At 48.1% G+C, this 72,089-nt stretch overlaps 2 pseudogenes; both read right to left on the minus strand.

The window, feature by feature from the left end:
• Positions 1-30,880: 30,880 nt before the first annotated feature.
• Positions 30,881-34,958, minus strand: LOC144178359 (uncharacterized; annotated as a pseudogene).
• A 418-nt stretch (positions 34,959-35,376) lies between these two features.
• LOC144179077 (uncharacterized) lies at positions 35,377-39,039 on the minus strand (annotated as a pseudogene).
• Between the last annotated feature and the right edge of the window lie 33,050 nt (positions 39,040-72,089).

A 72,089-nucleotide genomic window follows, 5' to 3' on the forward strand; every position in this document is an offset into this window, starting at 1 on the left:
GTTCTTGGCATCAAAATTGGTCTATGTAATCTAAATTATTCATTGTGCTCGGAGCCGCATACAGCGGTTTTCCATCGGGTTTTCGCAACCTTTGTGTGGTCGTCTACCATGGAGCCAATGAGGTGTGACACCCTTTTTAGCCCGGTCTGCACTGGCGGGCTGGGCTAAACCCATATCTTTATATGACAAAGAGTAGCACGGTTCTTTTTCGGGACTCCATCACCCTGTTTATAGCGTTCCTTTTATTTTTTGCAAGTTAACCTCGGCGACGTTTTGCCTCATCTTGATGTCCCATTATCATTCTCAACCAGACCTTGCTTGTGGGGGTTAATGTATGAAGTGTACACTTCAATACGATTGTTGCGGGTTCGTTTTTCCGCAGATTATATGTTCACTGTATCTCGTGGTAATCTCTACGAGCACCTAATTTCCATGCTCGCGCCATGCCCAGCGCCACTGTATAAAACTGATTATTCTAACTTGTCTGGACAAGATGTGCTCTCACGTGTCCGCAAAATGCCGCTTTCTCCCTCAACAAAAACGTTCTTCAAATTGCACAGCAAAACTTTGCCTGTTAAGACGTGGCTGCACACCCGGAACATTTTTCTGTCTTCTGTGAGCTGTCGCCTGTGCAATGTACCGGAAACTATTGAGAAGTGCTTCATAAATTGTACGAATGCCATACTATTTTGGGACGTCCTCCAAAGAACTCTTAAGAAGGACTTTGAATTTATTCCACATGGTATACGGTACCTCGTATCACCCGCAGACGGTCATGTGCCATATGATTCTTTTCTTCTAATCGCTCTCCATAATTTATGGAAAACGTAGATGCTGAATAGACACGCTGAGCCTATATTTTCTTTCAGATCACACTCCTGCTAAATGAACATTAATCTTAAAGACGCCTATGACCACAATGATTCTCGCCCTGACTGGTATCCCCTCCTTATTAGTTGTTCACTGTTGCCCCCGTTTTAAACCAAGTGTACACAAGTGTTCATTGTGTTTTAATTTTGTATTTCATCTCGTAGTCAACCCATTTGTATGCGTACATGGTTGTAAATATTTGTTGTAGATATCATTTTTTACATCGACATGCTGTGCAATAAACACCATGCGGAAAAAAGGGAGCTGCGTAGTGTAGAGGATAGGGGGCCGCCTTCCGATCGGCATTCACGGGTTCAAATCCCGCTGTAGGACGACTTACTCTTTTTTTGCGTATGCATGAAGCGCACGTAAAATTTGTTTTAAAGCAGACTTCAGGACAGCATAATTTGCAGTGTATTGCAGCGCATTTGCATTGAACTAGGATTTCATACATTTTTCGATTCCCTCACAACAAGACGCCTTGCGGCAAAGCCAACTTAATGCGCGTCTTTTTTGTAGCGCGAGGTGTCAAATACAGCTGGGGGTTCGTGACTGTGTGCTTTTTTTTTGTTAGCATGCGTGTTAATAGCGGCTCGAGAGGCCACAAATGCGTTTGAAACACGGAGCGTTCCGAAACACGCTCTTTAACCCGGCAATTTAAAGGAAACAAGCAGTGGTGCAACGTGTAGGAGACTAATCGAATGCATTTGTAAGCGTAAGGCGGAAGGGGGTTGCGAAAAGAATTTTTAAAACTTAGGCAAGAAGCAAAGAGTCCCGTATAAACGATTATTTAGAACATGAGACAAATTATTAAACAGAAATATAACACAAACCTAGACAAGAAAGCAACTCAAAACAAGAAAACTTCGGTACGCAGTCGGGTCCTCTTCAATTCATCTAATCGCATTACATTTTGCTTTTTTGAACGAGCATTTTTTGAGAGCAGATGTCTTCGCGCCGCTAACATGAACGTATTGTATGATGACAGATTAACTTGTGGTAAAATTAGAAGACGAAGCCGTCTAAGCTTTTTGCGTCGCTTTTAAGAGAAAAATAAAGGCCTGACCACATGCAGCGACAAGGACAAGCGGCGCCAAAATCGTAACTCAATGGATACACCAAACAGGTAGTGTGGGCGACAGCGGCGGGCTAAAAAAGTTATACACAGGAACGCCGGGGGCGACGACAGCGACAGGTTGTTGCCGTTGCTCGCTTTCTGCCTGTCAGAAGCAGCCCACAAGCGAGGGAAGGCGACAGAGGGCATTCGCGGCAGTGTATAAATTTTTTTCTCTTGTTACTGTCGCCCACAGTACCTGTTTGTTTTACCCATTGAGTTACATTTTTCGCACCGCTTGTCTCTGCCGCTGCATTTGCTAACCCCTTAGTCTCGGTCGTCATTAGGATGGGCGTGCCAATACTCTACCCAGTATCGACCCCCGAGGAAACAAAAAAATCCCGCCATCTACACGAAGTGAATGATGATGAGAGGGGCGAAGCTAAAATGCTTATCGGTGAAACCGTGAAACATTGTTATAGGTCTTCTTGACGGCGCGCACCATCTGAATGAGTGAAGGACATATGGCGTGTTCGTAGCCATGCTCGTGTCTCGGTTTGTAGCGCAGTGGAAATTGCGCCACGTACCTCCCGTCGCGGCCAGAGAGTCGTGGGATCGAAACCGGGCGCCGCCGCGTCAAGACCCCCACTCCTCGCTCGCAAAGCTTGAGACTTCCCACCACTCCTTTGACAAGCCCGTCGACGACGTCTATGCTTTGGGATGATGAGAATCTCCATGGGTGAGTTGGCGAATTCGGTGTGTGACATCTTAGCCACCTTGGCCGTCGCCTTCTGCAGAGCGTCTTGTGTCGCGTACCCCCGGTACGTGTCTTGAGCTCGCAGGCGGCGATCGACAACCTCTTCTTCTTCCTCTCCTCCTTGTTGGGTAGCAACGAACGCGTTGAACGTTTTGACTTCTTCGGCCAATCTTTGGTTGGCCAATCCCTAGAGGGATCCTGCCACAATCATAATCGATGTGCCGTGTACAGCAGCAACGAGGGACGGGACAGGGCCCGAGCAAGAGGAGCTTCGCCCCTAAAAAAACGGTAAACAGGCCGACCCCTGCACCCTCCGTTATTCCAACGGTTGAGCCAAGGAGGTTGTATAAAACTTCTGGAGTGGAGACGGCGCTCATAAACTGACGCCGACGGCCGCCATCTTTCCATGGGCAGAAAACTCGTTCCGTCGTAGCAGACGCATTGCACCCGTCGCATCATGTACTTGTTTTTGCGGCGGTTTACGTTATATTTTTGCTTCCGTTTTTTTTGTTTTGTTTTGACTTGTTTTTCAAGTTGATTTTCTTATGCGGCTAGCTTTAACCGCACCGACCTTTTCTTGCGCGCTTTCATTTCGACGCATGTGGTTTCGGTTATGCTTCCCTCTTCGTGTTTCTAGTTAAGCGCTACGCACGTCTCTTGTGCGTGCGCCGGTGGCTGCACACATCTGCTAATTATTTACATTCTTGGGTGCAAACAACTAAAATAAACAGAAGGCACAATGACATTTTTTTCTTCCCCGTGTGTCGTTCTTCCGAGTCCTCTCTTGCCAAAGAGCAGAACTCGTGTTCGTTCGATCGTCGTTCGCGGATGCATGTTCCAAAGGTGTAGAAAGCAGAAATGGTCTGCTCGTGCGTTGCGTTCGGCTGCGCTAATCGCGCGACAAAGGCGTCGGGGATCACCTTTCATCTGTAATTACTGAGGGTCTCTGTTTGTTTTGGTTCTCGAGGGCATAACTAGTATTATAACGTTATAAGTGCACACTTGCCCGCCATTTGTGCGTAATGTGACGGGAAAATTCGCCGTAGCACCTGCCGTCCGCTTACTGAGCATACCGTACGCGCTTGTTTACGCAGATATGGGAATGTTTTCGCTCGTAGTTGTGCTGGTTTGTAGTCGCTTGACTGCGCGAAATCACATGTTTGTTAATATGTGGGCCGCAAATTGTTTTTCCGCACTAATTTAAATAGAGTACTGCTCAGACAGTTACCGTAAAAAATCAAGGCACTCTTGTTTAATATATTTTATTTTCATCCGGCCCTACGTGAATACTCAGACGTTTCTCGTTAGCGCTGTTTCGTAGAAGTCTGATGCCCTGCACTGCTCTCCCGCGTTATTCGTCCGCGTGATTTTCTTATCAATAGCACGCTGCTCGTGTACGAACGTGCGCGGTCAACGAGGTTGTGAATGGATTGAGTAACCTCCTGCGCGTAGTTTTCTTATCAATAGCACGCTACTATCGTGCGGACATGCGCGGTTAATGTAGTCGTGCATTCAATTAAGTAACCTTCTGGATTTTAAAAATAAAAAAAGTCAGTGCGAGTGAGAAATGTACGTCTGATGATCATGCCTTCTGTAAAGTGCACACGAAAAAAAAAACCGCTTTAATGAGCTTCAGTGTGTGCCTAATCCATTTTGCAAAATACGATGTAAAAGCTGGAAATAGACCCGCCGTGGTGGCTCAGTGGCTAAGGCATTGTGCTGCTCATCCCTAGAACGGGAGTTCGATTCCAGGCCGCGGCGGCGGCTTTTCTGATGAAGGCAAAAAGCGAAAACGCTTGTGTGTACGAGATTTCGGCGTGCGTTAAAGGGGCCCTGACAGGCGTTTTGAGCACACTAAATGAACTAGCGCAATCGTTAGATTGGGTCGTCAACGTCATCTGTGTCAAGTATTACTCTTTTACGCGCAGCGGAAAGCTCACAGTTTTGTTGCAAAGTTTGTCGCTTTTTTCTCACCCTTCCCTTCGTGTTTTTGGACGCCGCCATCTTCACATGTCTACATCATCGATTCCCAGAGGTTCGTCATGAGCTAGGCATCCTGCTATTGGGCGGCTTTTTCACGCACTTCCGGCAAAGAGATAAGTCGTCTGCTCAGCGTCGGCTCGACGGCTGATCTGCCAGCGTAGTGCCGGAGTGCTTGGACATTTTACGACAAACGAAACAAGTGTAAACAAACGCTTAACCGTTTGTATTGAATGCAACACGGCCATAACACGACATGGATATTCTCTTACCTGAGTACGTTCCATAAAGAAAGCGTTGAAGCCCCGTGGCATTCTTTCGTGCAATCGCAGAGAACGCCCTGAGCCGAATGGCCGGATTTGACGCATACATTTTATTCAACTTCAAAACAATCCCGAGATGCGTTTCGAACGAACACAACGTCACAACATGCGTTGCAAGTCTGAATGGCGATTGACAGACGATGGGTTTCCTCCTCCTGCCCGTCGTAAATTCGGCACTCCCCTCGCGCGCGGTTTGCAGGGACGAACAGCAAGTCACTTAACTCTGGCGCACAAGCCGAGATGGCTTTTAGCCACGCACACTGCACATACCCCATGCGAGGTTGAGTCGTACGTCGCCCGAGAAAGATAATCCAGACCATGGGAAGCACTATCCACCCGCAGAAGCACAACGTCGCATTTCATCGCGAAACAAAGGCGTCCACAACACACACACCATCGCCTCCTGTAATATCAAACGCATCTCGCACTTCCCAATGGGAGTGAGTGGTACGCCTGCAGTGCCCACATGTTGTGAGGTGGGGCCCCGAGCTGAACCGGTCTCACGCAACCGTAACTGACTTCTGGAGCGGTTTGTGCCTTGTTGCCAAGGCAACCGATGTTTGAGGTTGTCACAAAAATGGCGCTCGCTCCCGCCCTAGAAAGCTCAGAGCCGCGCCGGGGCATGTTTTGCCAACGTTGACGCTCTCCACCACGCGCCGCCCCAAGCTGAACTGGTCACATGATTGAAGCGTTTTGTGCACGGGTTCTGTATCGGTTTAAAATGTCTTTTTCACATGCCGCCGGCAGGAATTACCACCGCGGCAAAATAAGACCCGGCACCAGGCGGGGCCACATCTGATACGGCGCTTTTTGGATAAACAGTGCGCGGTGCATGAAAGGGACCGAGCGCACGATCCTCCCCGAGCGGCTGCGAGTTCGCCGCCAATAAAAAGTCGCGTGCTGCCGATAGCAACTCCAGCAACGTACAGCGCGAAAGGGCATGGCCAGGCCGCCGCACAAATGCAGCCAGATTTTTCGTTCGCTTTTTCATCCTTGAGCGGAGTGCGGGATTCATGGTGTCAACAAAGCTTGCCCATAGCAGACGGCAGTCTAGGAGCGCCATAGCGGGAGTACGTCATCGCTGAGGAGCGAAGCATCATGGGAGGAAGGCTCGCGCGCCGTCAACAGCGAAAGGAGGAAGAAACGCGGCGCGACGATAATGTGCGGGTTTTGATTTACGATTTCTCAGCTAATACTCATCGCTTTAACAAAATTCTTGATGGAGGAGATTGCTAATACATTGCTTTATTTGGTTACATGTACATCCATGCATCGGCGGAAGGTATTTCAGGACCCCTTTAGAGATCCCCAGGTGGTAAAAATTAATTCGGAGCCCTCCACTACGGCGCGCCTCATCGCCTACGTTGCGCCGGCGCATTAAACTTAATCAATCAATCAATCAATCAATCAATCAATCAATCAATCAATCAATCAATCAGTCAGTCAGTCTGTTAGTCAGTCTGTCAGTCAGTCAGTCAGTCAGTCAGTCAATCAGTCAATCAATGAATGAATGAATTAATGAATGAATCTAATCAATCAAAAGCTCGTGCTTAATTTGGTCTTCTTCGGCAAGGGCAAAACTGGTCATGTTGTTTAAACCAGAAAACGTGCATGTGCAGTACACGCAAAGATTTCAATATCCTGATGCATATGATTCCTTGCAGTACTGCCTAAAAACTATTCGAACCGCTAAACTATGTCTACAAAGATTGCTTGGGTGTGAGAGCTGCGTTATTATGCATTAATCATTAATGAATAAGCGTTCATTATTCCATGCAATGCCGCTAAAAGAAACAAGCGTCAAATAACAGCGCTGTCACCTGTCCTGCACTTTCAGCGTGAAATCACGGCCAATAGTAACCTAATTAGGCGGGATCTCTTGCCATGGCATACAACATGAGGTAATTTTAATGTTAAGGGGGGCGGCCTATAGCCTTAGTTATACAAAACAAACGTTTATTGAAATAAAAGCAGGGGTGGTGTCTTTAGCCAAGCGCTACGCGTTTTGCCGCGGCGACAGCTCTGTTCACCATCGTAAGATATACACACGCGAACTCGCTGCTTGAACCATATCTTACGTCAACACCTTCCGCGTAAGGCAAAATTCAGGCTGGCCTCAAATATCGTAATCGATAAACCAGCTTACCCATCGTTTTCTCCCTTGTAAAGCCAAAAAAACACGAGCGCACTTCAACGTCCCTGCCGGCTCAGCGCCTTTTCTGCCCACGGCAATATGGCCGCCGACCGGTTCGCCCGGCTTCACCTCCCCGCGTTGCCCGCTATGGGCGGCCTCCACTCCAGAAGTTTTATACAACCGCCTTGGGTTGAGCCCATCATGCTGCGTGTGGATGCGTCGTTGAAGAAAAAAATAACAAATGCCTCACCTGCGATGTGATGTGGCAAGAGCTGAGTAGTCTGAATAGGTATGTACGCTGAGACACCGTTGCCGCTGAAAAGCGTGCGCGACCTCATGTTCTCTGCTCGCAACTTTTTTTTTCAATGCAGAACGGAGGGGGGTTGGGAATGTTCCGGAAAATGCAGGCAATCCCGAATGACAATTTGTCACACCAAGTGTTCATGATATTTTTCCAAGCGCAACTTTGAGAAGCAAAAGCTTTCCAAATGCTGCTCGGGTACAGTTCACCGATATATTCCAGCTCACAAGTACGCGACCTTTGGTAGGGTCCGTAGGGAAACAGAGGAATTAGGAATTGGGGAAAGCGTAGTACTGTCATACTTTTCATAACACTTTCGTGACCGCGGAAAAATCGGTTGTTTTTGGGTGTTCCAGCAAATATTTATTTCTTGCCACAGAATATGATTGATGCTGAAGTATATGATACGACATGAAAGAGAAAGTATAAGGCATTCTAACAGGAATAATTTCAAACAACAGATTTAGTACTACTTTAATCAAAAAATTATCAAAACAAAAAAGCGACAAAAAGAAAAGAAAGAGAGAGAGAGAGCTCTTTAATAGATGAAAGCAGAGAGGTTGGCCGGCAGGTTCCAGCCCACATGCCACTCGGTGGGGATAGCAAGGAGGGAGTAGGGAAGAAGAGAAGTAGGGCAGAAGAGAGGGGAAAACGAGAGGTTAAAAGAAAAAGTGAATATGAAGCTTTGCGTGGTGACGTAAAAGTCCACACGATCTCGCAGGTGAAGTGCTAGATGTCTCTCCGACGCCGATTTTGTGAAAATAGTCAAATAAGGCAACCAACACTTTTATCTGAGATGATGGAGAGGGCCAGGGTGCAAGGAGGCCTTTCAAAGATATAGACCCGGATTTGAGGTACTCAATCTTTTGTGCGAGGTGATTTCTTTTTTGGATTGAAAAGGTAAAAAGCGCGACTTGGACAACGACAGTAGAGAAGGACGACGGGACAAGCGCTCACTTTCAACTAACATTTATTGAGGCATCGTCTCATATTTATACATGTACCAGGAGCATGCGCACTTTGGAACACTACGTAGAACGAATCAACCAGAGAACATAATCACAGTGACATTTTCAAAAATTCACACTCACTGGCACGCAAAAGAACCGAAGTATCACTGACGCATTTATCACCTTTCTGCTTAATATGGAACGCTTCTAACAGCTCTCTCGCCACGGAATTTTTACTCCTACCGAGAATCCTAATCTGGTCAAACAGAGGTCTGCACTCTTTCAAGGGACTGACAGGCCTACAGTCTTTGCAGTGTGCGGGTAAATGCGCACGCGTATCATTGTTAAGAGAAGAACTATGCTCGCGTGCCCGGTCATTCACACACCTGCCCGTCTGGCCGATGTAGGCCTCCCCGCATAAAAGCGGTATCTCGTAGACTACACCGACGTCACACGCCACAAAGCGCTTGGCATGCTTCTTTTCGCACTTTTTCGGTTTTGGCTTGCCGGAATTATGTCGGGAACTTGAGCTGCCCCGTCTAGCAAAGGCCATTACTAGTTGTAAAAACAATAATTGTTTGAGCGTGTTTTTTACTGCTAAGACACATAAAGATAAGATGCCCTTCCGGTGTATTGTTAGCGAGCGCGGTGCTTGGCAGTCGCATTTAAGCCAGTTTTTACAAAGGCATCTTGGTAGCCTTAACCTCGACGACCCGTTTATCACCAAAAATTCACTTGAAGTCATAGATTATATTAAGAATGACGCCACGGTAGGGTTTGCCTTTTCGGTTGACGTCGAAGATTTATTTTATTCTGTCCCGCACGTGGAACTGTTTGCGTCTGTTAGGCAATGCATCGATGTAAACGGCGTGGTCAAGTTCCAGAATTCTTGTGGTATGTCGGTGGATTGTTTTATGCGGTTGTTGGAATATTATCTGGACGCAACATTTGTTTCTTTCGAAGGACGCACGTACATTCAGAAACAAGGAATTTGTATCGGGTCATGCGTTGCGCCAGTCTTATGCAATATTTTTCTTGCTAGTGTTGACCGGGACTTGCTTTTAAGTTTTGACAAGGATGTTGTTCTGCGTGTTTTTAGATATGTCGACGATTTTTTAGTGGTTTTAAAAAAACAGTGTTCTTTTAACTACATTGCAGCCGCAGAAGGGATTTTAGAGAACTTTAGTCGCCATGGGAAAGGTCTTGCATTTACACACGAGATTCCAAGTGATGACACCCTGCAGTTTTTGGATATCAATTTTAAATTTTCTTCCGACCATGTTTGTTGGGTCTATCGCCCGCGTGCCCGTAAACAGCTCCTGCCTTTTTCATCATCTCATTCAAAGACTGTCAAAAGGGCCATAGCGTCTCTGGTTTTAGAATCTGCACTGAAGAAGTCGTGTGCACATGCTGTTCAAGAGAGCTTTGACTCTCAATTGAAGAGACTTCTGTCGGTCGGCTACCCAAGCTATGTCTTGGTGGGTGTTGCCGAAGCCTTGCTGCGGAAAGCCAAAGGCCAAGTAGGTGCGAGGCGGCCAGAACAACCTAAGGTGAAGCCTGTTGTTCTGCCCTATATACATAAGGTTACGCACAACCTGAAAAAAGTGGCAGAACGGTACCAAGTGCCGGTGGTGTTTTCTGCTCCACAGAAACTTGGCCGCCTGTGTGCGCAAATTTCCGGCAAGCCAAAACCGAAAAAGTGCGAAAAGAAGCATGCCAAGCGCTTTGTGGCGTGTGACGTCGGTGTAGTCTACGAGATACCGCTTTTATGCGGGGAGGCCTACATCGGCCAGACGGGCAGGTGTGTGAATGACCGGGCACGCGAGCATAGTTCTTCTCTTAACAATGATACGCGTGCGCATTTACCCGCACACTGCAAAGACTGTAGGCCTGTCAGTCCCTTGAAAGAGTGCAGACCTCTGTTTGACCAGATTAGGATTCTCGGTAGGAGTAAAAATTCCGTGGCGAGAGAGCTGTTAGAAGCGTTCCATATTAAGCAGAAAGGTGATAAATGCGTCAGTGATACTTCGGTTCTTTTGCGTGCCAGTGAGTGTGAATTTTTGAAAATGTCACTGTGATTATGTTCTCTGGTTGATTCGTTCTACGTAGTGTTCCAAAGTGCGCATGCTCCTGGTACATGTATAAATATGAGACGATGCCTCAATAAATGTTAGTTGAAAGTGAGCGCTTGTCCCGTCGTCCTTCTCTACTGTCGTTGTCCAAGTCGCGCTTTTTACCTTTTCAAGCATAATGCACCAACTTGCCCAACAGATTTGTTTAATGAAGTTCTTTTTTGGATGTATGCCGGACACTCCAAAAGGACGTGCTCTACTCTTTTTGGCAATCCACAATTGTCACAATAGGGATTTGCAGTTAGACCGAGGCGATGGCGGTAAGAGTTCGTGAGTGCTGCGTTGAGACGCAACCGGTGGTAAAGAGTTTCAAGCTTACGTGGAATCCGCTCTGGTAGCCTCATTTTGAGTTTAGAGTCTATATGGGGCAGGAAAGGGTGCCGAGTTTCAGGAAAAGACCAGAGGCGGTTCAGTTCCTCTAAGGCAAGCTCTTTCGCTAGCTCTGCGGCCTCGTGCTTTGTGAAAAGAATCTTTCTTACATTTCGCAGCTGCAGGCCTCTGCGAGCTGCCTCATCCGCTTCCTCGTTGCCAAGAATGCCGCAGTGTGCAGGCATCCATTGTAGGGTCACTCGGTGACCGGCGACGTTGGCGAGATGGTGCAGGTAAGTGACGTCGTGGAATGCATGCTCGTGAAGGGTTGAGCAGCTGGCACACCGTAAAGTTTGCGACGCCGCCTTCGAGTCCGTGAATATAGCCCATACTGCTGGTGGCTGAAGAAGAATGTAGCGCTTGTTTAAGTTCAGGCAGCTCGGCAGACGTGGGTGAGGCTGTAGACTCAACGCGGTAGGACAAGGCTTTGCCAAGGGACGAAATGGAGACGCCGGATTTGCTACCGTGATGCGTAGTTGAGCCGTCAGTAAAAATGTGCGCCATATGTGAATATCGGGCATTGATGTGGGCAAGCGCGAGTTGTAGGGGGCAAAATTGTGGCAGAGTTTTTTTTTTTTTGAGGTGAGACCAAGTATGCTAATATTTGGGCACCGGGGTGAGAGAGTCCAGGGAGGGAATTCAGATGGCATGGTTTATCGTGCTTGAGGGGGTACAGAAATGTTTATAGAGTTTATCTTGTCTGCGAAGTTGGAATTCTTGTTGGGCTGTACAATACGGGTCAAGAAATTGTTTTGTGAGTACAACCGATGCCTCAGGTATATTCGAACTGTTTCCTGCAGCCGAAGAACATCTAAGGGCAAGCCACCAGCCTCCGCTACTGCACCAGTGCACGCAGTTCCCTTAGGCAGGCCAAAACAGTCGCGCAGACAATTATTTCTTGCTGCGTGAACTGCTTTTTGCTTGTAGTCGACAGCCGCTGTAAAACAGGTAGGCTAAACGTAGCAAGCCATCAACATAAACCTTACAGAGCAGCACCATCGATCGACAGTAACTGCCCCAGCGACTGCCGGCAAGGTACCCAATAATTTGCGACACTGCCGAAACTCGAGTACGTAGTCTGTGGACCTCAGGTGTCCATGAGAGGTTCCTGTCTAGAGTTATCACGAGGTATCTTTGGGTATACACATAATGCAGGCGATGATCCCCAAGGTTTAAAGGTAATTGAGTCATCCGCTTGCGGGTGAATGCCATGGCTACGCTTTTTTCAGGGGAGACGGAGACCCTTGGGCGCAAGGTAGTCAGATAGATTTTTTAGAGCTTTCTAGAGCCTCTTTTGTGTATGGCGACGTGACCTTGCTACACACCAAATGCATATGCCATCGGCCTAAATTCTTACTTTCATGCCAGAAAGAAGGGCATGCTTTAAGTTGATTAGCGTAATGTTGAGCAGCAGAGGGCTCAACACCGCTCCTTGAGGTTTTTATGTCTAGACTCTGCTGGTAGCATTCTCTTGTTTTTCTTGTCCTTTTTTTAACGTTTCATGTTCGTCTTCTTCCTGATGTAACCCTAATGTCTGATATTCACCACTCATCAACGTAGTCACCCCCCATCTGGTGTAGCAAGCCTTGTCCCCAGCAGGGCTGACCTCACCAGTTCCCATTAAAGAGCATTCTCTCTCTCTCCTTTCGCGATAATGTGACATGAAGTAGGGCCTTCCGGTGTACTCATAAAAAGTTCTCGTCGTTCCAGGTAGCTTGATATCCATTCATACAACCTCCCACCAAAACCAAGACCAGCAAGGGACTCAAGAATGGCTGAATGAAAAACCCAATCAAATGCCGCCTTTAGGTCTAAACAGACCACAGTTGTAATGCGCCCGCAGTGTAATTCTTCTTCGAGCGGCGCCACAAGAGCAAGGATGCTATCGATGGCATACCGGTTTTCCCAACAGCCATTCATTTCAGGCGGATAAAGGTTCCTGCTTTCGACGTGCCAGGTCATTCTTTTAAAGTTCATTTTTTCCATGACTTTTTCCGATACAGCTAAATACGGCTATGGGACGAAAAGAGTCGTATCGGGTTGGTTGTTTTGCGGGTTTTAGGATTGCTGCAATTTTGGCTGTTTTCCATTCTGCAGGTACAGTACCACGCAGCCATGTTGTGTTGTAATAGTCCAGAAGGCGTAAGCGGGAGTGATGAGAGAGATGGGAAATTACATCATATGTAATGCCGTCGTAACCTAGAGAAGATCGTTTCTTCACGTTTGAGATGGCCGCGTCCAGCTGGCCTATCGAAAATGGAAGGTCCAGGGCGGTCAGAGAGGTTGGTGGCGCTGCGTCAGGAACACGCTGAGGGGACACTTGAGGCGTAGAAATCGTAGACAGGAGCCTACAATACCCTTCAGCCGCTTCTCTTTTGAAAATGCCCTCGTGTAATGACAATGTCCTGAATAGATACAGCTGCTGGCAGTCGTTCCGCATGCCCTTTATGACCCGCCATATCCGGGAGAGAGGCTGGCACACATCAAATTTAGTGCAGAAAGCACGCCACCGTTGTCGACTTAACTTTTCCAAGTAGCGTCTCACAATTATTTAAGTTTTGCGAGCCTGCCTCAAATCTTCTAATTCTTTTGTACGGCGAGCCTTCCGCTCAGCGCGCCTGCGGATAGCATGTAGCCATTCATATTCTTCATTTTTTTAACATCTAGCTGCCTCCTCACCACGCTCTAGGACTCTTTCAGACAACTAGCCATAGTTGGTATAAGGTCTTTGTCGGAAGTGGCGGCGGTGATCTCCTTTTCGACACGGTTTTTGAAAGCTTCCCAGTCTGCGGGCCTGAATTTTACTTCACATCCCGACATACACTCTTAGTCGCGTCCCGGATAGCGTCCTATTTATATGCGGTTGGCAGCCTCAATACCGTGATATAAGAGGCCCTGACAGACTTCTTTTCCGTGACAAAACCTCAGGCGGTTACAGCATGCTTATATGCTGCGCCAACGACCCGTGTCACGGCTATATACTAGCGGACAGCCTGACGCCAGGAAATAAATAAAAAGAGGGGGGCAATCGTGACGCTCCGAGCGATATGTGTGGCTTGCGGCGCATGCGCGTATTCCCCCTCACACAATGGCCCGCAACCTTCCTTTGCGGTGGCCGACGACACGCGCCCGACGAAGCGGCGATAGCCGAAAAACATTAAAAAAAAACTTGCGCGCACATGCGCAGTAGGAGTGGAAAAAAGATCGTGCGTGGCGAGTTGTGGTCCGGTGATTTGTCTTTACCGCGCGTGCGCAGTATGGAGTAATTTCAGCGCGGAGCAAGTTGGGGTCCCGCGCTTTGACTCATGCTCTGTATAGTTCATACTCAGTTCCGAACGTTCACACTTGACCACGTTCGCTTCCGCTGACATCAAATGTGTGCATCGAAATCAGTGTAACAGGAGAAGCAACTGCGAATGCAGTTGCTTCCCCGGTTACACCGACCCTTTTACACCGGCCACCGGGAACGCAAGCCAAGCAGCGGCGCCATGTCAAGCCGGCTGGTGTGTGTATTACGGGCATAGCCCGGTTGAACACGAGCGGATAGGTAAGTCCCTGGATTTCTTTTTTTTTCGAGGGGTGGGGGAGCGCAGACTGTAAGAATTTGTGTTTGCAGTCAATGTAGCAAGGACCACGAAATTATGCCTTTTGCGTCGTCGTAAGAAGCCCGCGCCAAAACCGTTCTCCGATACCCGTGATCGTACGGTAAATTTGACGTTCTTATAGAGAGGATTCGGGTTCCCAGTGCGGCGGCCGTTTTGGGATCCAGGAGGAAAACGAAAACGCTTGCACATGTGGGGTACTTCCGTTGCCGTAATGAGTATACCGCGGTGCAATAAAGAATTTGCATTTTTACACACGTCCCATTTTCAAGGTCAAACCACATAAAAACCAGTTTGAATTTTGTATTTTTCAATATTCTATGGCCACTGCTTGCCATTTTCGGTAAGAGTAGCAAAAAGTTAGTTATAACGTTTTTTCTTAACCAGATTTTCGCGTCGTCGTTTCGGCTGGTGAATTTTCTTGCCCGTTGAGTGGTCTGGATCCTGTGGCGATTTGAAAACTTTCTTACGGTGCGTTTAAGTGGTATAGTTTTCACATGAAGCAACATTCATGAGTAACACCAGCCTCCATCTTGTTGTGTTCGGCACAGCTGTCGTCTGTCTGGAGTGTCAACTCGCGGTTTGCAGAAACATGATGCAATGGCAGCGCAAACGCGGCGCGGCGCCGGCGTGGAGCTTGCTCAAAGCGGTGGCTTCTAATGTTGTTACTCAGCCTCCTGTAAAGGCGTTATACAGGATGTCATGGTTACAGATGCGTTGGCTGTTGGTCGGTGCGCGCAGTTTACCTATGCTTTAGCAAAAGATGTTGCTAGCAGTTTTATTCGATCCTTCATAAAATGTTTTGCCCCATACTATTGGTGGAAATTGTTTCATAAAAAGAAACTAGGGCACATTACCCTCCGCGTGTAACAGCGAAAATGGTTTTTTTACGACGTCCAATTGACGTGCCAGCGTCAAATAAAATTATGCCAAAGTTTTCTCGCACGCCTTCGCACTGAAAAAGCGCTCCGACTTCCTATGTATATGAAGAAACGTCCTTTTGGAGAGCTTTTGAATATAAAGCAGAAAGAAAGAAATAATTGCCTAAACTACAGCGATGCACATGCCTGATTTATGATATTTTCACATATCTGCTAAGGTGTTGGTGATACTTCTGCTGCGCTCCTTCAGGCTATACTGTTTTACCGCCGATAAATAACGCCACAATTTTGTACCTGGTCACTTTTTCAACTACCTTTTCTTTTCTTCACGTAGTGCCAACACAACAGAATGCTACCCGTAACTAGAGGTTTTTGAGATGTTTACAACGCTGTTTCCATTACAGTGCGACGAAATCCCAGAAGCAGCAGCTCCCGGGCAAAAGATTGCTGGGGGGGGGGGGGGGGGGGGGGATTCTACAAAGGCCTTCTACATCATCGGAAGTGGTGTATTTCTACCCCCTCGTCTTCCCTTTCTCTCCCTGCGATACATATGTAGTGCAGGCTCGGAACCTCTTTCCCTCTAACAGTCACCTCACATCACCTGGACCATAATTGAAGCCCGGAGAAAGTACTTTTTCTTTGTTTGGTAATATATTACATTAGGACATGAGGTATACCCGTCAGCTTTAGGCCAAACATTGGGCTTTATACAGTCAGCAGCCTGCAAAAAAGATGAGTTTCCTCCCTGAAAATTCCATAAATGAAAGAATAATTTTATCTTGACAGGTCCTTATTTGCTCTTCCACAAAAGAATATTTTCATTTGTGTGTTCCATACGGGCAATCTGCTAATATTTGTATTTGTTATTTCAGTATAAGTATTTCGTGTTTGTATTTGTATTTTTGATATCAAACAAAAAGAAAACATCGTTCCTTCGACATGGTGTCATTCATGTAATTTTAATCTCACACTTGTGCATGCTCATGAATTCGAAAATGACAAAATACTTAAAATTTACATACCCAACTCAGCTCTCTGCTCATGTCCCAAGCTTGTATGAGTGGACTATCACTTCAAGATCCGGATAGGTTTAATGTATACAGATATTTGCTTTACAGCTTTGCTTGTAACATGGCATTATAAATATAGGGTGTTTTTTTTAATTCGTGGTATGTGCATTGAGGCCTGATAGATCAGGTGGCAAAACACTGAGATTATAAAGGTAAAACCTCATTGCATGATAACTGAGGTCATGAAGGTGTTCCAGAAGTGCACAAGTCACAAATGTGTTAGTGCAATTGCAGCCATTGTAACACATTTATTGGTGGCAATGTTTTATACGGTCTTAACTTCAGATGCACAAGTGTGCATTCATTACCAAGTGCTATGGTTTTGGTGAACGACCTTGAAAATGTTGAAAATGCTCAACCGCGACCTTGCGCTTCCGCGTACAATAATATAACTCGTTAATAACTGGAGCGCGAGTTAAATGAGGCCACTTAAAAAAAATTGCAAAAATTAAGAGAATTGTCTACTAATGCTCAGCATTCTTATGGCGCTTCTCTTGAGTGTGAGTCTTTTAGCGCCGAATTTCTTGAATTTTCTAAGTCCTGTCCGTCACATTATCTCCATTTACACTATTATAACGATCACAGGTGTTACTGGCGCCAAATCTGCATTTTTTGTAAATGAAGGGCGTTACAGAGCTCACCATTTTTCGTATTTTTTATATTTTTCTTGGTTTTTCGTTTTTCAAAGTTATGTTCAGCCAATTCTCTCGATCTACGCTATGATAAAAACTCCAAGTTTCCGCAAAATCTGCATTATTGCGGAAATGCAGGGTGTTATACTGTTTACCAGTTTGTCATTTTTTTATATTTTTTTATTTTTTGGTTTCTCAAAATTTGGTACGACAAATGATCTTTACGATATTATAACGATTAAAGGTGGAACTTCCACGAAAACTGCATTTTTCTGGAAATGCAGGGGGTTACAAGTTACACGGCCGAGCGCCTATCCGGTCTGCGCGAGAAAACGCTAAGATATTCTTTGTGTGTTCGCGATCACCAATTCTTCAGGCGACGCGGCAATTCTGCAGGCGTCGCGACACAATGTTATATAGAATGAGTACTTTATTATTGGTTCTTTACATTACCAGAGACGTAATTTACTACCGCCCCCTCTTACAAAAATAAAGGTGAAGGCATGTAACAGCACCATCAGAAGAGCTACGACGAGCAGAAAAATTCAGTACACCATTTAATGCTTGGTATACTTGCCACTCGTGACCAGACAGCTCTTATGTTCAGCACGACAGTGTGCCTTACGTGCTAGTTATTTGCATGCATTGTCATAGGAGGCACGTTCCGCGAATGCCCAAGAATACTTTTGGTTACAAGGCAGAATAACTGTTATCAATTCCGTTTGCATCGATGGAATAAATCACCGCATGGCGCATCATACTGTTGAAATGGGCACACAGCATGACAAAAGGTTTCTGCTCGTAACAATGTACTTAAAGCCCTCCCAACCGTAGTATTATGCCTCTTTGGTGGAGTGATTCGAAAACGGTGGTCTAAAGAAAGTCACTCACAGCGGAATGTGTTATTTAAGACTCCTGCTTGACGCGCAACAGCATGCAGAATACTTATAAGCCCATGTTTGCACTCCCCAGCAACCCGTGGGTCGTGGAGCAGTGGTTATGATACCCGCCTCTTCATGTGTTGTTGTAGACCCGGGTTCGAGTCTCCGTAGGGTTGTGTGTATGTGCCTATGTGCACTTTGTGTGTCTCGTATGATGTAACATGTGTTAGAGCATTCGTCACTGGATGCTGACGTTGACCTGGCAATGCGAGCAAAAAAAAAAACCAGATAAACTCAATTCTGGCCGATTAGCTGGTTTTTTCTTCTTTTTTTGGTAGAAAGCAACAAGGCCGTTTATTTGAGGGGTCGAATGATTTGGGGGCCGCTTCGTAAGCGGGAATAGATTAGCATACCGGGCCGCGTAAAAAAATTACGGCCAGTGGCCTGCCGAACACACGGCCCGGTGTTTAGGTGGCCCGCTGGTTAGGCGGCCCTCAATACGGCCGCTTAAACGCCGGGCCGCGTGTTCGGTGGGCCGCATGTTTGGCGGGCCGCATGCGCGCGAGGCCGCCTGAACCGCCGCTTTATAAGCGGCTTTGAAATGACGCGGCGGCCCGCCTGCATGCGGGTCGTATAACCAGGAATTGACTAAGAGTGTACCTCGCAGTTTAATGCTTCACAGCGAAGGCAGCGAAGGCAGCGAAGGACAAAATAAATTATTCGTGTTTCAACTTTTCGCGGAATAATTTGAAACCAAGTGATGGGCCTTGAGTGTTCGTTTTCACGCGTAAAGAAACCTGTCAAGACATGTTGGCGTGTTTCATGCTATGCGTGGGCTATAAGGAGCAGCGTGTATTGCAGGGCGGCAATGTTGACGCTTTGATTTTTATATTGGAGGGCAGCACACATAGATGTTTTCGATCTATATGCAGATCAGAAAAATGGCCACCGGGGACGGTGATTAAACGCGCATCCTTACCTGCGGCTTAGCCATGACCACTCCTGCGGATAACATTTGCCAAATATCTACACTTTCCGGATGTGCTACCTTTTCAACAGCTATGAAATAACATCGGTTTCTTGGTTAGTTGCCAGAACAAGCTTAAAACAAATATCAGCGCGAAATCGTATTTGTCGATTGCTTTTCATGTTTAAACTGGTGAAAAGGAGGCTCCACAGCAGAATATCTGATTATGTTGAGTTTTCCTCAGGGTACGCCACAAGGCAACGACATGCGTTCAGTTTAGTACCACTTAAGAACCGAAACAATGTATTTAAGTACTCGTTCATTCCTCGGACCATAATAGACTGGAATGACCGAAAGGCACACGTAGTTACAGAAAATGACATTTAAAGATTCCAGATTCATCTTGAAAGTTGAAATTGCTGTTGTCAAAGTGTATCACTGCTTGAATTTTGTCCTGTTGGTTAGTAGATGACTGTGGGCACATGCATTTCTGAAAAAAAAATTAAATCTTGCTTCTGATCCATGTTCCTCGCGTTGTGTGATAAATGCACCTTAGCTCAATCTCGAGGCCGAGCTCAAGAAATCGCTGTATTATTTGCACTGAAGTACTGTGATGTTGTTTTGATGTTTTCTCTTCGAAACGTGTACACATGTACCTATGTATTAAGCACTGTGCTACAACCCCTTTCATTGGGGTTAGCAGGATTACTAAATAAATAAAATAAATAAGCAAATTATGAAATGCAACGAGGTGGCAGGTTTAGGGTGTGGCCCTCGCCGTGGCTAATTGCAGTCATCTTGTGGCCTGGTTGCTCTTACACAGTCACAGCTAGGGAAAGGCAAAGTAGATATTTCATATCGCCCTAATGATGCCGTAAATGCGTCTTGCTCAGCTTTGCCCGCTGTATGCGTGGCCACGAGGCAGCAATAACCCTCGCAACATTTTGCGCACACCTTCCCCCACGTTGCACCTACGTCTAGACCGTTAGTAGTTATTGTTCTTTAGGAGAAAAGGGCGTGAGAGGTTACAAATGTGACCTTGGTGAAGTGGAAAATCCCGAATAATATTGACCGCACATTATCAACAAAGGGTGGTCGAACCATTTCGTCGTGAACCCGTAATCGCTATTTACTATTGGTTCATTCCGGGTACGGGTTCAGCTGGCTAAAAAATTAACGGTTCAGGTTCGCGGTCAACTAGTTCCGACAAATAATATAGGCCACATCCTCATTAGGCACAAAACTTCTTGGCCAATCCCCCGCGTGGGTATGCGCCATGGTGGGAAGCAACCAACCAACCAACCAAAAAATGCTCTCCGTTGTCTTGCATCGCTCGTCACTGCCGCTCGCTTGTGGGCCGCTGCAGACCGGAAAAAAACGACCGACAGCGACGGCCCGTCGCCTGCGCTGTCGTCGACCCCGGGGGCCCGTGTATAATTTTTTAGCCTGTCGCTGTCGCACACACTATCTGCTAGCTGTACCCAATGAGTTGGGATATTTACGTCGCTCGCTGCCGCATGCGATCACCCCTTCACCCCTCGCGTTGTCCTCCAAAAGCGCGCTGCATATCCTGGTGTTCAATGTGGGCTGCCATGGTGGGCAGTCTGGGCTGTGGATGGAATAAATATTAGTAAGCTTGTTGTTCTCCGCGCTCAGCCGCGAAAAAGTTCGCAACGTCAAGATTCACTGCAACGAGAAGTCGGATTGCTTGCCTCGCCCGTCGGACCACCTCAATCCAGCGCAATCGCCGCTCGACCTCGTGCGGTTTCGACGGAGAGGAGTAGAACGTAATATTTGCATCGAATCCTTCCTGATTGTGGAACTGGTAGACACAGGAATACCTTACTTTACATGGCTTTCTCCGGGGAACGTCGCGACAACCGCTGCCGCCGCTAGCGTTCGCAGCCATTTTAGATTTGAGCGTCGGCTGCAGGTACTACCAAAAAAAGTTTTCAGGCCAACTTCGCGGACCTCTGAAATGCGCTTCACCTGCAGCCGCATCGAGCGAAACGCTTCACATGGGCTGTGCAGTTTTTCATTCAGTTGTGCGCAAATCGGTTCCCCGCCAATCTTCGACGCTGCCAGCGGGCTCATCTCGCCGTAGTGCACTTATGGACGCTTGTTTGTGACCAGCTGGTGCACTCTCGACGAATTCCCGACTCTTTCCTGGACGAGCACGCTAGCCCTAATCCCAGCGGTTAGGCCTCGCCCGATTGCGTTCCATGCAGGGCTCGCCTGGCGACGGGGGCCGTGCCGCGGAGTCCCCTAGTTCCAACTCAAGCGAAGCGGACGAAAACACGATGCTGCACGACTCCAGCGAAGGTGACAATGCAGAAGTAAACTCCAGTAACAATTCAGACTGGATGAACATCGTCACCGAAGCCCAGCGGAGACGACTGCGCAAGACAAACAATGAGGTAGGTCTGACCGCCGCGTCTTCAACTCCGTCTTCGCCGCTTATACGCAAGGCCACCCCCAGGCCCAGACCCCTGCCCCAAGATGACTTTAAATTGGTCTTGCGCCCACAAGGCGGCCTCAAGCTCGCGAACATAGAAATGGCCGAAATTTCCCTGGCTCTGTTGAACACGATAAACTTCACCTGGCGCCAGGCTAACCTCAAGGTTCGCTTAGATGCCGTGCAAAATATAGTCACGATCAGAACACCGTCCTCAGATGCAGCCAAGGCTCTAAGCAACGTGAGACAACTCAGGATCGCCGATACTACCCATGCCGTCACCCTGTATGGACTAGCGCCCGATGGTTCATCCAAGGGACTGATTCGGGGAGTGCCCCTGCGCTTTTCTGAAGCCAAGATCCTTGCCAACATTGACCAAAGCCAGTGCGAAAAAACACCCCCCTCGCGAGGGGCGCGATCAAATGCAGAGCATTTCCGCGGGGGGCGCGCCTGCAAGTCGTATGGATTACGTATGTGTTGTTGTAATTGTTGTCTTCCAGCGTATACATTGTCGATGAAGTCGCTGGTGAAACGTGCCGTGAACCCCCTGCCGCGGCTATGACGCTACGTGGAGCGGCTATGACGCAACGTGGCGCGGCTATGACGCAACACAATCCAACACAATCCACTTTAATCCAATACAAACCAATCCAAGCCAAGCCAATCCAAGCCAATCGAATCCAATCCAATGCCCCTCGCGAGAGAGTGTTATAGCGCCAAAATCGCGCCACCACACGAACGCGTGATGTTGACGTCACGATCACGCCACAGATGTTAGCGACCGGAGCACGCGCGAACGACATATGTGGTTCAAGCGCGAACCGACCGCGGCGAGAGAGCTCGATGCGAGCGCCCCCACATGTTCTTGCGCGCGAACCGACTGTTGATCAGCGCGAACCCAACGCGGCGAGAGAGGGTGTTGCGCACGTCCCCACCTGTTGTGCGCCCGAACCGAACGCGGCGAGAGAGGGCGTTGCGAGCGGAGAGAAGGCGAGGAGGACGCGGGGGAGAGGGCGCACCTGTGGCCGACGGTTGAATGAGTCAAGGATATAAGGCGTCGGATAGTATTTTCTGGCGTCGGATAGTATTTTCTTTTTATATAGTAGGGACAACGACGGTGCGGACTACGGACGCCAACGCGGGTGACATCGTGAGTTACTGAAATGCTCTGCATTTAAAATACCGGTTCGTTTCCACTTTTCGGTTCGGTACAGTTCCGGTTCGACACACTGCATGAAGCAATTTACCCACATGGCATATCGCTAGCTACTGTGTTGAAGGTGATGTTGAGAAAACGAACGAGAAAGGCGTGTCAAAGGGGGTACGATCATCATCGTAAACTAGTCAAAGGAGAGGGGATTAAAGCTCGTCTTTAGCAGAGCCATGGCCTTGGGTCCTGTCCTTCAGCATTCTGGTGCCGCGAAACCCTGGAGGAACGGCCCAGTGGACTCCTGATGATGGTGCAGACTGATTTCGAGGCACGCGAGGCCCGGGATAAGACTTGACCTCCATAACCTGGACGTCTTGCCCTTGAATTGCGCCCATCATGGCTGGCTGCCCGGCGCGTCGCATTGCCCATCTGGAACCCCAAAATGTTCAGCAGAAGCGCCGTGGCCAGAACACCCTCCCTGTCGATATTTAGCCTACCAAGGACAGTGAGATCATGGCTCAATTGAAAGAGCTGAGGGACACTCTCCAGGCAGAGGTATCCGAGATAGCCAAAACGACAGAAAATATTGTGAGCTCTCGAATTTCAACAATAGGTATGCTTGAAACCCTTCAGGAATCTCTCATCCAATAGCTGGACGAAGCAACCACGGTTGACGGACAGATCCGATATCTCCTAGACTATGAGGACTTTCAAAGCGATTATGAAAAGTCAGGGATTTACATATATGTGATTTTTTGCGTGAAGTGGCTGCTGAGTGAAAAGATATAAAAAAAAAAATTCCCGCGCCTTCCCGTGAGGGCAACACGAGTAAATGCAGAGCATTAGGGGTCGTTAACTCCGCGTAAAGTCGCGTTAGGGTGGGTAGTTGGGTCGCAGTTGCGTTGGTGTTGGTTTGGGGTAGAGAGAGGAGAGTGAAGTCGCGTTAGGGTGGAGCGAGCGTTAACCAAGGAAGGAAGGAGCAACGCATTGACGGAAGCACGAGCGACCGCTAGCCGCTTTATATTTGCAGCGCGCGCAGTAGAGGGAGAGCAGTACGGGGGCGAGAGCGTGCATGCGCAAGAACCTCCCTTCCACGCCCCACCGCGCTGCTATCACATTCCTGTTACGCCGAGACTGCGACGGAGCGAACGGGCTGACTACGACGCATGCGCGCGCCAGCTGCTGTTCAGAGAGAGGAGGGGAGGAGGAGAGGCGCACCTGCTGCGGACGCGGAGCTGTTGACGCCGTCAGACGCAGGAAGAGGCGAGGCTAAGAAATGCTCTGCATTTAAAATGAGTTTGGTATGTACAAAGGCTATCACACAGTAAGTCATGGAGGATAATCTTTCATCGACCCCTGCAACCTCTCATGAAGTCCAACCCGTCATACCACCGTGGAGCGCGACTACTGCCTCTTTAGCTGCCGGTGATAAACCATCCGATTACCCAGACGGATCACGAGTAACGAAGACGACACCAGCAAAAACAACCCCATTTTAAGCTGAAAACTGTGGCCCTGCCATATGCGAAACGTCGCCGTCTCAGAGTGAATGTGTACAGCCGCAAAGGGGAGAGCGTGATGAACCCTCTACACAACTTCCTGAGCGCGTAAGCGACCATCAGAAGCCAGTTGTTGAGACACTTCTGATCTTGAACCGTGACGCCAGGAAATCGACTTGAACCGGCGCAAGAGACAGACTTCAGCACAACCACAGCAAAAAGAGTGAGGCTGCCTGAATCAGCCATGGGATCAGAACTAGTGGACATTCCCGTAAACTACGAACTTATTCCGACTGGCGAAAGGGAATTAGGTCCTCATTTTTTGGAAGGCAAGTTCACATAAGAAAGGTTCAGCCACACACAATTCCTACCAAGACGATATAAGAGACTAGATGCACGACAGTCCGCTATGTCTTCCATGAAGCGTAACAGAGTTTTTATACCTTCATCGATCGTTCCGATCGTTTTGTATCTGAAAGTCCCTTCAAATTTTGGAAATTTTTCTCGAATAGGGGTGACACGAGGCTTGATCAAATCGCCAAAGGTGACAGTGTACTTCCTGATCAGAGAGAATGGCTGAGGTGTTTAAGGAGTATTTTCAAGATGTGTTTTCAATGTCAGATCCCTTAAACGGTGGTATTTGTGAAAATGGTGATTGTGGTGTCATTTGGATTTCATTGGAAGGTGTCACCGAATTGCTTTTGCGATTGGATCAGAAAAAAATCGACAGGTCCTGACGATATCCCTTCTGAATTTCTCAGACGTATGCTACACTGTTAGCCAGGTTCCTTGTAGTCATTTTTTTGGAAATCCGTTTCATCTGGTGTGATACGGTGATACCAGATGATTGGCGTATTGCACGTGTGACTCCTGTTTTTAAGAAGGGCAACCGTCACAATTTTTGTAACTATCGCCCCATCTGTCTTACCTGTCATTCAACCGAATCCGTTCATCCTTAAGAGCGCTTAACAGAATTGCTAGAACATATCATCACAAAATATCCAAAGAACTTTCTTCAATCTCAAAATATTCTTTGTGAAGACCAACATGGTTTTCAACAAGGCATTTCTACCACTACACAGTTGTTAACTTCAATAATGAATTTGCCAAGGCTTTAGATGCTGGTAGCCACGTTGACGTTATCTTCTTTTACTTCTCGAAGGCGTTTAATAAAGTGCCCTATAAAAATTATAACTAAACTAAAGTCAATTGGCGTTCCTTCAGATATAACAAATTGGGTGACATCTTATCTAATAAACCGTAAACAGTACGTAGAGATTGAGCGATCGCGCTCACGTTTTTGGACGTTTTTTTCCGGAGTAGCGCAGGGGTTCGTACTCGGTCCTGTTTTATTTATTATTTATATAAATGATTTGGTTGAAGCAATATATCCCAGCATATCAGTTAAACTATTCGCCGACGACCGCATTCTTTTCAAGGTAATCAACTCTACGGCAGATCAACAAGTTTTAAAAAGAAATATCGGTCACTTGGAAACTTCGTGTACGGAGTGGAACATGGTAATTAATCTAGAAAAAACAGTTCATTTCAGTATCACCAATAAAATAAACAAGTTTCATTTCAAATATGATGTAAAAGGGTCACAGATTACAAGTAGAAGAATATAAATATTTGGGTGTAAAAATTATCTCCAGCCTCAACTGGACATCCCTTATAGTAAACGCATGCTCTGGAAGTACCACTGCAAGAAAGCCCAATAGTCAAAGTCCTGGGGTTGATAATACACCAGTCAGGAACGGCGACAGCTTGGGTAGCTCAGGCTAAACACCAAGCTGCTCACTCAAACGCTAGCACTAGTACGCCGTATCGCTCCCAAATTGCTGGAGCCAGCTCACACGTGGCACGACAAATAGTGAGAGCAGTATTACAACCGCGCATGGTCTACTTTGCTCAGTTCCAGCATTTGACGCAGCGCAGCGGGATTGACTGGAAGCAATTACCAGAGAGGCTATGAGAGCAATTACTGCGCTCCCACAAATCACCCCTATAGTTTCTCTCCAGGAACATGCCCAACTGAACACGCTGGATGAACTTGTTCATCAACGTCAGTAAGGTGATGAATTGGGCTAGTTGGTTCTGCATGTTTGAAAACTGCGCTTGAGGTTACTAAGGACACACTTGAAAGGAATACAAACGGACGACGTGGACAGCACGAGCGCAACTTGTTCATCAACGTCGCAAAACTGGAGAACTGAAGGTGTCATTGTGTGGTTCTGCACAAGCATTAATAGCTTGCGCAGTCTAGCATACGCTGCCAGCCCTACCACAGCGAGTGCTTCCCCCTTGTCAGTTCGTGCAATTGAGCGGCAACAAGCCAACTGAGTTTCGTCGCCCACAGTCGAACGATTCGGCGACTGCCCTTCAACGACGCATCACCGCCATAGATAGCCACCTTCCACTCGGCTCCAGCATATTATATACAGATGCCAGTATTGAAGACACTGTTATTGCCACTGCCATTCATTGCACTAGCCAACCAGCCCTCAGTAAGATATCCAGATTTAAGGTCCCGGAACCTCCAGCATCGTCCTATGCGGAACTTGTAGCCATTAGAGAGGCTCTCCTGGCTGTAACCGAACTCATTTTGCGGCCCGGGCCTTGCATCGTAATTTGTACCGATGCCCTTCAAGCAGCCGGCTTACTACGGTTAGTGAGCCCTAGCCCTATGCTGGGCCAGAGTATTCACCACCTTGCGGCACGAATTGCTCACAAGGTACTGACTGAATGGGTTCCGCGTGACCTACCGACGGCCCATTGCAAGGCAAACGTAGCAGCCCGGCTAGCAGTCTCCAGTCCATCTCCGACTTCCTCGTTAGAGCTGGATGATGCGACTCCTCTGCTGACTAGACAGGAACACCTCCGGCACCGCACACGTGCTCTAATTCCACCGTGTGCTGCCACCCTCCCCCCGTGTCTTACCCGTGCCGAGGAGGTTGCACTTAGGACGATGCGGGTGGAGGTGGCAACTCCCGCCGGGGCCCGCCAATGGCCTCACTTCAAAGATTGTTTTGCAGACCCCGGTTGCCCAGTTTGCCACCGCAGCGGTGCAATAGCCGACATACACCACTTGCTGTGGTCTTGCCTCACTTTTCGCCCTACGAGACTGCGACATCTTGCGGCCACGGGTCTCCGCGTAGACGACGCATCCTAATACAACACATGGATATATGGGCCCCATCATCGTTCTCTTCTAGGCTTTATAAGCGAAGAAAACGTTATCATGTTCATCTAACAAACTTTCCTCATGATGAACTCATACCCCTTATCTATACCCTGTGGCAAAATAAACGCTCCAAAAAAACGCATGCTCTTCTGCATGTAAAAGACTAGGGTTTCTAAAGCATCGATTAGCTGATTCCCCCAGTTTCTTAAAGCTTAAACATACAAAACAATGGTAAGGCCGTCTTTGGAGTACGCCTCCGTAGTATGGGACCCTAACACAAAAAGCAATATACAAAAGATTGAAAATTCAGCGCCTGGCAGTCCGTTTTATTTACAGTAGGTATAGACGTCGCGATTCCCCCTCGACGATGATGCAGTTGGCAAATCTTGAACTTCTTGAGGACAGACGATGAGCTGTTCGACATATCTTATTCCGTCTAATAAGGTTTTCTAAACTAGAAATAAAGCCAGATAATTATGTAGTAAAAGAATCTTCCGGGCCTTCCCATCACATACACAGCTGCAGCATCAAGCCAATCTGCGCAATAACTAATATTTAAAACAATTCTTTTTTCCCGAAATCAATAACTGAGTGGAATTTGTTGCTCCGAAACTCAACTCTACTTTCTGTTTAAACGTAAAATGCTATAGCGGCGCAGGTCCACCGCGCCGAGACGACGACGACGACGAAGGCGGAACTACGAGGCGCACGCTCATGTGCGCTCGCGCTCGAGGAATAAAAAAATCATTTCGAGCCCAAACGTTGTCGCGGTTGGTTGTCTCTGCGCCGGTCGCGACGTGAATTGGTGACGTGGACCGAACTCGCCTCTTCTGACCGCGCCATGTCGGACCCTTCGGCTTTGCCGGATTCTGCTGGCCAATTACAGCCTGGGGGGACCACGAAGCAGCTCCGCCTGCTCACGATACAACCGCGGCTGTGCACAGCGCTACTCTACCCCCGTTTTGGACTCGGAACCCGCGGACATGGTTCACGCAAGTCGAAGCGCGCTTTCGTCTGCATCGGATCACCAGCCAGAAGACGAGATGCAAAAGCGTCGTGACCTCCTTGCCAGGCAGCATCGCGGATGAGCTGTCCGACATCCTCTATGCCCCACATCCTGTTGCGCCGTACGACCACCTAAAGGCAGTGATCATCCAACGCAAGTTGGAGTAGGAGCGCAGCAGGCTGCAGCAGCTTCTGAACACCGAGGAGCTCGGCGACAGGCGACCCTTGCAATTGCTACATCGCATGCGGCAGCTATTGGGTGATCATGGCCAGGACCTCAACGATCCACTTCTTCGGGAGCTATTCCTTCAACGCCCTCCACAGAACCTGGTATTGGTACTTGCGGTAGCCGCTGACGTACCACTTGACCAACTCGTGGACCTGGCTGACCGCATCGCGGACTATTCCCGGTCCCCAAGCATCGCCACAGTCGCGGATACACCCTCCACCTCAAGGGACGACTCCAGGCTTGGTCGACTTGAGAGCCGCATTGATGAACTCAGCCATCAGATGTAATCCATCGCATTCCCCTTGCACCGACGCCAACGTGCATCCCACGACAGACGGTACTCCCCATCCCCGTCCCGTTCTCAACATCGCTCCTCCGTAATGCTCGGTGAGCCTGGCCCTTCTGGCGTCTGTTGGTATCATCGTACCTCCGGCTGCGCCCGCAAGTGTAGCCAGCCTTGCTCACGGACGGCAAACTAGGAGACCGGGCACTGGCGTCGGCAAGTGAACCCGGTCACGCAGTCAGCCGCCTCTTCTACGTCACCTACAAGGTTGCCGGCCACCGCTTCTTGGTCGATACGGGAGCAGAGGTCAGCGTCATACCGGCCTCTTCGCTAGACCGACGACGCCGAGAAATGACCTCCCCGTTAATCGCCGTCAACAACTCGCCGATCAAAAGCTACGGCCAGCGGTCGCTCACAGTCAATTTTGGCCTACGTCGCACCTTCCGGTGGCTTTTCACGATTGCTGACATCAAGCAGCCCATTCTCGGTGCTGATTTCCTCTCTTTCTACAAACTGGCCGTGGACGTGCACTCTCGACGCCTCGTGGACAAGACGACGAGCCTTTCGGAAGATGAAGTTCTCTCCTCTGCCACGGCGACCGTACTTCGAGCCTTTGTGCCATTTTTCGTGTACGAGAAGATACTTGCAGATTTTCCTGCGATCACAGGACCCCACACGGGATAGTCCCCGGTGAAGCACACCATCACCCACCACATCGTCACGAAGGGACCCCGTGTCTTCTCTCGAGCGCTTCGTCTCACCGGATCGCATTATGCCATTGCTCGTCGAGAGTTCGAGCACGTGCTGGAACTGGGAATTGTCCGTCCATCCTCGAGCAATCACGCGTCAGCCCTGCATGGTACCCAAAAAGGATACGGGTGACTGGAGGCCATACGGTCACTACCGTGCCCTCAATGCGATCACCGTGTCGGACCGGTACCCGCTCCCGCATTTCGACGACTTCACAACGAATCTGGCAGACTGAAAGATATTCAGCAAGGTGGACTTGGTCAAGGCCTATCACCAGATACCTGTGGAGCCAGAAGACATCCAGAAGACTGCCATCATTACACCATTCGGTCTCTTCGAATATGTCCGCATTCCTTTCGGCCTGCGTAACGCCACCTAGACCTTTCAACATGCCATCGACGAGGTTACCCGTGGTTTACATTTTCTCTTTGCCTACCTCGACGAGCTCTTTATCGCAAGCGCATCACCATCCGAGCACGAAGTGCACTTGCGAGCCCTTTTCACTTGGCTTAATGAATATGGGTTCGTAATAAACCCCAAAAAGTGCGTCTTCGGCATGCAGACCATCGAGTTTCTAGGCCACTTGGTCACTCCAAAAGGCATCAGACCTCTCGACACGAAGGTGAAAGCCATTCAGGACTTTCCGCAGCCAACCTCAATTAAGAAGCTGAGAGAATTCTTGGGCCTGCTAAACTTCTACCGGCGGTTCATTCCCAAATGTGCCGAACTGGTCCAGCCCTTCACTGATCTACTGGCCAAGACAGGACCTTCGTAGCACTTCGAGTGGAGCGAGAAAGCAGCGTCCGCCTTTTCTGTTGCGAAAAAGGCCCTCTCCGACGCTGCCATGCTTATAAACCCCGTTGCTGACGCTCAACTTCGCCTTATCACCGACGCCTCCAGCGTGGTTGTCGGAACTGTGGTTGAGCAGTCGCTTCCGGTTGGCAACCCCTTGGTTTCTACTCCCAGAAGCTGCAACCTGCTGAGACAAGGTACAGCACCTTCGGGCGCGAGCTACTGGCTGTCTATTTTGCCATCAAACATTTCCGGCATTTCCTGGAAGGCAGGGACTTCTACATCCTTACGGATCACAAGCCCTTGACGTTCGCCTTTTAGCGCAACCACAGCTCGTACTGGTCGTGTGAGATTCGACACCTCTCCTTCGTCTCGGAGTTTACTGTCGATCTCCGCCATGTCAGCGGCCCGATCAACACTGCTGCTGACGCGCTGTCTCGCGTCGAAGCCCTTTCACCTTCACCCTAACCGATTTCCATGGAAGAGCTTGCTTCTGCCCAGCAAAAAGACATTGAGCTCCCGAAACGCATCTTTGGCTCCTCCACGCTGACTTTCACAGATGTGGCGTTGCCGTTTACCGAAGGCACAATCACATGCGAGACATCAACCGGCGTCTCCCGGCCTTATGTTTCACCGGCGTTTCGTAGAGCCGTTTGCGACGCCCTGCACGGCAGGAGTCACTCCGGCATCCGAGCAACTCAGCACCTCGTCACAGCTCGGTGGTTCTGGTCCTCCATGAATGCCGATCTCAGTCGTTGGGCACGCACCTGCCTCCAGTGCCAACGTGTCAAGGTAACAAGGCACACAGTCACTCCTGCCTCCCATTCCATCGACCGGACAGCCGTTTCGCGCACGTGCACATTGACCTGGTCGGCCCCCTGCCACCGTCGTGATGCGCCACCTACTTGTTGTCGTGTGTGGACCGCTTCATGCGCTGGCCAGAGGCAATCCCGATCCCTGATATCACGGTGTAAACAGTCGCCAAAGCATTTGTTTGTGGTTGGGTGTCTCGTTTCGGCTGCCCTCCGGTGGCCATTAATGATGGCGGGCGTGAATTCCAATCCGCCCTATTCAACGCTCTCGCTGCCATCTTGGGAGTAAGCCACATACACACCACATCCTACCATCCGTCTGACAACGGGATGGTGGAACGTTTACACCGCCAGCTCAAGGCAGCTCTCACCACCTACGAGCCAAGGGAACATTGGGCCCACCACCATCCCCTCGTCTTGCTCGGACTACGTTCGGCTTTTAAGACTGACCTGCGTTGCAGATCAGCCGAGCTGGTGTACGGCTGTCCTCTTCGTCTCCCTGGCGACTTCCTCACACCTCCGCCTGCCGATGGACCTTCGGATCCCACCGGTTGGGCTGACCTTCGTCGCCTTTTCGAGCAAATCCGGCACGTGCTTCCTCGACAACGCAGCGACCACTCCGTCTTCCTGAGCCAGGACCTTTCTTCCTGCACACACGTGTTCGTGCGCCGAGACGCTGCCCATCGGCCCCTCAGTCCCGCTTTCGACGGCCCATAGCGCGTCATCGAGCGGCACCCGAAGACTTTCACCCTCCAAATCAACGGCCGCCAAGACGTCGTAGCAGCTGACCGGGTAAAGCCCGCATACGTCGCCTCTCTCCGACCCATGCAGACCTTCCCCGTCTCAACAACCATGCCCAGGAATTTGCACCTTCAATCGTCGAAAACTGTCGCGTGGGCTTAAACAACGGCCTCCGGCTCTACTGGGTGGGGAGGGGGGAGTCCTGCAGCGGCACAAGTCTACCGCGCCGAGACGACGACGACGACGAAGGCGGAACCAACAGGCACACGCTCACGTGCGCTCGCGCTGGAGGAATAAAAAAATCAGTTCGAACCCAAACGCTGTCGCGGCTGGTTGTCTCTGCGCCGGTCGTGACAATGCGCTTTGTTTTCTGACTTTCACAATACTTTTTTCCTTTACCAGCACGTTGTGTACGAAGAGAGTGGTGCTTTGATTTTGGGTTGTGTTGCAGTGTATGTACCTGCCCTGTGAAAACGCGTAAAATTTGATGGTGATTGAGATGTTTTTCTTACATTTGATGTGTCCTAGTAACAATTTTGTTGTAACGTTGTTCCTTTGTTTCACCTTTGCACATGCTGTAACTTTCCTGCGTGGACATGGAATGGTTCGCAGTATGTGATAAATAAATTTAATAAATAAATAAATAAATAAATAAATAAATAGACCAACGTTAGGAAGCAGAATCGAACTTGAAAGCACCGTTGGAGAAGAAAGTGGATAACAATCTGCGACTGACCCGCATAACAAAATTCGACAAGACTGCGGACAGAAGCGTCATTTTGTTTCTCTGTTATTTTGTTTCTCTGTTTCCTTCCCAGGCATTCTGTACGTATTTGCGTCGGCCTTATTGTCGCGGGAGGGAGTATGCAACGATCATCTTCATGAACTGGTGAAAGGACAGGGGGATCGAAGTGCGTCTTTAGCAGAGCCATGGCCTGGGGTCCTGTTTCTCAACATTCTGTTTTTTAACGGCAGGGACTTTCCACTCTTTATTCTCCTCTCCGCTCGCATCCTTCCAACCCCAGTTCATTTATGGCGCCCTCGATCGAAACGGTCGCCTTCGACGGAACGGTTATGCGACGTAAAGAAAAAATTTCACCATGTTCCCGTGGGGGGAACCCTGAGGAGGATGCGAAGCAGCAGTGGGGGTTGGTTGGTGTGTAAGTAGAGTTGAAGTAAGTAGTGTGAGTAGAGTTGGTGTGTGGTCTTATAGTTAAACGGGACGCGTGGGTATGGTGAGGAAGAGAATGAAGGAGAGACGAGCATGCGCAGTGGAGTAGCGCGCAGCGCGTGTGCTCACCTGGTTTATACGGCTGTGAGGAGGAGAATGGAGGAGAGACGAGCATGCTCAGTGGAGGTGTGGACGGCGCAACAACAAGGGAGGGAACAGGCCAGACCATAAGCATCCTAAGAGAGACGTTGTACGTGGTATGTGTTTGGACGCTGGGGCAACTTGAGCCCTCCGCGATTCATGTTTGCTATAATCTCTGCATTTCAAGTTGTGATCTCTGCCTATTCCACCAAATTTGCTCGACACGCAGTGCATGTAAGATTTTCAAGTGCGGCATGGGCACAGTATCCGGCCATGCATGTTATAGGTGGAAGATTATGTGCTTTCATTTCAAAGTACTTGTCATTTACTTCAATACTGACGCTCTGTAGAATAACCTCATCAATGCTGACTGCAGGTGCCCCTAAATCCATGTGTGCAAATCCTAGGGCTCTTTGCAGCTGCAGCTTGCGTTCGCATTCGAACGTTTGCCTGATAGATACATGGTACTGCGACCCGGAAAGCTGCCTATACTTCCCAAATCTTTCCTCCAAGCAGTCCGTTTGGGATTTCCCCAGGAGTACGTAGTTGATTCTAAGGTCTTCAACGCAATAGCTGATTATCTTGACCAATTCTTCCGTAGTGAGGCGCGAGGCACTCGGGGTCTCCCGAGTAAAAATTGCGTTGTCAAACTTCCAACCTTCCCAGAGGTCAAGTCACTGCATGATGGTTTGAAGGAATTCAACTTCCGGATACAATTTTTCAGCGATGAGAGTCTTCGTGATGCCGATCATCACGAAGCTGGCGTCCTTTGCTGGGCGACTTCACATTAACGACCGTTTACCAGGCTTCGACAAACTTTGAAAATTCCGCTGTTCCAGCATAGCGTTGACCGCATGTTTATAGGACAGCTATGGTTGATAGGTTAAACACCGTCAGTGCAAGCTTAACGTTTTGCCTTTCCATGTTAGATGGGTTGAGGGCCCTTACTGACAGTTTTGGAGGAGACCTCGACATCTTGCAAATACAGGTTGAGAGAGAGGTCTTCAGTGACTTTAAGTGACTTTCTGATTGCTGAGGCACCATCGACAGTTAGACTGAGAAAGAGTATATAGTCATGCTGCGAAGTAACTACCCAGAATTTGGAAACCTTGATTTATGGTAGGCACTGTAACAATACATGAAAGTTATCAATTTTGTTTCATTCTTCTTCCGCCTGGTGTGTCTCAATAGACTTGCTGACGGAATCTTGTTACGAAGCTGCCTCTCGGCGCGTCCTCTTCTCATCTGGGGCCTCCCAAGACGTGTTTGCATTTGAGGAAGAAAGATATCCGGGCAGTCGGGAAGTATGCTTGGAACTGCATCAGATCGTAGCTGTACGAGCTTCAGCGGGACTTCAATTACTTTGCCCGTCATTGTATCCGTGTAATTTGTTGTATTTACCATGCAAGATGGCTTAAAGTGGCGCTCGCAGACCTGCGATAAAAAAAGACAACCGCTCTGGAACCTGAAATTTAAAAACGAGAATTCAGGCGCGTAGCAGTACAACGAGAAGAATTTCATATAAATTTCGTGCGAATTGAACGTCAGCAATACTATTTCACTGCGACTTAACATATTTAGGAGGTTAAAAAGAGGCAGCGCTACGGCATTATCTCGCAACATGCTGCACGCAGCGTTTTCGAATTCAGCTGACGGAGGCGTAACCCAGACAGTTAAAGGGATTTTTTTCCTTACCACCGACCGCTCTCCTGCAGTCTGCACGGTGGACAGCTTTAATCCATTGGGCCCTTCTTGCTCGGTCTGAAAGGAAGGTGAAGATACGCACACGTTTACCACCATTAAAGCTCCCGCGACACCACGGTACGCAAGAATGCCCAGGCATTATCGCAGCCTGAAAACGCCACACGCACCTGTAGGTACCGGCACACTTACGCCACCATTGCTGTACAGGTGCTCACTTCTCACACAGCATTGAGAGCTTCGTGACACACGCCGCATGAAAAAAGACACAGCGCACGGTGAAAATTTGCGACCTCATGCGGCCATTTCAAAAAACAAAGGGGCAACTCGTGTTCACCGCAGTGTGAACGCATTTTCCGGCTGAGCACTGTGTAGGAAGATGAAAAGAGAGAAAAAAATCACGTACATAAAACAATCATCTTCATCATCATCATCACGATCAGCCTGTCTACGCCCACTGCAGGTCAAGGGCATCTCCCATAGATCTGGAATTATCCCGGTCCTGTGCTAAGTCAACACCATCTAGAAAGGGTCAAGGCCCCTCCTCTGCCGCCGTGACGTCACCGCACCTTGCCCGACTCCTTAGCGGGGCAGCGCGCGGTGCCGCCGCCACTGTCGTGCATGCGGTCGCCTTTCCAGTTTATTTTGAAACTCTTGAATATATAACAGAGCGACAGGAGTGGGGCAAAGAACCAGCGTTCACTGTCTTGGTTTTACAGGACAATTACATATTTTTCAACCACTCACAAGATCAACTGGAGACGAAAACATGATGTGAACACATTTATATCCAATGACAGCACGTGGAACATATATACAGAAACAAGAGCTGCGAATGTAGATATTAGGAATGCATTATCATGAGTACATCAAAGAAAAGAAGAGCATAAGCAGATGTAGCACTATTGCTGAGCATAAAGGCAAATTTATGAACTTAGATCAGAAGTCACGTATGTATGGAAGCGTTCACAGAGGTATACAATGGACAAAATAAAATGATGTATGGTACTCATTTTGAACGAGCTAGTAAAATGGCAGGCATGCAACTTCAAGAGCACATTTCACTTAAGTGTAAGAACCTTCCTCTGCTTGACACTTAACTTTGCTTTTGTCAAGGCGTCGTTTCTAGTACTTGCATAATTTTTTAACAGTGTGTTCACAGCAGGCCGTAAAATATTTTTGAGGACAACATCAGGACAGTGACCGCTAGCGCACATTTCGAGGCCTTCACTATCAGACAACAAAAACATCATAATGCTCAGCAGTGACAAGCTTTTGTTATTCTCTTTGTGGAAAACAAGCAGGTACTCGTCACTTGTACAATGCTCCAACACAACTTTCGTACACAGTACAGCGTGTACCACAAAAGGTTGCAGGAACTTCAGACCACCCCGGTTCACTTCGTCTATGAGCACATTTTCGCTTTGGTCAAGTACTCTTTCTGCGACAGTCAGCTGCATGCAACAATCCTCGCATGGCTGACGCTTTAAGGCAGCATGGGCACAGTAGCCAGCTATATACGCAACAGCCGGCATATCTGTGCGAGGCTTCTTTAGCTCGCTGTCTAGCACTGGTATGTTGTACTTGGCCAGAAGCACCTCAGGGTTGGGCTCTTTCTCACCTTCTTTTGAAGCCTCAGGAAAATCCTCTAAAATCAACGTATCCTGCAAGCGAAGTTTTGCCTCTGCTTCAAATAGTTGTGTGATTGAAATGTGGTACTGTGCACCACACAGCTGCCTGTATTTGCCAAATCTTGCTTCCAGACCATCTGTCTGAAATTTACCAAGAAGAACATATCTGAAGCAAAGTTCTTCCAAGCAGTACCGGGAAACTTCAATGAGAGCATACGTTGTTTGGCGGAGGGCGGAGTGTGTTTCAGTTGTCAGCTTGCCTGTGTCTTGCTTTACTGCCTTCCAGCTATCGAGCCAGTCAACGAATTCATCCAGATACTTCAGTTGGTGGCAGTTTACTTCACTTACAGGCTCCTGCCAAACATTCCGCAATCGCTGACCCTTGTGAGGGCTTTTAACATTCACAATGTCCCACCACTTCACAATGACATCACTAAATTGTGCCATGCCTTCTGCCACTTCGAGCCTTAGTTCTTCACCTCGAATCCTCAAAGCTGCCGAGACAAAACCGCTGAAAACCTTAAGGGCAAGTCGAACATTTTGTCGTTCGAGATTACTGGGGTGCAGAGCCTTGTGGGTGAGCCCGTACGCAACTTTTGCAATGCTGCTCTGTTCTGCCTCATGGAGTTTTCTTAGGGAACTGAATGAAGCACCCTCCATTTTTCGACTGTCCGGCGAGTCGCTTTGAAACGTGGGATAGTACAGACACTTGCCCGAATTTTTCTGGTTAAGCCAGTTGTTCCGAACACATTTTAATAAATGCACAGAATCAACAACATGAAACAACGGCTGCTGCGCATTCACAGGATGTGGGTATACGATATCCAAGCTGGCACCTTTTTTTGCCAAACATTGCCATCATTTTTCGGTTAATTGAGTTGTCAGTAATTATCACTGCGACTACATGAATGCCAGCATCTTCTAGGCCTATGATTATCTTATTCAGAACATCATACAGCTCCTCTGCTGTAATTCTAGACACCGGCAGGACATGTACTACATCTTTGTAGGATGACAGAAGAGACTGCACCATGAAGACATGCGCAGTTTTTGCTGGCTCAGCACTGTTGGAAGCAGAGCCTGTCACACAGCCGCCTTTATACTCAAAGTACTGCTGCAAATGTATCTCGTCCACCATCAACGTAACATTTCGCTCATGTGACTTCAGTGAACTCGCCCTTCTGATCACGTACCGCAAGAAACCGTCTTCGGACTGCTCCTGTAATGGGCTAACATCATGTCGGCCACACACTCTTTTAACAGTACTAGGATGTGGCAAAATGACCACACCGCTGTTTCGTAGGAACCTGTACGCATGTGGTGAAATGGTAAATAATATGCTAGAGAGAACTAACACTTCAGAGAAGTACCTCAAACCATTGATTTTCTTCGACAAAAGAAAACACTGCTCCTTAAGAAATTTCAGAACATCAGCCCTCTCATCGTCCACCAACCCTTCAGTTGTAACGTCTTGCAAAAGGGTGCACACAAGACGGAGCGTTGAATTCACTTCATCATCCTCCTGGGGTGCTTTTGTCGTGCAGAAGTCCTCCACATTATCTAAAAGCTCCACCAACCTTCGAAAATCCTGGATTTTTTCCGGAATCTTCAGGTTGTCGTTCGATGTCAGTAGAACACGCTTCCAGAACACGCGCACGCACAGGTCTGACGCACACACACTGACGACAGGAGATCCGGGGCGTGATCTGTAGGTCTGACGTGAGCGAAGATGACGCAGCCTTCGCAGACTGTTTGTGACCAGAACTTCTTTTGATGCAGTCGAGTCAGCCTAGAAGTTATATCTTCGAAGTTTTCGACCTTGTTCTCGTCCTGCTCCGCAGCAAATGCCAGCGCTGATTCCTGGATGGCTTCGAGCAACTGTTCATTTTTCTTTCGCCTTCGCTTGACGTCGGGCTCTTCTCGTGACGTTTGAGAATCAGAAAGATAACTCGGGCATCCAGGAAAAATGGTAGGAACAGCATCAGGCATCAGCCGGGTCAGCTTCATCGGAACCTCAATAGTCCGCCCATCGCCGTCGGTGTACTTTGACGTCGTTCGAAGGTGCTCCGCTTTGAAATGAAGCTCGCAGACCTGCACATTGTAACACAGAGAAGGGGCGAAGTAATGCACCGTGAAGCTTGACACCGTCCACCTCATAAAGCAAAGGTGATACAGCATTCTTCTTATAAACAATAACGAAGCCGCAATGGGCGATTGCACAGCTTGCTTAGGAAACAGCACCCCGATGACCAACGCGTAAAGCACATGCAAAACGCGTGAGCAGCTATAACAATCACAGCGCGTTAAATACGAATGTTACGCATTCAAGAAAAGGGTGTATTCGAACGCTTACCTGAGGGTTCTTGAGTTGACACACGTCAATGTCGTCGCGCCGGACGGCACGCTGCCATTTCGCTTTCCGCACAGGATCGCTCGGGAACGAAAACAAACGCACCTTAGGCCCGTTGTCGTAATTTCCCTTGCAGTTGGGCACGCAACAGCGTCCCATCGTGATGCGCTGTACATGTAGTAGGTCACAACAAATCGTGAAAGCAAATTGCAACCGCACAACCACAAAACACCACTAGCAGGCTGACGCAACACGCCGAAAAAACGTGGCCACAGAACAGGGAGGGTTTTAGAGAAGCAAAGGTCTAGCTTTGCCTGTAGTGCCAGAAAAAGCGTAGTGGCGGCGTCGTGAGCTACCGAGTACGCCCGCTTGATGGCGCTGTAAACACGGCTTTGTAAACATGGCGGATGCTTTTTGCACAGGCCGCTTGAGCTCCTTAGTAACATGGCTGCCCTCGCACGGCGGCCGCCGGCTTGCTGCTCCACGGCCGGACTCGACTCCCCTCCTCCCGCGCGCGAAGAGAGAGAGAAAGGAGCGTCGAGTCCGGCCGTGGCTGCTCCTTCTGGTTCCTGGCTGGCACGCTGGCCGCGTGTTTACTTGCGCCGCGCTAGTGAAATGATGTTACGCCAGGTGACCAGATGGCCTCGACTGGCACAGACAAAGCAGCAAGTGAGAACAAATCGTTTATTGACATCCGCAAATTTACAGAGGCCAGGACATCATTTCATTTCGATCGCTGCAATTGTACGTCGCTTTCGTGACAACATTTTTTTTTTGCCATAACAACTCGTTCACTTGCGGTAAGATTTCGAATGAAGGGCACAAATGAGGTATTGACGGCGACAACGGTTTCGTTTGCACCCTCTTTCTAGCGGAGTGCATAACACTCACCTTCTGTTGGAAGAATCAAATATTCTGGCCTCGACAGCTGTCTTCCGATGCGGAATTTCCCACATTTGTCACTCCACAAGCACTCAATTCCCGTGTTTTGCCAGTCCTCTCAACAACTGATGGACGCAAAAGCACATAACAGCAATAACAGTCACGAAAACAGTGTTCCGCGCACATAGAAACGGTGGGCTGTTGCAGCGGTTTTAATTTGAATTGGCGGCTTTGTCGCTTTGTGGTTGCGAATTCAGAAACGAGGTGGTGCACCAGTCGGCTGTTCGTAAAAAGTTGCGTACATTTTTGCTCAGCGGATGTTTGATGCGGAACTTGTTAATAATATTTTTAAACAACACATTGTAAGCGAACTATGTTGGCTCTTTGAATCACGGAATGAATGTTTTGTATTCTATACCAAAAGTAACCTTTCGCTTGCGCCGTCTGGTGGACTTGATGGTCGAAAATTTCGCGGTAGGTTGGTCACGTGGGGCGTCGATTTTTGCGCCGCCTATAGGGAAACCAGGGAACGTCCATGCTTGAGAGGCCTGACGTGGCTTCGCCGGCGCGTCCGTACGGTCTGTCTCCCTCGCCTCGTCGCGCCATCTGTTGCAGAAAAAGGGAAACAGAACGCCGTACTGGCTCGGGCATGGTGGGGTGACGTCACACCGCCGGCGAAGGGAAGTGGAGAGGCCTTGTTTCAAGACGGTGTTGGCTAACTGCGACCAATATTTCCCCGCAAACTTCCTGATCTCATCTCACCATCTAACCTTCTGCCGCCCCCTACCACAATTGCATTCTCTAGAGATCCACTCTGTTACCCCTAATGACCAACGGTTATCTTGAATTCGCATAACATGCCCTTCCCACACCCATTTCTTCTTCTGAATTTCTACTAATATGTCCTTAACACGAGTTTGTTTCCTGACCCACTCCGCCCTCTTCTTGTCCCTTAACGTTACACCTATCATCTTCCGTTCCATTTCTCGCTGAGTCGTCCTGAATTTAAGTTGAACCCTTTTAGCAAGCCTCCAAGTTTTTGCCCTGTAAATGAGTACCGGTAATATGCAGCTGCCATACACTTTCTTTTCCAGCGACAGTGGTAGGCTGCCATTCATTATCTGAGAATGCCTAACGAATGCACTCCACCCTTCTTATCCTTCTAATTATATCTGCTCTATGGTTGGTATCCGGGGCCACTACTTGGCCTAAGTAGATATATTCGCTTACTACTTCCATTGCCTCGCCACCTATCTCACACAAAACAATAATACCTTACAAAACACGCTGTTCAACGAAAAGCATAAATTTTTACGAAATAATATTTATATTCCTGCACTAAAGCAGCAAAAAAGATATCAAAATGTTTCCTTAAATTAGATACTTTGGCTTCTACCAAACCGCGTATGCGCATAAGCGCCAAGGTCAGAGAGAATGGTTGCCGGGAGTAGGGGTATGACGGCGGCTCCTGAAAAACGCCGACAGCCAGTCCGTCGTACTGTAATGACGTAGCCACAAACGAGAACAAGACATGGAGAGGCCTTAGATACTCCAGAGGGTGTCCAGGGACGGGGCCGGCTTGCCATCCTGGAGTCCCGCGAAGCAGGCTGCCGGTGGTTGGACCTTGAAATCGGTAAGTAGGTAGACCAGCTTGCTGCAGCGCACCTTGAATAAGCTGCCTTGATTCATACTCCACACCACGGCCACTTCTTTGGCGACTTTCAGGAGGATCACACTTTCCAAGCGTTCCTCGGGCGTCCACAGGCTCGCTGTTTCAACCACACTGGGGGCGTTTTCTCGAGGGCACTCCTGAAGGGATCTGTGCACATCTGTAAGGAGCCTGCCATCCACGTTCGCCCACGCGTGGGCGCCGTTGAATATCCACAGGTGCCGCGTGTCCAGACAGCCCGAAACATTCGGCGAATTGACGGACCGCTCATGGACAGCCGCGAGTGCGGCTACGGGCTCACCTGACGAGGCAAGCACGGCACAAGCATCGCTTCCGCGCGCTGTGGGAGGTTGGACGCCGACCGAGTACGTGAGCCGCTTGATTTTCATCGCTGAGTTGTCCAGGACGCGTTCCCAGAGCTCGTCGCTCGGGTGACCCTTCACCATGGTCGAGACATTGCCGCCATCGCAGTAGCCGCTCTTTTCGACGAACCGCTTGATGTCCGGCCTCAGGACTCCACAGTTGTTCGGCGGCACCGGCGAGTTGAGGCGGCGCAGCTTGACCAAGACCTCCTTGAAGGCGATGTTGCCGAGCACTAATGCGCCTATCGACGGGTCTTTCCTTCCGAGCTCTTGGATCTTGAGGAGAAGGGTCTCGGCGTCCCGGCAGATGGTGAAAACTAGCTGCTCGCCCAGGCTCTCTTGCTCTACGTGCAGCTTCTTCAAGGGTGACACCTGCTGCCGCATCATCTGGTAGACTGGTTCCAGCGCGCTTGGGTGCGGCGGCGGCTGCTGCTGCTCGAGGCGTTCCTTAGCGACCTCCCGTGGCAAGCGGGGAACGTCGAGGTCATCGATTCCGATTCCTTCGTCTTCCTCATCACTCTCGTCCAAATCGTCGTGGGCGTACCCGAGTGTGCCCTCCTTGTGCACCCTGCCTGCAATCCTCAGCCGCCATTGTGGCGCGCTTTCAGGCACGTTAGCGGTTCCGGCGGCGTCCAGGCTTTCAGTGGCACTGCTGGTCGTACACGGCGGAGGCTCTGAAAAGCCTTCAGGAGCATCTTTGGTCCTGACGGCGTCCGTACGTTCAGCTTCATCGCAGGCAGAATACAACGGGGGTTCTGACGATCCTTGAAGCACTGCGGTCAACGCGCCCAGGCTTTCAGTGACGTCGCTTCCCGAGGGCGGCTTGGGATCTGAGGAGCCTTCAGGAACCTCTGAGGTTCCGTTGGCGTCGAGACTTTCAGTGGCATCACTGCCGGAATACGGCGGGGCGTCCGAGGAACCTTCGTCTTTCATGCCAAGTGGGGCTCTTGTTGGCAAGCGCGGCCGAAAGTACCGATGTCAAAGCGATGTGGAGGGCTGGTGCGATGAGAATGCGCTAAGTGTCAGCGCTGCTGCTTGGCTTCCCGAAACTCCACTGCGTGACGGAGGCACCGATGTAAGAAGCACGACGTTAAAACGGAAAATTAGCTCAGAAGTTGACGCGAACCTAACAGCCACACACCGACACTGAGCACGCAGCGAACGCGCCGAACGTGCCACTGGGAATGAGGACGCGCGTGGATCACGTGTTGTTCCTGTGTTTGTGGCGCATACCCACTTGGGGGATTGACCAGGTTCGGGAGCTTTTTTTTGGGGGCTACTGTGCCTGATTTAGGAAACTAATATTTGGAGAAAAAATTACTAATCGCAAAACAAATATTTGAATTTCTACAAGAAATGTGCGTGCTATACGAGAAGTTTGAAGAAATTATCTTCTTTCCTGCGTGTACAGCTCAAATAAACTCGCAAAGAGCGGCTAACAGGGCACGCGCCTTGTCTCTGAGACGTAGGCGTGGACGGTTGTAACCAAATTCCTGTGTGTAAAGCCAAACGAAAGTAAGACCGGCATTGAAAGGGTGAGTCCAAGTGGGTGAATTGGCTCAGCGAGGTCTTTTCTTCTCATTAATGAGAAACCGCGGATATGTGAAAAAAATGCCCTATGGTTTCAGGTTCATCACAAAGAGCACAAAGAACAGAGGAGGTGAGAGCAGCGCGGTGCATATAGAAGTTGAGCTGTGGAACTGTACAAGTAAGCTAGTTAATGTAACCTCGCATTGACGAGATTCGCAACAGCGGGAGTTCCATGCATATGCCAAATGGGCATAATCATCAAAGGAGATGATGGCACCCCCCCCCCGCCGCCGCCTCGCCAGACGTTGATATCGATGTATCCGTGATCCGGCCAGTATACTTGGAAATGGACAGACGTCGATGGGAGGGCCGTCTAACGATGGCCGCGCTAACGAATCTGCTTCTTCATTCAGCCATAATCCCTTATGACTAGTGACCCATATCAGGTGGATTTCTCTTAAGTGGGAAGGAAACAAAAACTAAATTTGCGAAAAAGAGCTGAATTTTGGGGGGATATCAAAGCGGAGCAAACAGCTAATGAATCGGACACAATAATGTCATTTAATATCTGAGCAGGTAAATTTTTCAATGCTAAGACTATTGTCATAAACTCATTATGGAAGATTGGAGTGAAGTCAGGTAGACGAATCGAAAGCGACCAGTTGAGTTTTGGACTGAAAATCCCCACACCCGCCCTCTCCTCAAGTGGAGACGCATTAGTCGATACTAACACGCGACGTGTGAATTCAAGCCTGCCAGATAGTCGTTCAACGAAGCCGTTCGTAACCGTATATGCAGCATGTTTGCATTGTTAGGAAAAATGTGATTAAAGGTTGGGAGAATAGGGAGAACTTTCCAGGACATCAGCATAACGGACGGAATGTTAATATTATGGGGTAATGTAAGGTCTGGGCGTACACACATTGAGGGCGGTATTAGTGGGGCCACCACGAGTTAGAAAATAACGCCGGTTGAGCCACCATCAGCGATAAATCTCTGCTCAGGGGCGATTCGAAAATCCTAAGCACTGACACCGCAGTTAAAAGCTTAAACCGTTACCCTAGTGCAGGCAGCCGGCACTCTAAATACAGGATGTTGTTAGCCACGTATTTCGGAAGGCCGAGACACAATCTCAGGGCACTTCGCTCCATTATGGTAAGCGGATTGAGTTTGTATATTGGAGATGCTGAAAAGAGAGCACAACGAAATTATAAGATAGGGCGCACGTACCCGCTGCAAATGAACATAAACGTGTCTGTTCTTATCCCAAAATTACGGTTGCTAAGTCTTCGCAACAGACCAAGTGCCCGTTTCCCCTTCGTCGGAATGTCCCAATCAAGCTGGCTATAATTAGTAATCCCCAAGTATTTTAAAGTTTTCAATTGCGGAATATTCTCCTCCCGGCATGTATACAAAGTAGAGAGTAACAGGCACTGATACGGGGAATGCCCCGACCGCCGACTTGGCAACATTAATCGACAAATTCGAACTTGTTACACCCTTTGACGGAACCCAAATATTTTTGTGACACTTGATTAAGCTCATAGATGCCCCGCACTGCTGCGAAAGGCTCTATCATCCGCATAAACATAACAGCTGGCCAGTGGCGTTGCTGGCTAAACTTGCATCCGGGGCCCAGAAAATTTGGCACCCTTCCCCAGACACACAGAGAGACAAGACACGATTATTAAAAAAATTGGTATTGATGTTAATATTGTTGTTATTACTATGATTATAATAAAATCTCCTCTAGTGTTACAACATTATTATTGTTATATCACTTAATACACTGGTGGGATTAAAAAACGGGTATTTTATGTTGAAATGCAAATGTGCAAAGGACTAAATGTACTGAAAGCGTGTGTTTGTTTCGATATCTCAACAGAAGCATGCATAATATCAAACATGCAAAGCAAAATGAAGTGCAAGGTAACGCGTGATGTTTGGGTTATCTATAAAGAGCGGGCAATATATGAGAAAATGAGGCAGCAAAATAAGAAGCCACATATTATCTATGCAAACCAAACTATAATAGTTGTACAATCTCGATTTAGAGAACCCCAGAAGCTTACTGTGGTGCAAATCACGATTACCGTCTTTTCAGTGAATAATATTCTGTGCGATTCCTTTTTTATCAAGGTGAGCCTTTAGGCGCAACAACGTTCAAAGCGGTAGATAGTACGAAGCAGACATTTTGACCAAGAGGTTTAAAACTACGCATCGTTGTAGCATTGTATATCTGTACTCATATCAAGTTTCACTTGGCATTTAAAATTTAACAAGAAATGCCTGCACTTACTTTAAAATGACATGGCGCAGAAAAATATTAGTGTAGCCAAAATCGGCAGATTAGTACTGCACCAAATAAAAAAATGCCCCGGCGTCCGTTGGTCTTAGCGGTTGTTGAATAGCTCTTTGGTGGTAATGTGTAAAGGCGTTGAGAGCTCGCATGTCGGGACCACAAGGTTAACACTGCTAAGTGCTTGATAGCAATGGAATTAAGCATGTTTAAAGTTCTGGCGTTGGACGTGCGAAATCTGCCTACGTAATGGGAATTTTAAAATTATGTAGAAACTTGTGCTGACCCATAAAATACAAAAAGAAAAGGGTAACGGGAAAGCTAAGTGCTACAATGGTTTCCATGGTAACAAACAATACATGACATATCGTCAAAAGAAAGCCAAAATCGGCCGGTTTGTTCTCTGTGGGTCTTTATTTATTTAAAGATATTGTGTAATAACGTCAAAATTTACATTCACGTGATTCCTTTCTATTGACAGTTTTGTCAGTCATCGCCAGTCATCTTTGATCCCAGTAAAGTTTTTCTAACTTCACTTTAGAGATACTTCTGTCGCGTGATGCCACCGACGGCAATATGGTTAAAATAATCGAGACAACCCTAGGTTCGACAGACTATTAAAACATTTCATTGAGATACATACTACGGGAAGCCTGGTAAGGGCTGCAGGTTCGGTTCATTCTGATGCATATCATTGGCTTCGAGTAGTCTCAGTGATCGCGAATCTCGAACGACATGTCTTCCCTACAAGTCTCGCCTCTTGTTCTCTGCGAACTAATCAAAATTGGGCGGTGTTGTCTAACTGCAAATGTGGATCGTAAAAACAGATATACGGTTTCCCCGTTTCTTCCGGGGTAACGGGGATATTAAACGAAATGTTCCCCGTTTCTTCCGCGGAGAAAAAGTTACATATACAGCGGAAACGATGGCGCAAACAAAAACCTATGACGCCAAAACACGAAACAATTTGCATCTGTACTTCCTTCCCGACGATAATTAAGTTTTTGTGACCCAAAGTGGGAAACTACCGGTTTATAAATGGAAAAATGGTCGCATATTCTCGGACGAAACGAGGTATATGCAATGCCTGAAATAAACGCAAATAAGTTGTCGATAAGAATTCGAACAGTGAAGATCCCTGTGATACTCCAGAGCGCGAAAAGCACATTAGCAGCCCTGGTTAAGAGCGCCCTGTAGTAGCACAGGGTGTAATGTGTCAGACCAGAGCGGGGCAGGTGACTACTGAAGGACGGTACGCGGCAGCGAGAAAGTACCATATCGTACAGTCGATACCAAGTGAAGAGGTGCTTGCAACAGCACTGTAGATGAGAAAGAAAGAGAGCGAGAGAGAGAGAGAGAGATTGACAGTCTCAAGCCTAACACACGCAACGACATTTATGTTAGGGCAGGCATAGGCATTACAAAATCTTTGCAGCCACAGGCGGAGCATGGTGAAGGAGCGGCGGTGGAGAAATACAAGTTGTTGCAGCAATCGAAGACAATTAGACTGGCTGTTAAAAAAACTGTTTACAAATAATGTGCGCAAGAGTTGATTAAATTGTGAGAGAAGATGACGGCCCCAGGTATTCGGAAAGGGTGCCTTCACGAACCTGTTTCTCCCTAAAAACAGCATCGGTGGCCGCAACCACATGCTGCAAATTCTTCTAGATGGGCATTTCAGAAGCCGAAAAGCACGCATTTTACGGCGAGTATTACCTTTTAAATTGCAGTTATCTTTACCTATTCAATTGAAGTTGTCCAGTTAACGGGAAGGGAGTAGATAGGAATATGACAGTTAACACCGAAATCGACCCTTCGTCATGCACTAGTAGTCTACGAGTATGCCGTGCGTGGCTGGTCGGTGGACATTTATTTCCAGCGATGTAGTCGTTTCCATTTGTACGTTATAATTAAGATTACGTTACACATTTGCAAATAAATTGGCATTGGGGTATTGGGGAAATACCGCATAGAATCTGAGGTGTGGGCTTAATTGTGGAGAGAATGGGATTGGGTTGTCGATATCGGGGGCAGCGCCAATGGAGCAAATCCGAATTGAAGGAACTTTCCAAGCAATGAGGGAGAGTCCGGTAAGTACCTTATCGCATTTGTGCGGGCCCAAGTGGACCGGCGTCTCACAATGGCTGGCAGCCGTAAGTCATGCAGCTCTATATATGATGAGGGGAGAACGAACTCTCGGTCACGCCCATCCCGATATCTTGTGACCATGATTTCATTCCTGTCGTTGTGCAATCCCCTAGCGCAAGGCGGCACCTAGGTGAACCGGCTTTTTCCGATAAGCCGAGGAAATAAAATCGCAATCCCCAACGAAGAGCCTGGCCACGGCTAGGTCAGCTGGTATACCCCCCAGGTAACCGATAATTGCGCCACCAGCGCAAATTTGTCCACTGGTGCTTGGTAGGCGAAACTGTCAAACCAAAAAACAACAAAAAATCACGGATGCTGCTATGGCAACGCTTTCGCCGATGTGCGAGAAGGAACTGCTGTGCCGCTTATCGTATGGTATGAGCTCAACGAGCGCGGCTATCTGTGTGCCGCAAGCGTGAACAGCGCTTGCATTTTGCTTTTCAGATTGTGTTTCTGCTGCACATATTGTTTTTGACAGCTAAGTTGCTTGGACTCTCAGCACGTGCACAAAACATTTGTTTGGATATCTTTCTTAGTTGAATAGGCGCGAGTCAGCACGCCCTGAAGCGTGAAAATTTTGTTTGGGGCAGAAAAAGTAGTAGGCGGGAAATGTGGTTTATTCAATTATTTTATTACCAACGTATCGCAAGCGAAGTTCAATACATGCCACATATACACAAAGCTGTATCTCGTATAATAATACCAAATGTCCGCATTCTGATTGATTTGATTGATTGTGGGGGTTTAACGCGCCGACGCAACGCAGGCGATGAGGCGCGCCGTAGTGGAGGGCTCCGGATTAATTTTGACCACCTGGGGATCTTTAACGTGCGCCGAAATCTCGTACACACGGACGTTTTTGCTTTTCGCCTCCATCAGAAAAGCGGCCGCCGCGGCCGGGAATCGAACCCGCAACCTTGTGCTCAGCAGCGCAACGCCTTAGCCACTGAGCCACCGCGGCGGGTATGTCCGCATTCTGTGTGGTTACACAAACATAACAGACATCTTAGTACAATTCTTCGTATCCACAAAATTGCTACAGAGTTATAATACTATACGCCTCGAGTTTCGCGATCGCTGCGCCGCCTGCCGCCGCTTCTCCGCGGCGTTGACGGGATTTGAGCTGCGTGGCTCATAGGGGCTCGTGCAGTGTTTTGGTTCTGTTTCGCTTCGTTTCGCCTTTCCGCACCCTAAAAAAAACTTGTTATGGTGACGTCTATAGGCAAAGAGTACGTTTAGGTCACTTAAAAAGCAGCTCCGCGTCTTCGTAGAGTACGCGCTCGCCTGCAAGAACTACCCGGGGACGCGGTTCTGCGCGCTTCGTCGCCGCTCTAACGGGCGTCACCGACGGTAGCAACATGTCACCCCTGTCACCTCCAAAACATGAGGCACAAATGAATTCTGCTGTCGCCTCGTTTAGACCTGATACTGGCAAAATGAGAGGTTGGCTTTATTTTGCAGCGTGGACAATGTATGCGGCTTCGTTTCGAATATGTACGTCGCAGAAAAATATGTTTCGGGGATGCGATTACCCAATCCCGGACAATAACTTATGCCTTTTATAAGAATATAAACCATGCGAAAATGTTAAGTATATTCCAAGCCTGTGCGTCGTTAAATGTGTGCCCACACACGCCTTATAGCAAGAACCAAAGCAAGTTAATGAAACCACGGAAAAATAAATGCTGTGCAAGTGGGGAATTAGGAAACAGAATAGCTCTAACAGAAATAAAAAAAATACAGTGCTACTTCTGACATGCTTAAGACGTTCGTACAAACTTAAGCCAGGTAGGGTTCACTAAACCAACTATACGCGAAATGCACTGCTATTTCGCGAGACATCGGTGGGCGGGGGGGGGGGGGGGGGGGAGGGGGGGACGCTGTGTACAAATGCGGAGCGGAATCAAGCAATGAACGTTTTAGTAATCACACACACAAATCTCGCATTCACTTTCCTTTTGTTTTTCTACTTCAACGAACAGCTAATCGTACGGCGGACGCATTTATGGAAGTATAGAGGATAGGCTGTTCAGCAAGCGATGAAAGGTGTCGTTTGAAGAGTGTGGTATATATATGTGATAAGCCCTCTGATTTCAGTTTCTGCTTTATTCTGCCGGCTCCCTGTGCCATATGACGATATATAGAAGAAGCATTAGTCGCGGACGCGGATTATATTCTAAGCCCGTCGCCGCGCTGCTCGCAGAGTATATGTGTAGCAGATACATTTGTGGGCGCTCACCTCACGAAAAGACGACTCTGTCGTGTGCTGATCCCCGAGTATAATTATGCGTTGTCCATCGTACTTTTGTTGAATATTCCCGAAATTAACACAGACTGGCTTGTAAATGGGGGTGATCAATATCTGAGGCAAACGTAACTGGCAAACGTAACTGGCGTGCTGTCAGGTATATGAGTGCTCCGCTGATTATGTCAGCGCAATTAAAACCGATCTAAATCGTAGCTGTATAGCCGTAGCATGAACATCTGAGGAACCGGTGGTTACGGAGAGACTGCTAGTAAATTCAGGTCATTATAACTACAATCGGCTCCATCATACGCCGGTTCCGCGACGCTGGCCTGTGACACACACCTAGCGCTTATACAGACCGAATATACCAAACTAAGATCGCGTCAGAAACATTTGTGCCCTCGTAAACACACCCCATTTGCGAACAGAGTGACTGCTCCACATAAACATGGATTTCAAACGCCCGCAAACAGTAAATCCCAGTCGTGAACGAGCCGCAAAAGCAGCGGCGCAACTGGGGAGCGGGGCGCGGACTCCCGCGGCTACTTTCGAAACGGGCCGCTAGGGGGATTTCAGTGGCGCCCCTACAGGCCGCGCTCGAGGCGTATAGCAGAAAGAACGGGAAACGAAGACAAGTAAGACGACGGGACGACGGGATAGCGCTCGTCCCGTCGTCTTACTTGTCTTCGTTTCCCATTCTTTGCGCTATAGTATTATAATGATGTTCACCACACCATTTCCACAGGTCACCACATTCATTTCCTGTACACAATACAATTCTACAGAAACGGTCTCATAACAACACGTTTGTGAATAATAAAATGATTATGAAGTGAGATGACCACCTTATTTCGCCACCATTAGCAACCGCTCCATATGCTTATTCTCGTAAACTTGCTAGCCCAAAAAACATTTTATAGCCAGCGAATTTGCTGCGTAATTTTGCCATACGCCAGACCTATTAATTGGAAAAAAATACCACAATGGATATCAATAAACAACACTTAAAAGCGAAAAAAACATTGAGTGCAAAGAATGTAAAAAAAATGCGTCCTAGCACAGGTTGAAAAGCAAAGCGCAGCTCGGCCGTCACGATGGTAACTCGAACTTCTCGTAACACGGAATGCAAACGGTCAGCTGCCGCATAAAGAATTTTGGGGGCGTCTTTCGTGTTAATAAGCATTCAAAGCTGGTAATGTCACTATAAGAAACTGATCGTAGGAGCGTTTTAAAGACAAACTAGTTCGTCGAAGAAGCATTAATGCACATTGGCGAACATAATTTCCAAGCTTTTCTCTGGTGGAAACAAAATGAAAAGCAACCACTTAACAAACCGATACCGGAGCGAAATTTCCGTCTGCGTGCCCGCTGGCATCAATCGGCTCATGAAAAACTGTCGACAAGTAGTTTCGCATGCTTACAACATTACTGACAAATGTATTGTACCAAACAAAAAAATTCACTGTAAAGCCACAACAGAACATTGTTTTGCTCACCCTGCAGCTTTTTTGAAAAGGATAGCGCTTGCTTCTTGATAGCTTTGACTGAATAAAAAGTGTGCTGACCTGCCGTCCGCTGGGAAGCGGAAATAATTCGCTGTGCTATTCCTTCTCTAGTGGTCGCACCGCACAGCATCGAAGCATACGTTGTGTCCTTTTCTCAGTTTCTCCGACATTTTGAGCCCGTTAGCACTCGCCGACACCAAAATTTTCACCTTCAAGGCATACTACAAAACTTCTACACGTGCACACAGTGAAAGCGGCGGGAGCAGACGGACAGGATGGCAGCAGCAGAGATAAGGGCGAAAGCGGCGCCCTTCGGCGCAACGAATGAAGCGACAAAACAAATCAATAGGGTGTCACAAAAAGGAAATAGCCAAGAACACATTTTTTTTTGTACACATAATAGCACCACTTTACTTTATTGCTGCGTATGTTGAAAAGCTAAAGCCACTTATACAAAAGTTGCTGAATTTTCGCTTGGCTACCAGTGTCATGGCGGCACTTTATTTTGCGATACCGAAACTAGCCGAATATTCCGGCCGCTGGCCTGGCGTTTTCGGAAGCCACTTGTTTCCTTCCTCAGAGGAGACTGGGGTCACGTTGTAGCGGTGGTCACTCACAGAGCGCCTCACTGTGGAGCGCACTCCGTGCGCGTGCACAAGGGATGGGTTCGGAGGAAACCATTTATGCTTTTTGCAGCTCTGAAAAAGTACGGCTGAAGTAGCAGTCTTTTCCTACATAATTAGTCCCGCTTTCTGAGAAGGACGTTCCACCGAAGTCCTTTTGGCGGTCCAAAGTTTCGGAGTACTGGGTGATGGCGCTCCACTGAGTTTGGTATCTCGGTGTCGTTCTTGGGCTATTCGATTCGCTCCGGTACATTTTTCGTCCGTCAATGCATAACGAGAGGACCTCAGCAGAGAGAATCTTGTGCACTTGGTCTTTTCGCGCAGCCCTGTGGATTTGGCAGACTTCAGTCTAACATTTTTATAATAACGTTAAAAAGGCGCTCTGCAGCATGCTTCGCCTGGTACAGAAACTACCACTTTAACCCTCCTCAGTTATCGTATGATACCATGAACATCTTGAAATGTGGGCAGCAGCCAGCTTACAGAAAGGCTAATGAAAGGAAATAGGGGTGGTACCAGGTATTTACGCTTTAGTTATTTGGTTGTTTTGTTGCTCTGTTCTACTCTTTTTAAGAAAACCTCTGCCTTTAAAGATGCACCTACCAAACAAAATAGTTATGCCATCAGCTTGTAATATATTCTTCTCATAAAGTAGGGTGTGACCCCCACACGGAAGAGAAAGACCGAAATTTCTCATTAACAGTCAGGCAAATAAAATAAATGCCCACATAACTGTTCGGGCCCTCAACACCCGATTCTGGGTCGTTGGGATTGGTTGGTTAGCGAACTGTTTGGTAAGTGCAACGAGAGAAACCGCAAACGCCCAACTATCCCATCCTTTCTTGAACACCTGAGCTGTCCACCTCCTCCCGCACGCACGCACGCACGCACGCACGCACGCACGCACGCACGCACGCACGCACGCGCGCGCGCACACACACACACACACACACACACACACACACACACACACACACACACACACACACACACACACACACGCACGCACGCACGCACGCACGCACGCACGCACGCACGCACGCACGCACGCACGCACGCACGCACGCACGCACGCACGCACGCACGCACGCACGCACGCACACACACACACACACACACACACACACACACACACACACACACACACACACACACACTGCAGTGCAGTTCATCCTTACCGACCAACCTTAATTTCTAGCTTTCAGACTTCGATCTTTTAATCCTTCGTCTTATTAGTCACTCAGTGACACGAGTCTTGTTGGCCTTTAGAGGCCAACTGCACTCAAATTTCACCTTGGCGAAATTTACCTTGGCCGAGTAGTACGTACCACCAAACCAACTGAGACATGACTCGTAGCCCCTTTGAATTGCGTGGTTAATTAATTAGAAGCGTTCAAAATATCTCCGTGGCTACTGCCGGCGGATCGCGCAAAGAGCCATGAAGCAGAAGTGACACTGTGTTGGCCCTGCGCTTTTTCCAACGGGAAACCAGGAGAACTGGTCTAGCTCCACTGGGCGCACGTCTCCTAGGGCTGCGGCGAGGGCGTAGAGTTGCGCGCCGGTTCGCTACGGCCCGCCGGCCACAAGCGGCGTCTCGCTGTCCGGCTGGGCCGGCTGCCACGTCACTTCAGCCTGGCCGTCATGGCCGCGCGCATCTCAATTTCGGTTTCAATATCTTCCATTTTCGATGGGCATTTGCGCCGCGGATACGCGTGTTCAAGCTGTCATTTTGGATCTTGTAGTATTTTAGGCAAACTATACGAAAATAATGTTTTCAAGTGGTTGAATATTTCAGGTGCAGTTGGTCCGGCTTAGAATGTATCAGTACATAAGAGATTTCCTCAAAGGTCTTAGGGCAATACTTAAAGTTGGAGGCCTAGCCACAGATCCCATCCTGCTGGGCAGCCACGGCACACCACAAGGGACAGCGCTCTCCCCTTTGTTGTTCAACATTGCGCTCATCGGTCTCCCTCCCTTATTAGATTCTCTTCCGGGCATACATCACGGCTTGTATGCAGATGAAATTACCATCTGGTCGCAGACAGGATCCATAGGCGAGATAGAGGAGCGCCTACAAACTGCAGCCAATACGGTAAATCATTAGGCCAAGTCTTGCGGCTTTCAATGTGCTTCACAAAAATCGGAGCTCCTTCTTGTTTGCACAAGAAAGAAACTCCTCCAGAGGCCACTCACGGTCACAATCCACCTCGAGGGCCACACCATCGTTCCCTCCACGCATATCAAGATCCTTGGTATGACCTTTCAAGCCGATCGAACAAACTCCATCCTAATAAATAGGCTGAAACATAACTCGGACCAAGTCACACATATGATCAGGCGTGTAACCACCAAAACACAGGGAATGCGCGAGGAGGACACCCTCCGCCTCGTCCAAGCATTCATAATATCAAGAATTACATACGCCATACCCTATGCTCGTCTCTCCAAGTCAGAAATGAAACGGCTGGATGTCATCATTCGGAAGGCCTGCAAACAGGCCCTCGGACTTCCCGTCAGCACTGCCGCCGAGAACCTATTGAAGCTCGGCCTGCACAATACAGCCGACGAGCTCACAGAAGCCCATCTTTCGAGCCAAAGATTGAGGCTGGGAGTCACAAGCACAGGGAGGACTCTTCTCTCTCGTCTGAGGCTCACATCCCCTGTGCAGCGTCAGATATCTCAAATGAGAAATCTAGACTACAATATCATGAAACAGCTGTACGTTTCACCGCTCCCTAGAAACCTGCACCCCGTGCATCACACTGGGCGCAGGGAAGCAAACGCCAATGCCATCCACACATACTACGGAAGCGAACCAAACACAGTAAACACGGACGCGTCTTCCTATCCAGGCATAAGAGCAATGCCAGCCGTGGTTGTCCAGCACAATAAGCACGTCAGCAGCCTAACCCTACCCGGATACCCCTTACAAGCGGAAGAAGCGGCCATCACTGTCGCCATAACGCTAACTCCAGCCAGCGTAATTATCACAGATTCGCAGAAAACGTGCCGTAACTTCTCGTGCGGGCGAATTCACCGGACAACCCATCAAATAATCTGCCAGCGTCCATCAGACAGATCCATCATGATCATATGGGCAGCCGCCCACTCTGCCGTCCCGGGCAACGAAACCGCCCACCTGTTGGCCCGAGAGTTATCCCGCTGGGCCCCGGGAAGCGAGCAGGAGAGGCCAACCCCGATGATCGCGTACCACTAGATAACCATTTTCCATAAGCAGCCGGGAAAGGGGGAAAGTACTCGCAGATAAGTTGTCTCGGCTGCCCGCGCGCCTTCCGCTTCTGGCGGACCAGCGTTGCCTGTGCGCGCTGGGCTGCTAACATCGCTCGCCGCGGTGTGCTCCGCTGCGTAGTTCAGGAGTGTTTCGCACCATGTGCTTAGTTTTTGCGGAACTTTCAACTGATTTAGGCAATGCTGCGATGCATTTCAAGGCGCAAACATCGCTTGGTCAGCAGTAGGCGGTGGTGGGTTAACGAACTACCAGAGAAAGCGAGAAAAGGTCGCCGACAGCACGCATCTGCACGACACTTCCGGGAGAAAATGCAGTGTGTTGCGAGCCTGCGGCGTGTTTTTGCTGCATCGCTTCCCAACGGACACCGAGTTGAGATATCGGTGGACGCCGTTGATAAATCGCAACGACTTTGTACCAACGACCAACTCTAGGGTTTGTTGGGTGCACTTGGACGGCAAGCAGACGGAGCAAAATCCATTTATCACAAAGCTGCTACCGGGAACGGAACCCCCTGAAATGTTAGAAGTAACTTTATTCTTTAGAATACCGCATTGATTGATTAATTGATTGATTATGTGGTTTAACGCGCCGACGTTTCATAGGTGATGAGGCGCGCCGTAGTGGAGGGCTCCGGATTAATTTTGACACGAGCGCCGATACAATACAACATTACAATAACTTATGGTTCCTTGTAGTCAATTTAAAATACCATATATTGTTTGGTCATTATACCTGATTGGCATTAAACAATCCCCTTTGATCTAATGTAACCTTTAAAATGACGGCGTTTTGTTTACTTTTTTTCAGGCGAACGCATTGCACTGCCAAACGATATGAAAGGATAACTTTCTCCATCGCACACTGCTGGTCGATAGCAGGATAAGCAGGCAGCCCAATGTGGAAAGGCAGCTCGAGATACGCGAACGCTTTATTTGGAAAATAGCTCAACCTGTTCACAATGCGGCCAAAGGAAAGCTTGTAATCCTTTTGCGTTGTTACAGAATCTAAAGTACTACAATTACAAAACAGTTATTGCTGATCGCGTAAAGCATTTTTGGTGCAAGCAGTGGTTTCACAAAGGTGGGCTTCGAGCGACAGGCCACATGCGCTGTGCAGAGTTAGGCCAATCATGATCACTATCGTGATCAACCAATATTAACTCGCCCAAATGTCGATCCTTCTGCTCAACCTTCGAATAGTAATTTCACTGGTTGTGCGGTCGTGTTATTTTTCCGCCCAGACAATTTCGTTTCGTCAGTAACCGTCATAAGTCTAGTTAAGAAGGATTATATTGCATTGCAATGTCAACAGCGTAGCAATCGTCTCGTCGAAAGTCCATCGCGTGCGCGGATCAGCGTGACCCACATATGCTGTGCGCGCTCCGCATTCGACATCCGCGTTTCCGTAAACATGACTAATCGGTAAACATAACAAGCACGGTGGCATGGAAAACACGTATTTACTCCCCGATATTGATTTCTATGTCAGTCGGTGCCATACCGGTACGTTGGTATCGCGGAACTGCGGAGCACCACCGGCACCGCCCCCACCAGTGCTACTGCTGCTCGCATCAGCCGGGGTCGGCATTTTCCGCTCTGGCAGAAAATTAGGACATAAACCCCGCCCGCAGATGGTGAAAACAAAACATCTCTCACACACACAAGCACTGCAACCGCTAACTTAACGCCAAACCAGTACGGTTCACTCGGTAATGCACGAGTACCGAGCAGACGCACGGAAACAACAGAGCACTTAACGGGCGTAGCCCGAAAGCACCCATTCCCGTTTGGCCCCTTCCCGTTTGAACCCGTTCCCGAAACGCCCTTCCCGCTTGACCCGTCCCGTGTGCGCCCGTTCCCGAAACGACCTTCCCGTTTGGGCGCTTCCTGTTTCAGCCCGTTCCCAAAACGCCCTTCCCGTTACAACCTGCTCCCAAAGCGCCCTTCTTATTTGAACCCGCATCGTTCCAACCCATTTGAATTTCTGAAGATATGTGTTACCGTCTTCGATACTGTTCCCCAAAATGTGCTTACAGGCAACTGGTAATGCACTAAAACTTGTATGCACAAAATGTTTCGGAATCGACCGATATTTCCGCCCGATAAAAGTTTCCGAATGCCTTAGGCCGTTACTGCCCTCTTGACAAAAAATTTGTAGCGGCGAAAGTGTACTAGAAAGATACCCAATATCTTGAGTAATGCACGCATTGGATTTTTCTGCAGTTGGGGTTTGTATGTGCGGCTGAAATTTATTTATCAGCCGCTCTTATGCTCATTGTTTGGAGCGTAGCTTTGTCTTCGGGCTCGAGAGATCTATAGATCAAAGATGTCCATAGGAGAGACTTGAAAAAAGGTAAAAACATGTGCAGAAATCTGAGAAATGGATACTAATGCCTTTCCTACGTGAGTAATGGGCAGATTTTTTTACTTATTTACCGACACTTTACGGCCTGGTCGGGCTCATGCATGAGTGAACATAAAAACACACCAGTATTGGTTGGCGTAGTTTAAAAACGCCCAACACAAATAAGTAAAAGACATAAATATGTAATAGACGCAAAGGGGTCCGAACAAGGATATGCATTCGTACTGTATTCCAATTTTGAAACACTACGATTAAACCAGAACACACATTTCCAATACGTGGGGAAAATTCTTCTAACGATACCGAGTTCACTGTTCATTCAGTTAACTTGTTCCAGTAAGAAACTGCACGAGGAAACAAAGAGAACTTTCGAATAGTAATTCAGCTGATTGGCTGCCTAATAGTCTTACTATGATGTATTCTCGCTAAACGTCTGAAAGGCCCTTGGAGGTAGTATTCCCGCGACAATTTTAAGTTTCTGTAGTAAAGAAAATTTAGGCTAGAGACGACCCTGCGCTGCTTAAGTTTCTGAAGGTTTGCCCTATTATGCAAATTGAGTACACTAGAGTGACGGGTATAAATAGAATCAATAAAACGCAAAGCTAAGTTAATAATTTTCGCCGCTTCTCATGACTGCGATTTTTTATAACCAGATGTGGCATATGAATCCAGCAGTGTTGTACGTAACGACGTTCCAAGGAACGGCGTTCCTGGAACTAGTTCCTTTTTGGAGGAACGAAGGAACGCCACCGTTCCATTAAGGATCGGTGGAACTGTAACAGTAACTCGTTAGATTTTTGAAGGAACGGCAGGAACGGCGTTCCTGCCGTTACATCGCCAGGATTTGGCTGTTTTTGATGCCAAAGCTCGAGTACAAAAACCACAAGTCGTCGTGTTTCTCTTCCTATAGCGGATTGTGCTTCCTCGAAGGTTAAAGGCAGAAAAATAACCACACAGTGGTTCGCAGCTTAGGCTTGCTTTCATGCCGGTTGAGCTTACGTGGCGTTCGACGGGTGAACAGCGCTGCCGCAAGAATGCTTTTCACCTTTCATCGTTTGTCAGGGGTGGCCAAAATGCCCGTCTGGCCGATAGAATTGTTGGCGCCGCAGGTTCCTTGTGAAACCACCCCTTCTGTATATTGTCAGGGGTAATTACAGCATTAGTGCTCGCGAGGCGCGGGTGCGTTGTTGTCGGGGCAGTTGCGCTCGCTGTGAGGTCATTCAAAGGGTCGCCGGCTCTCAAAAGAGCTGGGCGCCCCGCAGTGTCTCGGGATGTTGTACTGCTCGAAGTTACAGAGTATGCGCGCAGTTCGTCACGGCGCGGTCTGTCGCCGATCTGGCGGGAATGGGCCGACGGGAGTGCAAGGTGCCTTTGTATTGCATGCGTCGTGTTGACAAAGGGCAGTAATTCTGTCACTGTTGGGCATATTTTCGTCGCGCGCCGTATGGACAATACCTGGGAGAGGCCGCCCGAAGGTCAACTTCCAGCGCTCAGAGTTGCTGTAGTTGGTCGGTTTCAAGTTAAACCTGTGTTATACTTGTGCCTTGGTGAATACCTGGAAGTTTGAGTGAGAGTGTTAGTGTGGATCACGTGATTGTTTGTGCACAAATATTTGGGTTTTGTTGACCTGGCCAATCAGCGGCCCAGTGTGTGTTAGTTAGAACTTAGTAGGTCCTCGAGGCTTGGTTTTAGTGTAATAAAACCGAAGTGCTTGGTGTTCTTGGACAGTCAGAGCGAGAATTATAAAGTCCATTTACAGAAGCTTGAGTCCGGTCGGTTGACAGAACCAGAGCGAACGCGGAGCCCCTCGTGAGTTAGCTAGGTTTAGCCAGAGAAGACTCTGGTTTAGCTGAGATTATTTAAGCATTTCTCTGTTTTTCATGTGAACTTCGTTTATCGGGGGCGCAGGAATCGCGCGGCGCCGAGACTGACCATAAGAGAGAGAGAGATAGCTGGTTTTTTTTCGTTTTGTTTGAGCAAGTAGCAAGTCGGGTCTTCGTGGGTCTACCGGACATTTGAGAATTATCGAACGCCATCTTGCCTGCTCCGGCACCAACCTGGATTCTGTCGCCTGCTGCAATGTGTTTTCTTACTCGCAAATTTGTGCTGTACGATCCGCAACGCTTCACTTTTGTAACCCTCTTAACCAAATCCTGCAAGGGGTCCTGTAAAGTATTTTAAATAAACTGTAATATTGAATCTAATGCAAGAAATTTAATTACCTTCCTGCATGTGAGTAACTTTGTATTTGCACATCTGACGCGCAGGAACCTTGCTGCGTCTATTATATGTGTTGCATCTATAATAGACGAGCACCAAAAACGCAGTTAGACATGTCTTGGGTTTGTACGATGCTTCCTGAAAAAAAAAAAACATTTGTCAGGGAGCGTTCCTTTGGGTTCTTTTTATTTCTAGATAATCTGCTGCCGGCGGTGTTCATATTGGTATAATAGACGTAGTTCGATTATAGTTTTAAAATTCCAACTCTATTTTCCCTATCAGACCCTATATTTTAATTTAAAAAATTGAATGTAACGTTAAAGTAACGAATCGTTCCAATTTTTGAACTGGAACTGGAACGCGTTCCTTTCGAAATAAAGGAACTTGTAACGGTAACTCGTTTCAAAATTGGGAAGGAACGAGGAACGAGGTTTCGTTCCTATTTTAGAGGAACGTGTACAACACTGGAATCCAGATACATAGGGTTACTTTTTTTAGACATCTTTTTATCTTTTATAGTTTTCATTTGTTTCTTTTCGACATTGATGTACACTTGCGCTATTACAACAATTATATGTGCTAGACCGCCAAATACGATTTCTTTCAAAGTGAGGGTGTTTTTGCGATTTTTTATTTGTGCTTCTGTGGCGCTTTTCTGGGCTTTTTTATTTTATGATTTTCGGTAACGGAGTATCAGATAGTTTTGATTTATTTAGTTCACTTTTAACATTTGTTGCCTTTTTTGGGGGGATTTCAAATATTTCGTTCTGCAAGTTATCTCCTTTTGCACTATTACAGGAGGAATAAATGCGCTAACGCGCCAACTATTATCGTTTTTCAAAAGCAGGGTGTTACGTGGCTGGGGAGTTGGGGCTGAGGGGGGGGGGGGGGGGTAATTGGCAAAGAGTGCATTTAAAAACAAAAAGGTACTTCATTGTGCCAGTGCGTGTTTTGACGTTCATGACATATTAACCAGCCTTCTGGACCCTTTATTATAATCTGGAGAGGGAGATAATCCGTAAAGGCGGTGAAAGTTGTGCCACTGCGCCAAGTTTGTTCCCACGATAGCTTCGCTGAAATGCTGCTTAGCACAATGGCGCTCCAAATTCCAGCTTAATTAAGCAGGGCGATGTGGCTGTCTGACAGGCCACAGCAAGGTGTGGCCACTATCTTATCCCCAATTAGGTTTCTTAGTAGATATTGCTAAACGCAAATGTAATAACACTTAAGTGCCTGGCGTTTTGGGGGTGGATCTAAAGAAGCTAGAAACGAGAGTCAGTCGACCGAACAAGTGCAAACGAGGGCAGACGCAGGGCGACCCTCGCGACCTAAATACATTTAGTTAAGTGCATTTAGGTATTTCTCTGTTGTCGTTTTCATAAGTGACGTGTTTGTTAATTTGTTGTTAATTTGAAAACATTGTTGGTTAATTTAAAAGATTTGTTTAATTTGTTAATTGTTAATTTGTTAGGCTTTGTTAATTTAAGAGATAAAAGATTTGTTAATTGGTATTACTTCAATTGTAACCAAATTTCGTCGTCTGTAGATTCAAAAAGTGAACCCCAGGTTTGAAAAGCATTCAAGAACACTGGCTGTACTGAACAAACGGAAATAAAGGAAAAAACAATATGAAAATGTTTTTATAACGTTTCATAAACTGGGTACGTTATTCCGGGAACGGGCTAAGGAAAATACGAAACGTTAAGGTTGTTTCGCCCCGGGTTGAAATGGGAAGGAACAAACGGGAAGGTCGAAATGGAAACGGGTTCAAACGGGAAGGGGCCAAGTGGGAACGGACGAAACGGGAAGGTCGTTTTGCGCCGGGTTGAAACGGGAGGGAACAAGCGGGAAGGGTGAAATGGGAATGGGTTCAAACGGGAACCGCCCCACTTAACAGCCCAGCGCGGCAGTTTCGGCGGTCGCTTCATAGACGGCGGTAGGCGTCTGGTCAGAAAAAGCAATTGGCGGCACCCACCTCTAACAAGTAAAATGATGGATAAGTTGGGACGTATCACCTACCCAGCACGGCATAAACACCTAACGAAAGAAGAGGAACGGCAGCTCCGTGCACTCAAGACGAATACATTTCCCCATACCACTAAATGCCATATATTGCACCCCACTGTATATTCCCCGCTATGCCGCTTCCGCGAAGCCACCGGGACGCTCTTTCATATGGTAGGGGCTGCGCGCACGCCCCACTACATTCGCTAAATCCATCCATTTCTTCTCACAAGCTTTGGGAGAGAGCTCTGACCAGCTCCGACCTCAATGACCAGCGCCTGCTGGTGTTGAGGGCTGTTGAGGCTGGGAAAGCTCAAGGGGTCTTGGACTGAGGACTCCTCCCCATTGCTTTTCGCAATAAACACGTTTACTCTCTCTCTCTCTCTCTCTCTCTCTCTCTCTCTCTCTCTCTCTCTGCTTAATCCCCACCCCCCATACTGCTATTGTCCAGCGCCCGAAAAGCTGTACTGAAGGCGACCAGGCGGCTTTGTTGGCCCCTCTGTCGCCCCAATCGAGGAACAAGCTTGCTCGCTACACCCTTCCGCGAATTGCGATCATACCGGCGTCACTCCCTCTCCAGGAATCATTCCTTCTTTACCTCCGATCACCCTACCGCCAATTAACTCTTCAAGGCGCGCCGTTAATCGGTACCCGCGACATTCTCGGATGCCACAATTCTCCTCGCTTCCTTCCATTATACCAGAAAGAAAATTTGAGTATTCAAATTTGAATGAATAGGCAAATTCAATAGAGAGTGCAAAGCTGTGGTCTCCTTGCAGTCGTCCACTTTACACTTTGGAGAGCCTCCCGAGGCACCCCCCCCCCCCTTACCGATGGGCTGGTTCCCGACGCCACTGCAGCAGACTTTATTGTGGGTAGGAATGAATCTCTATAGGTGTTAGCAGAACAGGAAAGAGCACTGAACCTTGGGGAACGCCCCTTGTCTGATGTAGTGTAGAAGTCTAAAAACCATTTTGCGAGCAAAAAAAACTTACGGACAGGTAAACACTGCTGAATCCGTGAAATAATGTAATTGGGTATCCCGCATTGTTTACGTTTAGCTATAAAGACGTTGTATGCTTTATAGCTAAACGTATGTTTAGCTGTCGTATGCTTTCGCAATGCCCATTGTGGAAAGCACGCAGATTTGTTTGTTTCTACGGGCAAACTGGATATGACTCTCGAAGTCGTCATGTGCAGACAAATGGAGCAGCCTGGACGTAAATCAATCTGATTAGCACTCAGTACATTTTCCGTAGAATAGGAATCAAAGTAAACGGCCGTTCAAAATTCTTTCTATTTGTCTAAGTTACTGGTCAAACCAATCGAGAATATTGTCCGGAATAACGCCAAGGCTGGGTGTTTAGTAATGGTACAATTTTTGCAATTTTCCAATCTCCGGGCCCTCATGATGTCTGTAACGACGTATTGATAATGTTTTATAGATCGTGAGGAGATTCCTCAAAGAAAAGCTTTATCGCGGTAGTCGAGATGCCATCCGGCCTTGGGGAGGCTACCGGGAACCGCATAAATATATATCCGCCATTTCCTCAATCGCGACACAGTAAAGGTACGTCCTCACTTGTGGAAGTAATCTTGCGCAGCTCCGAGCGCTTAGAACCGCCCCCGCTTTTTGCAGGTCACACTACGCTTATGGTCACTAGATCCAACGTGTCATTAGATCCAACGAGTCAGGAGATCCACTAGGTCACGTGATGACAGAGTCAGAAGATCCAACGAGTCATGAGATCCAACTGAGTCACTAGATCCAACGCGTCAATAGATCCAACGCGTCGAGAGATCCATCCGAGTCCCTAGATCCAACGCGTCACTAGATCCAACGAGCCATTACATCCAAAGGGAGGAACCGCGCGTGCTTGTATTTCTTGGGATTGGGTGGTCGTTGTGTTTATCGGTTTGCTTTTGGTTACTAGCCTCCACGAATAATCGGTTCATGAATACTTTCGCTCTTTAAATGCCTAAGTGTGAAAGCAACAACGAATTGACTGCAAGATTTTTTCATCATTGAAGTGGTACTGATTTTGCACAGGCCACAATGAGGTCTCAGTCATGAATTAGATATGCATACATTTTGTAATTATAAAAATAAACAGAGAGCATACCTAAGTCATCATAAATTCGCAATTTCAGTAATTTGATCAGTGGCTAAGGCGTTGCGCTGCTGAGCACGAGGTCGCGGGTTCGATTCCCGGCCGCGGCGGCCGCTTTTCTGATGGAGGCGACAAGCAAAAACGCCCGTGTGTACGAGATTTCGGCGCACGTTAAAGATCCCCAGGTGGTCAAAATTAATCCGGAGCCCTCCACTACGGCGCGCCTCATCGCCTGCGTTGCGTCGGCGCGTTAACCCCTACAATCAATCAATCAATTTCAGTAATTTGTTTCAGTATACAGTTAGCGCTACCATTCAAAAAACATTTACAAGAAAGGTAATTAAATAAAAGAGGATTGAGGAACGATCCTTATTAAATAACTACAATTTACCCGCCGCGGTGGCTCAGTGGCTAAGGCGTTGCGCTGCTGAGCACGAGGTCGCGGGTTCGATTCCCGGCCGCGGCGGCCGCTTTTCTGATGGAGGCGAAAAGCAAAAACGCCCGTGTGTACGAGATTTCGGCGCTCGTTAAAGATCCCCATTTGGTCAAAAGTAATCCGGAGCCCTCCACTACGGCGCGCCTCATCGCCTGCGTTGCGTCGGCGCGTTAAACCCCACAATCAATCAATAACTACAATTTCAGTCATTAAAAAAATATCGGGATTCATAATTATGCGTAAATATTACAATATGAGAACAGACGCCGTTTTTAGGAAAATATGTTTTTGAGATACTGCCCAAAAACAAATCAATACAACGCGATCGAGGAACCGTCTTTAATTCCCAATTAGTGGAGAAATCGTTTCGAAGAAATTGAGTGCACTTATGATTATGCCGGGATAAAGAAAATATTACTAACAAAAAAAATCGGTAATTGATTGCAACTGTTCCCTATGTTTTTGTTTTTCTTCTATCATCAATTCCTGAATCACTTGTTTGTACCGAAATCGCCCAGCACAGGAACGTGTGGTGCTTAACTGTGCGTGTAATGGTATGTGCATTCATCGAAAAAGGTCTTGTGAAAATGCCCCAAAAACAAATGCGTTATTCTATTTTGTTTTTGTAGGGCAAATTTTCGATTCTGAATCCCGATGGACGTTCGCCCCAAGGGTCAGCCACCTGTCCCTCCCCGAATTTTCCTCGGCACATGGGAACGAGGGGAGGGGCGTGCTTGGATCCGGCTTCTTCGGGAGCTCCCCTAAAGCTCTTGCACTTGGATCAGGACAACGCTATCATTCGTGTCGCTTAGTACGCGCTGCAGCGTCCGCTAGCCAAGGCAACCCATTCAGGAGCTTAAGGCACAGTTTTCCAAGAACGCGCCGAAGCGGACGGCGGGGGCGACGGAGGGATGAGAGAGAGAGATCACTTTATTGAGCCTTAACCGGGTTCACGGGAGCGCGGTGTGGCCGTCGGTTTGAGGCCGGCGGCGACGTTGTCGGCGCGGGTGACCAGAAGTATCTGGACCTCTGGGTCCGAGCTGCCCAGCGCTCCCTCCCACTGCTCATCACTAACTATGGAGGGAAAGGGATCTTGAGGGCAGGCCCACATAGAGTGGACCAGGGTGGCTGGGTCCCCACAGAGTGGGCAGTTTGGCGTGGGGAATTGCGAGGGGTGAATGCGATGCAGTAGTGCTCGGCAGGCCAAAGAGTTTGTCTGCAGGAGTCGCCATAAGCGCTCCTGATGGTTGGTTAGCTCAGGGTGGGCAGGAGGGTACCGACGGCGAGAGAGGCGGTAATGCGTGGTTATATCGTGGTACGTGATTAACTGATCTCTGGCTGACCTGGCGCCGTGGTAGGGGACGAGGCTGGCACCGGCACGGATGGTCAATCCTCGTGCTGCATTGTGCGCTGCCTTATTGCCCCCCAAACCATTGTGCGCCGGGGTCCAGACGATGTCTACCAGGGAGGACGGGGGATTTCGAAGGAGAACTTCGGACGCCACGGACGATATGTATCCGCGGGCGAGGTTTTGGATGGCCGTTTTTGAATCGGTGATTATAATTGTAGGTGTCGGCCGGGTTGTTAGTGCGAGCGCTATTTCCGCCTCCTCTGCCGCTGCAGGGGTGCTTGTGCGTACGGTTAGACAGTTAACAGGGGGGTCGCTGTAGATGTTGAGAACATATAGGCGCTCAGCCTCCCGTTTACTTGGGTATAGAACCACTAAATCGTGGGGAATAGAAATGCTATCAAATTGTATCCGTTAGGCAGGGTTATTGCGGTGGACTACATCAGATAGGGATGAGAGACGCGAGGGTGAAGGTGAAAAATCCTTCCCCGCGAGAGGACGAATATTTCAGTATTCCGGTATTTTTGTGTACGGTGCTCTGCACTATCAGATTTGGCGAAAATGCATTTGTTCCCAGGTCGTGAATATTGATGCTTTCCCCTGTTTTACTAACTTGCACAAATGTAAATATGCGGTCATAAATTTCGCTGTCATATTGCAAACTTCGTATTCATGGCCTTCATTTTACTTTGGCAACAAGTCCCCCGGAGAGCGCAAAGCCACCCCAACCTACACAGTTGGAGTGCAAGACGGAATATCAAAGAACAATCACTCTGTTATTAATAGAGGAGGAGGAGGAGGAGGAATAAATGTTTATTCCACGAGCGCTGGTGCTGCTGTTAGGGCACCCGCCCGGTGGGGGGCGTCCCTAGTCCGGGATGCCCTGGCCTTGGCTGGCAGTCCAGGCCCTCTTCACATATACGCTGGGTCCCAGGGTCTGGACTTTTCAGGCAGGCCACCCACTGCTCGTAAGAGCGGGAAGGGTTGGGGGGTAGGCCTGGGGTTTGTCCGCACTCCCATACTTGGTGGTATAGCGTGCCCGGGCAAGGGACAGAAATTGCAGGTGGCCAGGTATATGGTGGGGTAGATCGCGTGAAGGAGGGTGCGATGGGGATCTTTCTAAGGCTGGTGGCTTCTTGTCTCGATAACTGGGGATGTGGAGCCGGGAATAATCTTCTGCCTTGGCGATAGTGGGCCAGAATGTCTCCATATTTGACAAGAGGTTCTGTTTTGGAAGCAGCAGGCGATGTTTGTCCCTCGTAGATAATGGCCCGGTGTACGTGCGTGCGGGCAGCGGCATGGGCCGCCTCATATTAATAGAGAGTTGTCGCAGAGCGGACAACCGGTTCCGGTACGGTACTCGGTAGGCGACCTGCGCTTCTGCGCGTGCGCAAAGGCGGGAAAACTGGTTGTGCGGATGCGTAGCTGTGCCGGGTACCGTACCGGAACCGGTTCTCCACCCTGCTATAACTCTCTACTGATTGCTCCTAAGCTTTCCTGCTGAAAATATGAGTGGAACGGAACCCCAGTTAATTCACAAGACAAAAGTGATACTTCGCACTGGCCAAGGAGTGAACTTGGATATGAAAATCCGAATAGCTTGCGTAAATATCAAAAGTTACTATTCCTACACTTCAAAGGGATATTCCAAAGGCCAGGAAGCCTGGGAGAACAAAGTTATAAACTTGAAACTGCGCACAAAGCAAGCTTTTGCCCCCATAATTGGCTGTGCGAAAAGTCATTGCACTGCGCTCAATAACTTCGTAGTAATCACATCTGGAAGAATTGCGGTAGGCCGGAAAGCTGCACCTGGTCTTTCTTTATTCAACTATTTGTTATACCAATTTTTTTAGTGAGGAGGTGGCAATGAAGTTATTTTGTTACTGTGCGGCTGTAAGTCGCTCGCTCGTGTGCATTTCTACTTTGCCCTGTTATGTCAGCAGGATGGTTCGGCAGATTACGCGTTGCGACAAAGCCCCAACTTATTCGGGAAACTGCTATAGCTTTCAATCCAGCGTAGACATCTCGGGAGAAATTATGGTGCCGCCCGACAGATCTTTCATCACGGCGAGTTCATTTACTTGTCGAAATTAGGTGGTCCACAGTGAAATGGTAAGCGTTGAGGAATTCTCTTTTGTTGTAAACATGTGAACATCTACGGGATGAGAATGGTTACAGAAAATGGCTGTAACTCTTGTTTTGGTAAGCAGACCCCGAAACATATAAATGAAGTCTGACTTCTGAGGCGGCTACATGATCGTGGGGTGTTTTAGCTTAGGCAATATCACGGGTAATTTACCAGTCGCAGTTTTGATAGAACGAACATAAAGCCGCTGCTCCTAAGACATTCCATTAGCGCCTCAAAAACAACGTAAAACAGGCAACCTCATGTTTGTCTGTTAGAATAAAACTGCAGCCATTTCATATTTAATTACTGTATTGAACTGAGAAATAGCTTAAATCGCAAATAACAATCGTATTGTGTTCCTTGGGCATGTTCGAACTACGTGCGGTGAATACGCTCGTAAACAAGATACAATCGACTCTCGATAATTAAAAGTCGCATAATTAGAACTTTCGGTTAACTTATTATCTTTTATTATTATTATTATCGGTTAAGTTATTATTATCTTTCGCAGCAGCCGTAGGCTAAAAGTTAAAAACGCGATCTTGGAGAAGAAAAACGCTTGTTTTTGTTCCTTCTACTTAATAATATTGCAAGAGAAGACAAAATATAATTGATTCACTGAGCCTCCCACGCTTATTAAGAGATTACTTAGAAGTTGAGTGCGCCTAGTTTTTATGTGGCATGACCGGAAAGTTTCCGAAAATACTTAACGGTTGACATTTCTAGACGAATCGCAAGCCTTTTAATTTTGTATGTGCTCAAAGAGCTGTAACTAAAGCAGGCTCCACGGTGTTAGAATATATTTACTGAAGCCAAATTAACCCATTGGCATCAGACCCTTCAGTGTATTTCCCAAGCAATACACACAAAATTTCAGGGTCATGATAGCTGTTCTCATAATGTCGTAAGTATGAAAGCATTAGCATTACATTTTTACAGGTATACCGGAATCGTGCAACGCTTATAGATACTTGGGTATCGTGTGCGCCACCATCTTGTATTGGGGATCATGTCGGACGTGTTTTATTCGAACAGTACCTGAGACTGCCGGGTTCCGTTTGTTGGAGCGGCGCCGTCCGATCGTACGTGTTTCACAGCTGCGGTTAATTGAGGTATACGCCTCGTTGTACATCGCTGTAGCTTGAGTTTCTTTGCTGTCGCACCTGCTCGTAATTTCTTCCCCCCACCTACGCTGCTCGACTCTCGATATTCTTCGTTGCGGGCGATTTCACAAGTTCATTGTCGCTGGGATGGCCCTTCGTTTGGCTTTCTTTGCCGCCGTCCGCAGCTTCCGCTCTTCTTTGGCGCTGCATTGCCGCGGGCGATCATTTTTCACAGCTGCTGTAGATGTATACAGTTGCGAGTCCGTTCCCATATAAACCACACCGATGAACTTCAAATAAAAACTGTCGCGTCGCGGAGAAGGTAGCGCGCTCATTTTAGATACACTCATGAGCTGGGGCTTACAGTGGCACAACGTTCTTGACTTCGCCTTCAGTGGTTTATTGGTGCGGCTGTATCCGATCATAATTACCGTTATTCGGCGTCAAATTATTTATCTCTTAGTTTGTACAGACGAGAGGCTTGGCGAATATTCATTGGTCTAGTTAATTGCTGCTTCAGTGAACGTCATGCCTAAATTACTCCTATGGGCGGCAGCTGATAACTCGAACACACGTCTAAATCGAACGCCAAACCAGTCAGTGTGTATTTTTAGTCACCTTAAACTATCGAGCTCTGGTGGCCCAGGGGTATCCGGCTCACTTCACATTCTGAAGGATAGCGGAATGAATACCTCCCATGGCCAATTTCAGCAAATTTAATTTTTATGCAGGTTGTTCCGGGGTTTATATCATCTTCTCTGAGAAATGTGGCGCCATTTAGGGTATTCATTGACAAGCTCCCACCCGGGGTTTTGGAAAGGCCATATTTTGTAAGTATGCAGAAAACTGCGTTAGGTGGTGGGAGGGCCGGTCAACTAAATTATCACCAGTTCCGCCTGAACTGTATAATCATGCAATGCAACCCTGACGTTCTGCCTTGCGCAATGCTCTACGGCGATCACATTTTAATGCAAAGTAATAAATGAACCATTGCGCGCAAAAAAAAAGAAGCCAAAGGGCGAACCATTTATATCGTAGCGGACTACCCACCGAAGCTGCTCCAGTTTCTTTAAGTCGTACATATTGTTTTTCTCCCAGCTGTGTGTTAACTAAACTGCAGAATTGAAATAGCGCTTGCCTTCCTTTTTTTCTTTTTTTGCAGCGAAGCTGCTAGCCTCTCGTTCGTCGGAAAATTTGGTGTCGTAAACAAAAAACCAAGGCAGAATCCAGCAGTTCTCGCCTAAGACGCCGACGGCATGCCCTAGGCTGGGAAGCACCCAGAATTTGCCGCCAAAGAAGCCCGGCGCAATCTTTCTTAGCAATCAGGCATACAGGATACAGTTGAGTACTCGTAAAAAAACACAAAACAAGCATTCAAACCACACGATAGATGAAAAGGCGCCTCGATCAATGGCACCCCCTCTCTGTTCCTGGTAAGAGACTAGATTTGCAGCTGCTCGTAAACGCGCGGTTGACGTCAGTCGAGGACGAGCGCACACGCCAGGCTCTCCCGCCAGAGGAGCCGATCGCAATTGACTAGCCCGTGTAGTGCTTAACAAAAAGATTCGCTGGACACCCACTTTCGAAGGGCGGGATGGCGGCCATTTTCTCTCTTTTTTTTTTTTTTTGCGTGCTTTGGCAATGACGTGGTCGATGTGTAATGTTTTATTTTTTATTTGGCCGTTCAGAATGTACCGTAGCGCAGTGCACCTATTGTTCTGCCCATGCATGCAGTGCGCAGAGACGGCACACTTCCTGTAAGTCCGAGATCTCTTGAGTACTTTTTATCGGCTGTGAATACAAAGGTATCAAGTTCTGGGTTTTTGTTCTACCTTTGTTTTACCTCTCGTTGTCGAAGGGTTTGTAATTTATCCGCTCGAGACGCTTTTCTTTGCGATCCGCCTTCACATTTCAGATTGGCTTCGACCTGTCTCCTACGTGTTGCTAATCGCCTAGGTGGTGGAGTTCGCACAGGGTATTATGCTGCTGATCTCAAGGAGGCGTTTCAACGCCGGCCACGGTGGCCGTTTTTATAAGGGAGGCTAAAAATGAAAACAGCAGTATGCCGAGATTTCGAAGCACGCAACGCATCCCCTGCGGGTAAAAATTAATCCAGAGACCTCCAATTCGGTGTGCCTCACACACCAGGTGCCCCTTTGGCGCGCAAACGTATCAAATAATAACTGCTGTTACTTGTTGCGCCGCCGCTCCTTCCTTCCTTCCGCCATATAATGGAACATTAGACGACAATGGTGAAATCGGCAAATTGTCTGTTCAATCGTTTGGCTGCGTTCTTCCATTCCTTTCATCTGTCTTCAGGTCAAAACTTTGGAACCGTACGTATGCTGCCACCTCTCCGTGCACATAGATGCAACTCGAGCTCAGAAGTTTTGACGCTGCATTGGGGAGCGTGGTGCTCCGGAGTTCCGCACAAGGCGAACTTCAAGAGTGTCCTGGATAAACGCTACCATAGATTACTGATTCGGACAGTGAGTGGTGTGTAGGGTGGGATGTTCCCGAGCTAAGAAGTAAGCATTATGGGGTACACAGAAACGGTAAAATGGGATCCTTGGGGAGAAATGGATGGCACAAGAAAATGAGCTAAGCGAACGGGGGTTCAGATCACTGCGCCTACATGCAACCAGCAGTTTCTTTAGCTGTGAACCTTTTCCCATTATCTCTCCCAAATGTCCAGTAGAACAGCTCTCAGGCTTCTGAGAGCCTGTTAAAAAATGTTTGAGGACCTTGCCTACAAAAGGATCGGGAAAATTAGCTCCCTTTCAAATCATTACCCAACCACGTCGCTGTTGCTCATGATGCATGGGGCCGCAAAGAAAGCGGTGGAGCGTAGATGAGGTGGTGAGCTCCGCCCGTTGGTACGTTTCAACTGTGAAACCAACCGCGCAAGGACCGCGACGTGAAAGGAAGAGGTAACGTAGCGCTCCGTCCAGTATGAATTTTTCGTTCTTGTACTTGCACTGTTTGATATACTGCACACTATTCATCATCGGTATTATCATCATTCGTTCACCAACCTATATTCTCTAATCGAACAAAGTAAA

This window comes from Haemaphysalis longicornis, unplaced genomic scaffold, assembly GCF_048455015.1.
Source record: "Haemaphysalis longicornis isolate Haplotype H1 unplaced genomic scaffold, Haemaphysalis longicornis Haplotype H1 scaffold_1, whole genome shotgun sequence".
In the NCBI taxonomy this organism is placed as follows: Eukaryota; Metazoa; Arthropoda; class Arachnida; order Ixodida; family Ixodidae; genus Haemaphysalis; species Haemaphysalis longicornis.